The sequence below is a fragment of the Podarcis tiliguerta genome, assembly GCF_965153285.1.
Source record: "Podarcis tiliguerta genome assembly, chromosome: 3".
Classification (NCBI taxonomy): Eukaryota; Metazoa; Chordata; class Lepidosauria; order Squamata; family Lacertidae; genus Podarcis; species Podarcis tiliguerta.
This window is the reverse complement of record NC_139536.1, coordinates 20,391,473-20,463,109: the sequence shown is the minus strand read 5'-3', so window position 1 is coordinate 20,463,109 and position 71,637 is coordinate 20,391,473. Positions and strand designations below refer to the sequence as shown.

Below are 71,637 nucleotides of genomic sequence, written 5' to 3'. Positions count from 1 at the left end.
TTTCCCCACGGAAGAAGTGGGACGTGGGTGGCCCTGTGGGTTAAACCACAGAGCCTAGGACTTGCCAATCAGAAGGTCAGTGGTTCGAATCCCCACGAAGGGGTGAGCTCCCATCGCTCGGTCCCAGCTCCTGCCAACCTAGCAGTTCAAAAGCAAGTCAAAGTGCAAATAGATAAATAGGTACCACTCCGGAGGGAAGGTAAACGGCGTTTCCGTGCGCTGCTCTGGTTCGCCAGAAGTGGCTTAGTCATGTTGGCCACATGTCCCGGAAGCTGTACGCCGGCTCCCTCGGCCAATAAAGCGAGATAAGCGCCGCAACCCCAGAGTCGGTCACGACTGGACCTAATGGTCAGGGGTCCCTTTACCTTTACCTTACCACAGAAGAAAATGAAAGCCATCCTTCTGGGAAAGAATGAAAACTTCGACAGGTTTGGAATTGCCCAAGAAAGATGTTAAATTATTTTTGTATGCCACGACCGCAGCTAGAATTTTGTTAGCGGAGAACTGGAAAACACAAGAAGTACCAACAGTGGAAGATTGGCAGATGAAGATGATGGACTTTTCGGAGCTGGCCAACCTGACTGGAAGAGTCCGTGACCAGAAGGAGGAGGACTACCAGAAGAATGGATGAAATTTAAAGACTATTTAGCTAAATATGTCAAAATAATTTAATTAGAAAAGCTTTCAAATGCTAGATAGTCTTAGGATTTATGTAAGGATAAAATTTAAGATGTTTAAAGACAAATTTGAAAGAATGAAAGATGTTAAGTGACTAAGTTAACTTTCTGATAAAATTGAGTTTGGAAAACTGTTAAAATGATATATAATGAAATGCAACCAATTTGAGGAAGTCACTAAATAATGTTACCAAAATTTTAATAGGATGTATGTTTGTGTGTGTGTGTGTGTGTGTGTGTGTGTTTGTTTGTGTTTAAATTTTTTTTTGGAAAATTAATTTTTAAAATTGGAAAAAAAGAAAGAATGAAAACTTCTGAAGAAAAGGGGTGAAAATGTTCAATCCCTGCCAATGTCATCTCCAAGGCAGGAAGAGCTAATAGTTCCCCCAGACCTTCTGTCATAGAGGCTTTAGCTGAGATAGTGAGATTCCTTCATCGCAAGGGGTTGGGCTAGATGACCCCTGGCTCCCTACGAGCTCCACAATTCTGAGATTTTATGATTCTGTAAAAAAGTGCACCCATTGTGCTGGCATTTTCCTTCCCTCCTGGGACCCACATGCTCATGGTGGGTGGGTGGGGGGCAGAGGCTCAAGTAGGCAGAGCAACAAATGTGAATTTTACCTTTGTTCTGTAGGGTAGTATATGTGTGTTCTCACAGATAGGCCCAGACGGAGCGGAGGGGCATATGGGCCACTTGGCCTGGGCCTCCGATTCCAAAGGGGGCCTCGGTCAGCATATTTACCTATATTTTCCCTTTTGTCTTTATATGCAGATACGGTTCAAGCCTTGAGATAAAATTATTTGTCAGCATAACTTCTGTGAAAATTATTTATATAGCGTGTATTTTTTGCTCTATAAGACTCACTTTTTCCCTCCTAAAAAGTAAGGGGAAATGTGTGTGCGTCTTATGGAGCAAATGCAGGCTGCAGAGCTATCCCAGAAGCCAGAACAGCAAGAGAGATTGCAACTTTCACTGCACAGCGATCCCTCTTGCTATTCTGGCTTCTGAGATTCAGAATATGTTTTTTCTTGTTTTCCTCCTCCAAAAACTAGGAGCGTCTTGTGGTCTGGTGCGTCTTATAGAGCGAAAAATACAGTACTTACTTATTTATAAGACTGTCCGCTGTTTCTTTAATGCTTAAAAAGCTGCGTCAGCATGAGTCATGCAGCCTTTCACTGGGTTGTACTTGTATATATAGAGTGAGAAATGTTAGTTTTGTTTTGTTTTGGGTTGGTTGGTTAGTGAAAGCTGGTAGAGTTGATATGTGTACAGTTGGTCAGTCGCTTTTGCAGAAAGACTTTTAAGAATAAAAGCAGAAAGTACTCTGCAAGGAAAGGGTGGCGCTATGGGTCAAACCACAGAGCCTAGGACTTGCCGATCAGAAGGTCGCGCTTTGAATCCCTGCAATGGGGTGAGCTCCTGTTGCTCGGTCCCTGCTCCTGCCAACCTAGCAGATCGAAAGCACGTCAAAGTGTAAGTAGATAAATAGGTACCACTCCGGAGGGAAGATAAACGGCGTTTCAGTGTGCTGCTCTTGTTCGCCAGAAGCGGCTTAGTCATGCTGGCCACATGACCCGGAAGCTGTACGCTGGCTTCCTCAGCCAGCACTTTGACGTACTTTCGAACTGCTAGGTTGGCAGGAGCAGGGACCGAGCAACGGGAGCTCACCCCGTCGTGGGGATTCGAACCGCCAACCTTCTGATCGGCAAGTCCTAGGCTCTGTGGTTTAACCCACAGCACCACCCGCGTCCCTTAGAATAAAGTACATAATAAATAAATAAATAAATAAATAAAAACACAATAACTTTTTTTTTTGCTTTATATACTGCTTAGTCTCAAAATAGGCTTTTAAGTGGTTTACAAGTATAAAAACCAATTGCACTAATAACAATACAGACCCATAGCCAGGACTTTTTTTCAGCCGGAAGTCAGTTCTGGCACCTCTCAGATGGGCACCACTACCAATATAATAGAACAAGCGAGGTGTTCATGGTGAGTTCTGGCACCTCTTTTTCTAGAAAAATAGCACTGCCCATAGTCAAGAGTTTGGCCAGTCTGTTCAAATCCATTTATGATACCCATGACTCACTTGACTCCATGGTTGCCATTCACACGGCTTCTTGGCCCATCCCCTTCCTGCTGGAGCAAAGAGAGTTTCCTATCACTAGACCCTGTGCACAGTTTCTTCCTTAGTACAATCAAATTTTTGCTGTCATGATACCAGTTCAATATTAGGGCTGAGGATTAATTTTCTTTAGCTGCCACTATGTGCCCTTAACAGTTTGTGACAAAGGTCTGGGCGCATGCACTGAGTCACTCAGGAGGATGGAGGTCACATGATGCCCTGAATCCTGTAAGCCAGGATTTGTCCTATTGGAGCTCAAAAAGTAGATCTATGTTAATGATTGTGTTCCTTCTTTGTGCATAATGGTGTATAAAGTCATGTTGTTGTTGTTCTTGTTTTGTCGTTTAATCATGTCCGACTCTTTGTGACCCCATGGACCAGAGGATGCCAGGCACTCCTGTCTTCCACTGCCTCCCGCAGTTTGGTCAAACTCATGTTAGTAGCTTCAAGAACACTGTCCAACCATCTTACCCTCTGTCGTCCCCTTCTCCTTGCACCCTCAATCTTTCCCAACATCAGGGTCTTTTCCTGGGAGTCTTCTCTTCTCATGAGGTGGCCAAAGTATTGGAGCCTCAGCTTCAGGATCTGTCCTTCCAGTGAGCACTCAGGGCTGATTTCCTTCAGAATGGATAGGTTTGATCTTCTTGCAGTCCATGGGACTCTCAAGAGTCTCCTTCAGCCCCATACTTCAAAAGCATCAATTCTTCGGCGATCAGCCTTCTTTATGGTCCAGCTCTCACTTCATTGAGCTCTCACTGTGTCTACTCAGAAGTATGTCCTGTTGGATTCAATGGGGCTTACTCCCAGGTAAGTGAGTCTAGAACGGCAGCCTAAGCAATTCACATGAGTTGTTTAAAATCCACATATCTGGTTGAAAAGTAACAAGAGTTTCCTTTCCTTTTTTTTTGCAGCAAGAATGTTTGTGAATATTCCGTGGTATGTTGGCAGTTCAGTCAACGGCTTGAAGCAAAGAGGAGCATCCAGGCTGAAAGTGATAAACAGGAAGATTTTTAGCCTGTTAAATGGTATGTTCTGGATCACCGCAGCAACCATACCTTTAAATAAGTTTACATGAAAATGGATCTCTGTGTCAGTACCTGCAGAAGAAAAGAGCAGTGTTTTCTGCGTAGTCTTGAGTGTATGTGTTTGGTGTGGCTTTTTTTTAATCTGCTGGTGCATCTCTAAGCTAATATATTTACTGATATAATCCTCCCATGCAAGCCTTGGTTAGGCCACCAGCTTGTTCAGTGTGTGCCTGGTATTTCTCAATGAGCCAAACCTGGCACTGTTTGCCATGCTGTGCATTAGCTGTATCGGGTAACAGAAATGGTGCCATGTAATGTCCTGTAATAGGAGAGGTGCTTATAAACACTGGATTTAAAGGCTATGCTTGTGACCTTCCAGCAGATGGAGGCAAAATTAATTAATGAATTGCTAGATCTTAGCCGTGCACTTTCTTTAATCAAATGCTAAATGAGTGCAGGAGGCGGAGGAAGGTAAGCAGGGAGAAATCAAGCAAATCCACACAGCTAAAATAACTAGAGTGACACCAGGGATTTGACGGACCCTGTAAATATTATGAAAAGGGGAATCTTTAAAAACTCATCTTAGAGACCTCATGTCTGACCAGTCAGGGGTACCTCGGGTTAAGTACTTAATTCGTTCCGGAGGTCTGTTCTTAACCGGAAACTGTTCTTAACCTGAAGCACCACTTTAGCTAATGGGGCCTCCCGCTGCCACCGCACCGCCAGAGCATGATTTCTGTTCTCATCTTGAAGCAAAGTTCTTAACCCAAGGTACTATTTCTGGGTGAGCGGAGTCTGTAACCTGAAGCGTATGTAACCTGAGGTACCACTGTACAGACATTCGAAGGAAGAATAACAAAGAATCTTGTAGCCCCTTAAAGGCTGCAAATATATTAAAGCATAAGCCTTCAGGTACCATAGCCCACTTCATCAGGTACATCAAGTTTAACCCTAAATAATCAGGCTTATTATACATTGGTCATTTGTTTTTATTTAAAGCAGGAATTGCTAACCCATGAGCCGTATCTACCCCGCCTAAATATGTTTTGTCACCCCCAAACCTATCCTCCCAAATTTGTCTGTCTTGCCGGAGAGGTGCACTACTGCAACGCGCTCTACGTGGGGCTACTTTTGAAGGTGACCCGGAGCCTGCCATTAATCCAGAATGCGGCAGCTAGACTGGTGACTGAGAGTGGCCGCCGGGACCACATAACACCGGTTCTGAGAGATCTGCATTGGCTCCCAGTACGTTTCCAAGAACAATTCAAAGTGTTGGTGCTGACTTTTAAATCCCTAAAAGGCCTCGGCCCAGGATACCTGAAGGAGCATCTCCACCCCATCATCCAGCCCAGACACTGAGGTCCAGCGCCAAGGGCCTTCTGGCAGTTCCCTCACTGCGAGAAGCCAAGTCACAGGGAACCAGGCAGAGGGCCTTTTTGGTGGTGGCGCTGTGGAATGTCCTCCCATCAGATGTCTAGGAATAAAGAACTATCTGACTTTTAGAAGACATCTGAAGGCAGCCCTGTTTAGGAAGTTTTTAATGTTCAATGTTTTATTCTGTTTAATATTCTGTTGGGAGCCACCCAGAGTGGCTGGGGAAACCCAGCCAGATGGGCAGGTTATAAATAATAAGCTATTCTTATTCTTATTCTTATTGTCATTATTTAAATATATAAAATTGACAGCCCCCACAGGAAACCTGTGATGCCATGATGCCAAAAATTATTTATTACCTCTCAATTTTTCCCCATTCTATTTATTAAATGGCTTCTCCCATAGCCCGCCCCTTCTCATTGTCATGCTGTCATTTCAAAATATTTTTGTCAGTCTCCAAAGTTTCACCCTAGAATCATAGAGTTAGAAGGGACTCCAAGGGTCATCTAGTCCAACCCCCTACAATGCAGGAATCTTAGCTAAAGCATCCATGACAGATGGCCATCCAAGCTCTGCTTCAAAACCTCCAATAAAAGAGAGTCCACATCCTCTCTTTTTGCTCTGCTCCCGAACTCCTGAAACATGATTCCTGAGTGCTGTGTCTGCTGCTCAGTCTGCACCATTACTTGTCTACATAAAGAACTCCATCTTACTTACATGTAAGAGTATCTGTCTGTGTGTTTGGGGCAGAAGCTAGGACATGGGTAGGCAAACTAAGGCCTGGGGGCCAGATCCAGGCCAATCACCTTCTAAATCCGGCCCATGGACGGTCCGGGAATCAGCGTGTTTTTACATGAGTAGAATGTGTGCTTTTATTTTTAAAAATGCATCTTAAATGGCTCAGAACCCCAATACTTCAAGGAAGGGCCTCCTCTTTGTACAGTGGTGCCCCGCAAGACGAATGCCTCGCAAGACGGAAAACCCGCAAGACGAAAGGGTTTTCCGTTTGCAGAGGCGCTTCGCAAGACGAATTTCCCTATGGGCTTGCTTCGCAAGACGAAAATTGGCGAAAATTTTCGGGGGGGTTTTTCGCTCCAAAACCCCTTTTTCTGAATCGCTAAGCTGCTAAAAGCATTTTAGCAGCAAAACCGCTAATCCCCCAAGCCTTAAAAAGCCGTTTTTAGCCCTTAAAATGTCAATAGCGCTAATAGCGCTACTCCGTCAATGGGCTTGCTTCGCAAGACGAAAAAACCGCAAGACGAAAAGACCCGCAGAACGGATTCTTTTCGTCTTGCGAGGCACCACTGTATATTAACCTACCCAGACCCTGCAATCATCATGTGAGGTTCTTCTTTGTATTTTGTTTTACAGAGATATATCAAACACAAATCATAAAAACAAGATTCCAAGGAATCTCCTGGACTTCCATCCTCCCCTTTGTAGGTCCTGTTATTAAACCTTTCCTCCCACATTTTTTATGATAATCCAAATCTTTTACATCTCCATTTTATCCAAAATTCAACCTTAAACTACAAGTATCATTCCAGTCCTACTAGCAATTTTAACTGTTTACAATGGCCTTTAAGATAAGTTATAAATTTTTCCCATTTCTTATTAAAATTTTGGTCTTCCTGGTTTCTAACACTTCCAGTCATTTTAGCCATTTCACCATAGTCCATTAACTTCATCTGCCATTCTTCTCTGGCAGGAATTTTATCTTCTTTCCATCTCTGGGCCAGTAATATCTGTGCAGCTGTCATTGCGTACATAAATAGTATTTTCTGCTTCTTTGGGATTTCAACACATTGAATTCCTAAAAGGAAGGCTTCAGGCTTTTTAACAAGGGTTATTTTAAACATTTTTTTCAACTCATTATATATCATTTCCCAAAATCCCTTTACTACTTTGCAATGCCACCACATATGATAAAAGGTGCCTTTCCCGCCCTTACATTTCCAGCATACATTTGAGCATGTGTTATACATTTTTGCTAATTTCCTAGGAGTTAAATACCATCGGTACATCAGTTTCATATAGTTTTCATTCAGCATATAATATCTTGGTTTTTTATACTGTGAACCACCCTGAGATCTTTGGATGACGAGTGGTTAATAATAATAATAATAATAATAATAATAATAATAATAAATGATCCAGTAAATGACACCCCCCCCAGTAGTGGCCAGTTACCTCTTTAAATCTTCTAAGCAGGAACATAAAGACCACAGCCCGCCCCTTCTGTATGTCCTCATCATGTAGAATTCAGAGCTACGGCAACTCTGAATCTGGAAGTTCCATTTTGCTGTGGTGGCAGATAGCTACTGATATACAGTGATTGACCACAGCTCAGTTGTAATTAAGCTATGGGAATTTTATTGGGGGTACAGCTCCACAGCAGAGGAAGAGCAGCAAAGTCAATACAACAGATGCCCATACATAATCTTATTTCAATGCGCACCACAATGTGCCTGGAAATCTATTATTTTATTATCAGTGTAATGGGATGAAATCAAGGCACGCTCACAGCAGCGTATCCTCATATAAAACATCTATAAAATTCCATATTGTACAATAATGAGAGGGAAGTATAAGCAACCGCTTTTCAGCCCCTATCCCTGGCTTCTGAGACTGGCCACACCCTTTGCAATCAAAAGGACTGTTGTTGTTGTTTAGTCGTGTCCGCTTCTTCGTGACCCCCTGGACCAGAGCACGCCAGGCACTTCTGTCTTCCACTGCCTCCCGCAGTTTGGTCAAACTCATGCTGGTAGCTTCGAGAACACTGTCCAACCATCTCGTCCTCTGTCGTCCCCTTCTCCTTGTGCCCTCCATCTTTCCCAACATCAGGGTCTTTTCCAGGGAGTCTTCTCTTCTCATGAGGTGGCCAAAGTATTGGAGCCTCAGCTTCACGATCTGTCCTTCCAGTGAACACTCAGGGCTCATTTCCTTAAGGGGTTTGATCTTCTTGCAGTCCATAAGACTCTCAAGAATCTCCTCCAGCACCATAATTCAAAAGCATCAGTTCTTCGGCGATCAGCCTTCTTTATGGTCCAGCTCTCACTTCCATGCATCGCTACTGGGAAAATCATAGCTTTAACTATACAGACCTTTGTTGGCAAGGTGATGTCTCTGCTTTTTAAGATGCTGTCTAGGTTTGTCATTGCTTTTCTCCCAAGAAGCAGGCGTCTTTTAATTTCATGATTTTTGACTTGTAGTTAAAAGGACTAGAAACTTGTAAACTTAGGATGTTCCACAGCAGTGGAAATGGTCCATTAGGCCCACTAACCTCAATCTGCCCTCAGCGAACTCCTACCTGTCTGCCTTCTTGCTTACAACCAGTCTTGGGGATGGCACAGGCTGCCATACCCTTCCTCCTTATCCATAGCATTGTCCTTGTAGAACTCAGCACAGAGGATGAGGGGAAACTATTTTTCTTTAATAACTTTTTATTCAAAATTAAAACAAAACGTACTATCTAAAAATATATCATCCTTATTCCCCCCCATTTTTCCTCCCTCCCCCTCCCCCCACAGAACACCCCCACCCACCCCGACTTTCCTCAGTTCCAGTCATTATTTTTTTCTCTAAAAATGCTGTTTTCTGCATGTTACACAGTTGTAACATACGTAGCTGATTATTATCAATAAAAAGTTTGTGAATGTTTATTCAAAGCCAGCCAAGGAGTCCAGTTCGCTTTGTTGCGTCTTCAAATACTTTGTAAAGGGTTCCCATTCATCTTTAAAATCACAGTTATCCTTGTCCCGTAGCTTGTATGTCAGTTTACCAGTTCTGCATAGTCCATCAATTTTTCTTGCCATGATTCTTTAGTTGGGGTTTCTTCAGTCTTCCATCCTTGTGCTATTAAAACTCTTGCGGCCGTTGTCGCATACATGAAGATGTTTTTCAGCTTTTTTGGCAGATCTTTCCCTACAATCCCTAATAAAAATGCTTCAGGTTTTTTAACAAATGTTAAATGGAACATTTTCTTCAATTCGTTGTATATCATTTCCCAATTTTTTTAAATTACCTTACAATCTCAGCACATATGATAAAATGTCCCCTCCTTTTCCTTACACTTCCAACATATATTTGAACTAGTTTTGTACATTTTCCCTAACTGCACTGGTGTTGTGTACCATCTGTACATCATCTTCATGTAATTCTCCTTCAATAGGGATGAAGGAATGAGGGAAAACTAGAATTTGTCAGCTCTGCCTTCCTATTCATTGGCTCTGGCTCTACCTACTGTTAGACTCCCTGCCTTCTGCCCTACCAGTTCGAATAAGCACCAGCCATCACTGATCCCTAGTTTAATCTGACTGGCAGCATTTCTCCAGGACCTCAAGGAAAGAATGGCTTTCCCCTCCTGACCCTCTTAAACTTGAGGTACCACGCAGTGAACCCGAAACTTTCTTCACACAAAGTACCGTATTTTTCGCTCTATAAGACGCACCAGACCACAAGACGCACCTAGTTTTTGGAGGAGGAAAACAAGGAAAAAATATTCTGAATCTCAGAAGCCAGAACAGCAAGAGGGATCACTGCGCAGTGAAAGCAGCAATCCCTCCTGCTGTTCTGGCTTCTGGGATAGCTGCGCAGCCTGCATTCGCTCCATAAGACGCACACACATTTCCCCTTACTTTTTAGGAGGGAAAAAGTGAGTCTTATAGAGCAAATAATACGGTATATGCCCTGCAACTGAGCTATGGTCCTTTTCCTGTACCACTCCCTTCCCTAGCCTGATGCCTTCCAGATCTTTGTAATTGTTTGTTTAATAATAATAATAATAATAATAATAATAATAATAATAGAAAAAGATATAAAAGGAGAATTCCTGGATGCCAAGATCCAAGCACCCTTTGGTGAGAGAACCCCGTCAGAGATTTAAAGACACAAAACATGCAGCAAAATAAAGTGCGGAATTATAGGCTGTTAGACCTTTAAAATACAGCCATACCTCGGGTTACAGATACTTCAGGTTGTGTTTTTTCAGGTTACAGACCGCCGAAACCCAGGAGTACTGAAACGGGTTACTTCCAGGTTTCAGCATAACCACTAATCGTGCTTTGTGCATGCACAGACGTGCCAAATCGCAACCCACGCATGCGCAGACACTCAGACGTGGGTTGCGAACGCTGCAGTTTGCGAATGTGCATCCCGCACGGATCACATTTGCAACCCGAGCGTCCCCTGTATGCCCTTTAAAGTGAGTTCCAAAGTTTCTCTCTTTCCCTAGAATAGACAAAGACTTTGGTAAGTTACCAATTGTTTACGTACAAACTCTCCAAAGGTCAGGTTCATGTGCTTTTTCCATACAGCCTTCAGAAAAATGTTGCACAGGCAGTTAAGCTTAGTTTAGTTCCATAGTGCTTTGATACTTTTTGTAGACACATCAGCAACAAACTAGAGAGCCAGTGTGGTGTAGTGGTTCAACTGTTGGACTAAGACTTAGAAGACTAGGGTTCGGATTCCCACTCAGCCATGAAGGTTTCACTGGCTGACTTTGTTTTGTTTTTGTTTATTCTTTTTCCTTTTTCATTCATTACATACATCTCATATTCATAACATTTACTATGCATTCCTCCCTCCCTCCCGCCCCTCCTGGGCTTCCCCCAACTTCCGCTTCTGATTTGTTTCTCCTTTCACCCTCTTTGCTACCTCCTAAAAGAAAAAACTACTAATAAGATATTTATACAATAACATCAAACCTACAAATATAAAAATAACAATGACTACACCATATTATTTCTTTATCTTCTACACATTTTCTAATACTAATAATGTGAATGTTTATTTAAATCCTGCCATCAAGTCTATAGACTTTCTTTGTTTCTGCAAGTATAATATACAGTGGTACTTCGGGTTACATACGCTTCAGGTTACATACGCTTCAGGTTACAGACTCCGCTAACCCAGAAATAGTGCTTCAGGTTAAGAACTTTGCTTCAGGATAAGAACAGAAATCGTGCTCTGGCAGCAGCAGCAGGAGGCCCCATTATCTAAAGTGGTGCTTCAGGTTAAGAACAGTTTCCGGTTAAGAACGGACCTCCGGAATGAATTAAGTACTTAACCCGAGGTACCACTGTAAATGGTTCCCATTCTTTTTCAAAGTCACTGTTGTCTTTTTCTCTTAGTCTGTCTGCCATCTTTGCCAGTTCTGCATAGTTCATCAGCTTCTCATGTCACTGGCTGACTTTGGGCCAGTCTCAGCCTCCAAGCAGAACCTACCTCACAGAGTTGTTGTGAGAATTAAACGAGGAGGACAGACCCATATACACCACCTTGAGCTCAATGGAGAAAAACGTGGTATATAATTGCAATGAATAAATGTAAATAATAATAATAAAATAATAATAATAATAATAATAATAATAATAATAATAATAATAATAATGTGAATGTTAAGGACTTGTATATCGATGCAAATTGGTTTTAGCATGTCATCCCCCCCGCCCTTGTCCCCGCACACCATGTCTCATTTCTGACAGCCCCTTCTGTGCTCTGGGATTGAGTTACACAAGGCTGTGTGTGTAACAGATATCGGCCACAAGCTCCTTGCAGCCGTGAAAGCTCTCCCACCATACCCGGTCATACCTGTTTTCTTCTGAATAGAAACCAATGATAGTTGTGCTTTGCTTTCCTTTTCCTTCTCCTGTTTTCGTTAAGTGCAGAACGGAGCCCCTTTGTTCTCCCTTAAGTCCCGGTTACAGGAGAAGGTTGGCTGTTTCACCCAAGCGTGACTCAAAGGTGACCTGATCTTTCTGGGAAAGAACGGCCCCAGACTCACCAGCCCAGCCCAGCCCAGCCAGGTCCAATCAAGCACATGTCTGTGGCAAACAGCAGCAAGAGCCAATGTTGACACGGGGGCTTAAACTCCCATGCAATCAAAGAGTAAGTCTGAGTGGCACAGGGGGAATCGGCCTGATTCATGGGTCCCATTGGGGCTTGGGTGGGTTCTGGTTGACGCAACTCTAGTTCTCTTCTTGTATGTTGTAAAGTTCTGGTGTAGGTCCATGTCCTAGAGCAGCCTATTGTCCTGCAGCGGCTAGGATGGCATATCTGGAGCAGCGATGTAAGGATTCAAAACCCCAATGTGCCACAAAACTTACTTGCTGATCTTGGGCCAAACTCACTCTCTCCCTTTCCCCCCACCCGCCTCTCTCTGCCTGATCAACTTTAACAGGATTGTTGTGAGGATCAAAGGGGTGGGTAAATTGTGTATGCTGCCTTGAGCTTCTTTGAGGAAATGTGGTATAAAATAGTAACAAGGGAGCTGCCTTAAATGTATTCAGGCCACTTGCTCATCCAAGCCAGTACTATTTACTCCAGTGGTGTAGCGTGGGTTGTCAGCACCCAGGGCAAGGCAAGTAATTTGTGCCCCCTAACCCGTGGATTTGCGCCCCCTAACCCTAACCCCCAGATGTTGCGCCCGGTGCGGCCGGCCCCCCCTGCACCCCCCACGCTACGCCACTGATTTACTCTGACCAGCAACAGTCTCAGGGTCTCAGGCCAAAGACTTTATTGAACCAGGATGTAATACAGGGACATATGCATGATGTTCACACAGAACATGAGCGTTCTTTGTACTTCTCTTTATTAATAATAGTAGTAGTAGTAATAATAGCAATAACAACATTCATTTATTTATGTACACTTATTCCTGCCAACCTAGCAGTTCGAAAGCATGTCAAAGCGCAAGTAGATAAATAGGTACCGCTCCGGCGGGAAGGTAAATGGTGTTTCCGTGTGCTGCTCTGGTTCGCCAGAAGCGGCTTAGTCATGCTGGCCACATGACTCAGAAGCTGTATGCCGGCTCCCTCGGCCAATAAAGCGAGATGAGCGCCGCAACCCCAGAGTCATCTGCGACTGGATCTAATGGTCAGCGGTCCCTTTACCTTTACCTTTACACACACACACTGCCCATCCGGCTGGATTGCCCCAACCACTCTGGGTGACTTCCAACACATATAAAAACCCAAAGCAGTTTTTTGTTGAAGTCAGTGGAAGCAGGCTGTGCATATAGGGGCCCCAAGCAGAGCTTTGGAGCAAGGGCTCCTGATTAAAAAAGAAAAACCCACTTTCTCCTACATGATCCTCCTGCCCATACATTTAGATAATCTTCAGAGGCTCCGTTTCCTTTCTGACCAGATGTCAGGGACTGGGGAGAGGAGGAATGGTGGAGACTGCCTCCCCAGCCTGACCCCTCCAGAGAAGAAGGAGACAGTTCAGATTTACAACAGGGGTTTGAGGGAGATCACAGCTCAGAGGAAGATGAGGGGAGAAGTTGGGAAATAATGGGAGAGGAGGTAGAACTGGAGTAGGTGGCTGACACTTTATCACTAGAGAGCATTCCAGACCTTCCATCTCCCAGAACCTGGCAAGCCTTAAAAGTAGGAGAGCAAAGGGCTCAGAAGCAAAGGGCCCTCAGTGCCACCTGTAGAAGGGATGACGATTGAAGAAGTGGGAGATGGGGGAGGGGAGATTTACTTGGAGCAATGCCATTAATCCAAGAAGCTGCATTTCTAAGCCTCTCTCGGGGAATATCGAATAAAATGCTGTTGATAAGAACTTTCCCTGGTCTTGTCCATTCCTGGCAACCTGCCATGGGTTCTCTGCTACCTGACACCACCACTGGATCTGCACTTAATAATAATAATAATCGCCGAAGAATTGATGCTTTTGAATTATGGTGCTGGAGGAGACTCTTGAGAGTCCCATGGACTGCAAGAAGATCAAACCTATCCATTCTGAAGGAAATCATCCCTGAGTGCTCCCTGGAAGGACAGATCCTGAAGCTGAGACTCCAATATTTTGGCCACCTCATGAGAAGAGAAGACTCCCTGGAAAAGACCCTAATGTTGGGAAAGATTGAGCGCACAAGGAGAAGGGGATGACAGAGGACGAGATGGTTGGACAGTGTTCTCGAAGCTACAAACATGAGTTTGACCAAACTGCGGGAGGCAGTGGAAGACAGGAGTGCCTAGCGTGCTCTAGTCCATGGGGTCACGAAGAGTCGGACACAACTAAACGACTAAACAACAACAACATAATAATAATTTTTTAATAAACTTTTATTTATACCCCATCCTCCCTGGCCAGAGCCAGGCTCAGGGCGGCTAACACCAGTAAAATTACAATAAAAACATAATAGGAAAAAATGGGGGGGGGGGCAATTTAAAATACGGGTTAAAATACAATTTAAAATGCAGCCTCATTTTAATAGTAGCCCGTAGATCAAAACCATAAGGGGAGGAAAACGTAAGGGTCAGACTGAGTGGGCATGCAGGACATGTCCTGCTCATCTGCAGCTCCCAGACTTTGGAAATCCTTGCCACTCTTCAGCAAGCTCTTAATTTTTATTTTTATTTAAATCTTCACCATGCTTATGGGTTTAAATAATGCCTTGGCTACCTAAATCCTTGCTGCTATCTCAATTTTGTTAATTTGTAATTGTGTTGCTTTGTTTTATCCATGATTTCCTTAATTGATTTTAAGTTTGATTGTTCGATAGCCCAAAGTAGAGCAAAGCAAAGTGCACAGAGCTGTAATAACAATTATATTTGTTTTATCCTTATATCTGCTCTTCCATTAGATTGCAGAGGTACATAGGAAGCTGTCTTATACTGAGTCAGTCCCTTGGTCCATCTAGGTTAGTATTGTCTACACTGGCTGGCAGCACTGTGGCAGGTTTTAATTTTATTAATTTTATTTACTAGATTTCTCTCCACTTTTCAACTGAGCCCTCAATATATGGATAGTGGTGTACTTCCAAAAAAATAATGTTATTCCAGGACATGGACTGCTTCACACTAAAAGGAAGAAAGACAAATTGTTCTGTTCAGTGCCTTTTGTTTGTTTGTTTTTAATTTAGTGAATTATAATTTTTGTTAAGGTTCAAACAAACATTTTCAGTTTTGAAACAGAGAGTAATCACACACAGTGTTCTGATGAGAATGCATGTCTCTGGAATTCCTAATAAGGCAACATATTCCTGAGTAACCATAGAAGTGTAGAGTTGGAAGGGACCACGAGGGTCATCTAATCCAACCCTCTGCAACAGGAAGCTTTCAGACCCACAACCCTGGGATTTGGGGTCTCATGATCTACAGACTGACCCATTTGCTCTAATGCTACTGAACAGCCTAGAACTTAGTTTTAAACCACTTACATGACACAGAAGCCATAGCCAGTTCACCAGGGCAGCTGAGAGTTTTTCCAGAGCCAGTGTGGTGTAGTGGTTAAGAGCAGTGGACTCGTAATCTGGTGAACCAGGTTCGATTCCCCACTCCTCCACATGCAGCTGCTGGGTGACCTTGGGCTAGTCATTCTGAAGTCTCTCAGCCCCACTCACCTCACAGAGTGTTTGTTGTGGGGGAGGAAGAGAAAGGAGATTGTTAGCCGCTTTGAGACTCCTTAGGGCAGTGATAAAGGGGGATATCAAATCCAAACTCTTCTTCTTCTCCAAAGGATTATTTGCTTGTGAGACTGGGATCATCCCACTTTGTATTTGCAGGCGTGGTTTGCATATCACCGATGCCAACTCAATAAAGACAATTTGCAGATTCATTTGACAGACATCAAGTGTCAAGTTAACAATCAATCAGGTAAGGTAAAGGACCCCTGGATGGTTAACTCCAGTCAAATTTAACTATGGAGTGAGGTACTCATCTCCGCTATCAGGCTGAGGGAGCCGGCATTTGTCAGCAGACAGCTTTTCTGAGTCATGTGGCCAGCATGACTAAACTGCTTTAGGTGCAATGGGACACTGTGATGAGTGCCAGAGCTCATGGAAATGCTGTTTACCTTCCCGCAACAGTGGTACCTATTTATCTACTTGCACTGGTATGCTTTCGAACTGCAATCAAGCTGTGTTCATCCACATGTGAATCAGAGGTACTTACTCTTTCATACAAATTAATTTTAGGGAAATGTATAAAAATTGAATATATATATATTCCATTTTAATACATTTTTGATCCATAGAAATATTGGAAGTTACTTTATACTGAGGAAGACCACTGGTCCATCTAGCTCAATATTATTCACAATGACTGGCCGCAGCTCTCCAGGGTCTCCAACATGGGGCCATTCCCAAAACATTGGAAACTCTAAAACACATTCAGATTTTAAAAAGGCAGGATTAGAGCATCCCACCTATTAAAACAGGCCACAGATAAGTAAAAGCCAAAGGCCTGGCAGAACAGAAATGTTTTTGACTGGTGTCTAAACTCTTGTAATGATGACACCAGGTGAGCCTCCTCTCGGAGAGCATTCCAGAAGTGCGGGGCCACCACTGAGAAGGCCTGTTCTTGTGTTGCCACCCTCCAGACCTCCTGTAGAGGTTACCCATAAAGAAGGGTGCCAGATGATTTGTTGTAGGGTTGAACCTGTGACCTTTTGTTGTAGGATTGAACCTGTGACCTTTTTCATGTAAGACATATCCTCTGCCAGCGAGTGCTTCCCAGCTCATCTTGCATGGAGCTCTGCTCTGAATTATTATTTTAATTTCTTCCCATCTTATTCCCACAGCAATCCTGTGACAAAGTGGAGAGGTGTGTTGGAGGCTTGACCATAATAAAAATAAGAATAAGAATAAAAAATTATTTATACCCCGCCCTTCCCGGTTCAGAAACTGGACTCAGGATGGCTAACAAAAATTAAAAACACTTTAAAACACTTAATTATAAAAGCAGTATAAAATACAGTATAAAAACATGAATAACAATAAAAATCAAAAATCAATTAGATAATCCCCAGGGCTAGCTGGCTGAATTGGTCCAACTTGGGCCAGCGAGGAGGTCAGGGGAGAATTAGCTGTGGGGTCTCATAGCGGGTGATCTTCATAAAAGGGGAGGGGGAGGGAAGAAAGGGGAACTAAAAGATCAGGCTGAATTCAAATTAAAGGCCAGGCGGAATAGCTCTGTCTTACAGGCCCGACGGAAGGAGGTTAAATCCTGAAGGGCCCTAGTCTCATGGGACAGAGCATTCCACCAGGTCGGAGCCATCACTAAAAAGGCCCTGGCCCTGGTGGAGGATAGTCTGACTTCCTTAGGGCCTGGGACCTCTAAACTATGGTTGTTCATGGACCTTAAGGTCCTCTGCGGGGCATACCAGGAGAGGCGGTCCCATAGATACGAGGGCCCTAAGCCACAAAGGGCTTTAAAGGTCAAGACCAGCACCTTGAACCTGACCCTATACTCCACCGGGAGCCAGTGCAACTGGTAAAGCACTGGGTGAATATGCTCCCATAAGATCATAAGAAGAACCTGCTAGATCCAGCCAGTGGTCCATCTAATCTAGCTTCTTATGCTCACAGTGGCCAACCAGATGCCCAGAAGCAATCCCCCCTCCCTTCCCTTCCAGCAGCTGGTATTCAGAAGCATTACTGCCTCTGACACTTGAGACAGAGCAAAGCCACTTTGGCTAGCAGTCTTTTACAGCCTTATCTTCCATTAATTATTGTAATCCATCCAAGTTGATGGTCCTCATTGCCTCCAGTGGGAGCAAGTTCCATAGTTTAAATATGTGCTGTGTGGTAAATATTTATCTCCTGTTTGTCCATCCAGGAGCTCAGCCTTTGTGTACAAAATTTCATTGGCATTATCTGGTTTGGTTGCACTTCTTAGCATACTTTCCCAGGAGTCAACCCCATAGAACTCAGTGGGTCTAGTTAGCAGTCAAGAAGTATAGACTCAAATGGGTTACATCATGAATGGGGAATCTGTAAGCCAAGGAAGGAGAACCTGTGGTCCTCTTGAGATTGTGGGACTCCAGTTCCCACCATCCCCAGCTAGCATGGCCAATGGTCAGGGATGATGGGAACTGTAGTCTAACAGTATCTGGAGGCAGGGCCACAGTTTCCCTAGTCTTGCTTGAGTTGAAATTGTGACTTATCCCCTAGAGCAGTGTTGTCCAAACTTAGCTCTCCATCTGTTTTTGGACTACAATTCCCATCATCCCTCACTGCTGGTCTTGCTAGCTAGGCATGATGGGAGCTGTTCAAAATTAAATGGTGACCCAAGTTTGGGATACCCTGCCCTAGAGTACTGGTCTTCACCAAGTATGGGGGCCCTGTGGGTCACGACCTGACCCAAGAAGGGTCACAACAGGAGCCATGCAAATACCTGCCCTAGAGGGCTATTTCACATTAATTGACAGAGATCAGAAACGTGCGGCCTGTGTATACCTGATGCAGATTCTATTTTCCGCTGCCTCGGGGAAGAATTTGTGGGAGACCAAAATGCCTTTTCTTTCAGACATCTTCTTGACTGGTTTGTCTCTTGCGAGGAGGGATTTCTTAAGTTGGAACTTTAAGGATTTAATTATTAAAGCCAATACTACTACGAGCAAACCTTCCCAAGATCGGATTTTACGCCCCTCCCCTGCCACAGAATTCACTGCTGATGAATCAGATCTTAATCCTTAATCCTTTGCCAAGACAATCTAAATTTTCTCTTACGAAACGCAGCGGCGTTTAGAGCGGATCAAGCGCTTGTTTGTTTGCGGGGTTGCGGGTGCGGCTGAACTGGTTGTTTAAAAACATAATTGCCAAGACGAGCGCGAGGTTGTCCTAAGTGAGTCGAAACATGTAGGGATTTATGGCTTTTGCAACACAAAGGTGAAGGAGAAGCGGGAGGAGGATGGAGAGAATTACGCGAAAAATTTGCATAACAAATTCTGCTATCCACCCTCACGTTTGCCTTCTTACATTGCGAAACCTGCCAACCTCGCTCTCTGGGTCGCAAAAACAACTCTTCCTGGATCGAGTCCATTGTCGGATGAGCCTTTCTAATATGGACATCGCCCCTAGACATTCAACTAAAGCTATAAAATGCTTGCTTGCAGGTTTTCTTGGGGTTTTTTTAGTGCTGTTGTGATTATTGTGAGCCACTTTGAACTCAACATTTGTTGCTGGAAAAGCGGGATACAAATATTGAATCCAATATAAGTTGTCATTATTATGATTATTGAGCGACGTAGCCTTCTCTGTGCCAGACCAAATCGCATCTTCGGCTGTTCATCCGACTATTCAAGCAGCCTCCATATTATTGAGGAGAAAGTTGAAAAATGTCTTGCTAGATCTCATTGAAGGTCTACATCTCCTCCAACCTCCAGTTTTCAGGAGATGGTACCTTCAGGAAACACTCGCTTGCCAGGGGTGTCAACTTGAATAAAATAAGGGGGGCTGCCCCGCCCCTCATAATCAATCACATGACACGGTCACGCACACCACACTATTTGAATGGCAATGCCCATCAACTGGGAGGGAATAGGGACTCTTTGTAAAACTGCCAAATATGCTAAAAAAACAGAGGTCTCTATGACATATGGGGCGAAGAAAACCGGGGAGATACCAGCCACACATTCCAGTCCCGGCACCACGGCACAGTGTCCAGAGTAGATTGCATTCTGTTCACACAAGCCCTGATCCCCTTGGCTGAATCAATACAGTAACATTAAATCAATACAGTAACATTAAATTCACAGACCACGCTCCAGTAGACGCTACCCTTAACATAGGAGAAGAAACACGAACCACCCCATCACGGCCCTTCAGCATCATCCTAACTTGGGGGGGGGGGTCCGGCCCCCCTCCAATATTTTATTGAGGGGGGCGGAGACCCGTCTGCCCCTAGGAGTTGGCTCCTATGTCGCTTGCCCTTTGTCTCCAGCCCGTCCTATTTACAGGTGTATTGCCTATCGATAGGGAGGCTCCATTCATGAATCCCTTTCACGAATGAATGGCAGTGGCTAATAGCTGTTGACAGATCTCTGTCTTGCTCTGAGCGCGCGTGTGTGGTCTCTTCCATCTTCATGGCATCTTAAGCCTGTATCCCTCTGGGTTCCAGTTCCTCCTTGGACTCCCTCGCAACGCATGTATGTATTGTTGTTTGCCGCCCTGGGCTCCTTTGAGAGGGAAGGCGGCCCCAGGCGGGGTATAAAAGTAGTAACAAATAAAATGGGGAAAGCGCGCATCCAAAAATCAAGGGGAAACTGCGCGGTGGAGTTTGGACGATGTTCGATGGGGGCTCAAAGAAGTGGACGAAATATTTAAATAAGTAAATCTCGCGATCCTATTAAATCAGCCCATCTACCTAGGACATTTATGAAAGCCACCCCTCTTCTCAACCTTCTCACGAAATGAACGGGCGACATTTTCTCCCTTCTTCCACTCCACCACCGCATTGGTTGCAAGGGCGATTGCGCCTTGAGATTCTGTACCCGCCCACACCGCGATGCTCACATTCAACCCTTTGAAAGTTAAGGACCATTATATAATCAAGGGAACTTTTCCGGAAAGGTATTGAGGAGGAATTCCATGAAGCAATCCAGATTTTCAGCGTCGAATGTTCGGTGGAAATGAAGGAGCAAGTTAGCAACAAATTATATTGATATCAATGGCGGGGCCCGAGTGGCTTTCCACCGTATAGAGGAAAAATCTATTTGGGAACGCCTGGAAATATCACTGCAGTTCTAGTTACCTGCAAGGAACCATAGGATCCTGCTGTTGAGGTCTTTGTTGTTTCGGGTTTCAGCTGTTTAATTCAGGCATCCCCAAACTCGGCCCTCCAGATGTTTTGGGACTACAACTCCCATCATCCCTAGCTAACAGGACCTGTGGTCAGGGATGATGGGAATTGCAGTCTCAAAACATCTGGAGGGCCGAGTGTGCATATTCCTAGTTTAATTCATTCGAGTCAACGCTGCATCGCGCATAGCCTCGTTATAACTGCATTCCCTTTTATTGTGAATTATCGCCTCCTTTCACTCTACTTTTCTACAACATACAGGCCAGCGTCTGGAACCTTTAAAAAAACCCAAAACCTTTAGAAACATTTTTTTCAATGCTTTTAAGTAGCACTTTTGCTGGAGGGAGAATCGGCTGGAAAGATAGCACGTCCAGACAGATAACTTGCCTGAGCTTTCTTTTTGTATATAAATTAATAATAATCATTTTAAAATATCCTACCCAATGATTTAGTTCATGAACTGATTTGTTTATTATTATTATTTTTAAAAAGCAACCACCAAGAATCCACTGAAGAACACTGCGAAGCAATTCTTCAGGATCCAATCTGACATATCTCTGTGAACCTTTCGATGGGGTAATTGCAAGAGGCAGCGAGAGCCGCTTCTAGCGCAGATCGCTTTCGCCGAAACGGTTCTTTCTCTTTAATTATAAAAGGGTTCAACTTCACGTCGGACACGAGCAGCCAGCCAGCCAAACCGACAATCAAGCACCCAAACGAGGCATTTCGGCCAGGACACACTGATTACAGAATCCCGAATCTGAATTTTAAACTCGCTTGAGCTCTCTTGCGGATAGACCAGTTGGCACAGTAACAGCTGAGAAATACACATATTAAATTAAACCGCCCTCTGGAATCGTGGGGCCGCGATCTTTGGAGCTGACACGCCACCAAATATTGTTTTGAAATGCTGAAGCGTTTTGAATGGCAAATTCCTGGGGGTGAGGGTGCGTAAAAGATCTCCATTAAGCACCGCGAGAAGCTAATAAGCTAATCTTATGCATGTTTACTCGGAAGTAAATCCGATCATTGAGGCTTAGCACGCAAACCTATGCACACACCCGGGAACAAGTCCAATTGAATTCAGTGGGGGGTTACTTCTGAGTAGGTATGTGTAGGAGTGCATCCTTACTCTCAGGTAAATGAGCACAGGGTTGCAGGAAGGAGGAATTGCCGTCTCAAGGTCTCCGCAGGGCAATTGAGAGGGATCGGGAACCTGTGGCTCACCAGCTGTTAAGACTCCAACACCCATCATCCGTGGCCACTGGCCTTGCTGACTGGGACTGATAGGAACGGGAGGCCAACCACTTTTGCAAAGCTACGGACTCCCCATCCTTGTAATATTATCCTCTAACCGGCAGTGAGAGATTTTACTTTCTTGGGCTCCATGATCACTCTAGATGGTGACAGCAGTCACGGAATTAAAAGACGCCTGCTTCTTGGGAGAAAAGCAATGGCAAACCTAGACAGCATCTTAAAAAGCAGAGACATCACCTTGCCAGCAAAGGTCCGTATAGTTAAAGCCATGGTGTTCCCAGTAGTGATGTATGGAAGTGAGAGCAGGACCATAAAGAAGGCTGATCGCCGAAGAATTGATGCTTTTGAACTATGGTGCTGGAGGAGACTCTTGAGAGTCCCACGGACTGCAAGAAGAGCAAACCTATCCATTCTGAAGGAAATCAGCTCTGAGTGCTCACTGGAAGGACAGATCGTGAAGCTGAGGCTCCAATACTTTGGCCACCTCATGAGAAGAGAAGACTCCCTATAAAAGACCCTAATGTTGGGAAAGATGGAGGGCACAAGGAGAAGGGGACGACAGAGGACGAGATGGTTGGACAGTGTTCTCGAAGCTACCAGCATGAGTTTGACCAAACTGCGGGAGGCAGTGGAAGACAGGAGTGCCTGGCGTGCTCTGGTCCATGGGGTCACGAAGAGTCGGACACGACTAAACGACTAAACAACAACCGTCAAGTGTCCTCATTTGGGTGGCAAAACCGAATATGCCCTTTTCATTCGTGCCAGCTGACAGGGGTGCCAACTTGTATAAAATGGGGGGGGGGGGGAATGTAAGCCCTGTCCTGCATGATCGATCACAAGGCGTGGCGCAGGTACACCATTTCAATGGCAATGCCCATCACCTTTGGGGGTCCCGGGCCCCTCACATATTTTATTGGGTGGGGGCCGAAGGGACCTCAGCCCCTAGGAGTGGGCTCCTACGCCAGCTGCAGTTGGACTACAACTCCCATCATCCTTGACCACTGGTCCTGTTAGCAAGGGATGATGGGAGTTGTATTCCAACTGGAGACACACGTTTGAGAAACACTGGATGGAGGACTCCTAATCATAGCTGTTAACGTTTCCCTTTTTTAAAGGGAAATTCCCTTATTCCGAATAGGATTCCTCGCAAGAAAAGGGAAAAGATGACAGCTATGCTCTTAATCCGCATTAGGGTTTGGAAATATAGAAATGGAGTGGCAGTAGTAGTCACTATCCCGATTTAATGAATCCCGAGGAGAAGTAAACCTAACATTTTAACCTGTTGGGTAGCATGAGCTAGACTGGATGACCTCTGGATACTCTGACCTGCAAGCGAGATGCTGGTGTTTTGTCGCGTTTTGGCCCTGCGTGATCTCTCCACCGCCAAATGCGTCCGAATTCCACCTTGTCCTCAAAGGCACCGAGCACGACACCGGCATCGATTTCTTCTGCAATCCACCCAAAGGAACACGGAGATCCTCTGCAAAGCCGGAATGCCCTTCCCTGTCCCGTATATAAAACGATTCTGCTCTCGACACCCATGAAAGGAAAGGAAGCGGAGCAGAGTCCCTGTTGAAGGAGGGGCGATCGCCTCCAAACATCGCCGCTTCACATCTTTAGCCAGGTCTCCTAGGTGACGCCTGCGCCGCTTTGGTGAGCTCGGATGCGGAGCTTGTGATTAATATCTGATTACAGTATGTGCATTATTACGCGCTCCTCTCTCAAAACCACCGGTACTGCTGGTTGTACACGCGGATCGGGTACAAGAATGGTCTACTTACAAGCCGTTTACTTTATGAGGAATTTACGGAAGGACTGAGCCTTCATCATCAGCTTTAGTGAATGGAAAAAATACGATTCATTCAGGGGTGCCCCTTGAATAAAATATTGGAGAGGGGGGCAGGAACGCCCCGCCCCGCATAACCGATCACATGACGCGGAGCACAACCATTTGAATGGCAATGTCTATGGCGGGGGCTGGCCCCCTCAAATATTCCTCCTATGGCCCCTATGGATCTATTAAATAGACTGGCGTCAAAGGCAACAAACCCCTTTGCATTATTTTTTAAAACCAGAAAGCTGACTTCTGCTTGGAAGGATGCTATTAAAGGATATTGACTTATTTAAAAACAAGTGCTTTGCAGTTTGTGTCTTGTTTGTTTTTTTGTCTGTTCTGTTGTTTGCTATTTAATCTCGAGTAAATCCAAAGGCTGGATTGCAGCCTTAGAGGCTCAGCCTGCACTATACATTTAAAGCAGCATCGCCCCCACTTTAAGCAATCATGGCTTCCCCCAAGAAGAAGAAGAGTTTGGATTTGATATCCCGCTTTATCACTACCCAAAGGAGTCTCAAAGTAGCCAACAATCTCCTTTCCCTTCCTCCCCCACAACAAACACTCTGTGAGGTGAGTGGGGTTGAGAGACTTCAGAGAAGTGTGACTGGCCCAAGGTCACCCAGCAGCTGCACGTGGAGGAGCGGAGACCCGAACCCGGATCCCCAGATTTGGAGTCTACCGCTCTTAACCACTACACCACACTGGCTCTCTGTGTTAACTACCCAGAGTTCTTAGGACAGCCCCTCGTCTTCAATTCTCAGAGTGGTTTAAGAGTCAATTCCTCATCCCAGGGCCCTCTGAAAACTAGCTGTGGGGTGGGAATAGGGGGTGTTCCTAAGAACTCTCAGCTTCCTTAACAAACTACAACTCCCAGGATTCTTTGAGGGATGTCATGGCTGTTTAAAGTCACATGACACTGCTTTAAATGTATTGTACATATGAGGTCTCGACTACTTTTAACGGGGAATCTAAACCACTTTCCCCTACTGAAATGACCTCCCTGTCGGACAGGCAACCTCAGTTCCCATTACTGCATTGGCTCTCAGCTAACCTTCGCTTCTTTCCCTGTCCTATCCTTACCTTGTACTTGTTAGGTTGAGAAGCAGACACTTCCTTCATTATTCCCTCTACTCCTGATGGTCAGGCTGTGAGTGCCGTTCATTATGTAGTAAAAATAAATAAATGCATTACCCACGCGCAGGTGGGACTCCTCGTCTGGCTTGAGCGTGTGGGGGGATGCACAGGTTTGCAGAAGGGCAAGAAGAATGAGCATTATGGAGGGGAAACAGAGGGTGTCCGCTCGAAAACACCTGGACGAGGGCTCAGCATGTTCAGGGGCCACGAAAAGCTGGCGAGGGGCCGCAGAAAACGGGAGGGGGGGAGCGGCAGTGGAGTCAGCTGGCTCGAAACCTGAGCAAGGATCACTCCGCTGTATAAAGTTTGGTTACAAGTCCAGCTACTCTCAAGCAATAACAGAATTTACGGTGGCCAATAAACAGATATTCCAAAAGAGATTCTAACTTTTCTTAAAAAAATAATAATCAAGCTTGATTATGAGCGGAAAGATAATCCCAGTATGATTAGCACGCCTCCATAATGAAATAAGCAGAAAGGGTTCTCGTTCACACGTGCATCTTTTATCAGTAAAAACAAATCCCTGCTTGTGAGCAGAGACTGAGCTGCACAGAACCGAGTTCCCACGTTGCCCTGTATAACGTCCCAATAGGATGTTCAGCTGTGGATCATCTAATGGTTAATCACATGCGCGTGTGTAAAAGTTAACAAGAAGCCCATATACATTGTCAGTTGCCCTCGCATAATTCTTAGACTTTTTGCGTTTCTGACAGTACCTGTTGTTGTTGTTTAGTCGTTTGGTCGTGTCCGACTCTTCGTGACCCCATGGACCAGAGCACGCCAGGCACTTCTGTCTTCCACTGCCTCCCGCAGTTTGGTCAGACTCATGTTTGTAGCTTCGAGAATACTGTCCAACCATCTCGTCCTCTGTCGTCCCCTTCTCCTTGTGCCCTCCATCTTTCCCAGCATCAGGGTCTGACAGTACCTAACGGACCCTAAATTGATGTGACGTTGTAGGCGCTTAAAGGGCACGTCTAGTTACAAGCTTGAAACAGTTGGACAGTCTTCTCAGGGCATCCTGGGTGAGGAGGGGGACCCCTGTGTCCTCCCAGATGGTGTTGAACTACAGCTGCCATAGTGCCTGACCATTAGTCATGCTGTTGAGGCATGATGGGAATTGGAGTCCAACAACTTCTGGAGGCCACAAATGTCTCCCCCTGCCCCTCTCCCCACAGATGAAGAGAAACCCCACTGCAAGGCTTCCTCAGGCTCCTTTCCTCTCAAAATCCTGTCCAGCTACTGACATGACTGCACCGTGAAGTTCAGTAGGCACTGAAGAAACCTGATACAATGTCACAACATAGCCATCACTTCTACTCATGGGATCAAGGGTGTTGGGATCATGGATGTAGTATTTCTGCATCACCATCTACCAAGGTGACGGTGGTGGAAGGAGGGATACTTACACTTCAGCTCACCTGTTCCCTTCTCGCATCTTTGCGCTTGAGGTATGGAACCTGATGTGAATTATTGTGCTTCAAGAGTTGGAGAACAAGAAACAAAGTTCATGAGATGATATTCCCTCCCTTCAGAAGTTAAGGAGATACAGAACTACACAACCTTTAGAAGACATTTGAAGGCATCTTTTAATGCTGGGTGTTTGATTGTTTTTTTATATATGCTGTAAGCCACCCAGAGTGGCAGAAGAAACCCAGCCAGATGGGCGGGGTATAAATATGATGATGATGGTGATGGTGATGATGTAATGGAGCAGGGACAACCGCCCCCGCTCATTTCACAGCAGGGGGGAACCCCAGCCAGATGGGCGGGGTATAAAGAACAAATTATTATTATTTCTTGGGGGCGATTTGCCAATACATTGCATGCCAAACAAGCTAGGCAAATAAGCTAAGCAGAGAGGCTGCATTATTAGCAGAGAGGCTAAGTCTTAAAACTGTCTCTCTTACTTTGACAAATTCCAGGCTCTCTAGACTACGACCAAGCTAATGTTCAACAGGTAGTGCGCAAGCTTCAGAGACCACCAGAGATCTTCCTTAGGCTGGATGTTACGGAAAGTGAGAGCGGGAAGTGACTATCCCCAAAAGCCGGTGTTGAAACCATAATTCTGTATTACTAAAAGAACAACAACAACTTTAAAAAACGATGTTGCTGCATCGTCTCAGAAGGGGCGTGGCTAAAGGAGCTGTCACAAAGAGCTCCCCTACTTCAGAATTTAGCCCTAGACCTAAGAGAGGATTCCCTGCTCCCCCCAGGCTGCATCTCCCAGGATTCCTTGCGGGGGCAGAGCAAGTCTGTTAGGGCCAGAAACAGGAAATAACAGAGCTAGAATTGACTAGCAACCGGCAGAAGCAGTGAAACGTACAAAGAACTCATTCTCTCAGGGACATTACTTGGAGGAGGGGGGAGAATCCAATCCTCTGCCTCTCCCCACCCTTTGCAAATGAAAATCAGGCGCAGTGTGATCAACCGATGTGATGGTCTTTAACCTTTGGGTGGATGTGTACCAAACAATATACCCCCTCCTCCCCGCTGCCTCTCAATCCTGCGCTAGGAGAGATCCCTTTTAAAACACACAAACACACACACCATTTTTCTTCCCTCAGCCGCGCTTCACTTTCTGCTGCACTGCCATCGCTTCCCTGCAACTCAAATCCCTCCCGTCCAACTATCTTCCTGCGTGTCCTTTCCCCTCTCTCCATCACTGCTGATTGTGCAAAGTGTACAAAGAACCCCCTCCCCTCCACCCCCCCCCCAAAACAACGGCCCTCAAAACACCGCAACCGCAGAGATGCAGCTAAACAGATTACCAAGAGTCAAATCCAGGAAAATGTTTTTTGCAAGAGGTGGTTGGGTAGGTTGGGGGTGATGTTGTAAAATCGTATGTTTACAACAGTAGACGCAACAAAATGGATTTAACGTGCCACGCACGTCTGTGGTCTGCAGCCCGCCTATCAGATCCCTCAAAACCCTTCTTCCCCAAACTCTTCGCTTCTAAACTTTTGGATCCTCTGAAAGACTCTGCGGGACGCCACCTTTCCTGGGTTCCATCCGTATCTTCTGTGCATCTCTCACACATTTCTTCTTCTTTGCTAAACAGGTACATGTCTCTTCCCCTCTCCCGCTCCAGTCCACCCCTATTTTCCCAAATCTCCTGGCCCAACATAGGAAGCTGCCTTATACCGAGTTGGACAACTGGTCCATCTAGCCCACTATTGCCTACACTGACTGCCAGCAGCTCTCCAGGGTTTCCGACGGAGACTTTCCTTGTCCTACTCAGAGATGCAGATATTGAACTTGGGTCCTTCTGCATGCATGACATATACTCTACCACTGAACAAGGGCCCTTCTCTCCAACCACATTGGCTGCTGCCTGTATCCAACTGCATCTTTCTAAATCAACTCAGTCATGTCCCTAACACAACCGGTACTTTCTTCGTTTTATCGAACCCCACACCGCAACAGTTTCTGAGTTCTTCGGGAGCTTCACACCACGCCACAATAAGCGATAGAGTCTCTTCTTTTCAAAGTGGGGGGGGGGGACTTTCGCCTCCTCCGCTCTCTCTCCCTCTTCTCAAGGAGGACTAGGAACTTGACGAGCGAAAGTGAGATATGGGAAAACGCGCTGGTAAACAGATAGGAGAGGGAAATGATAGCTGTCAGCTTAATACTCCAACCTTCAATTTTTAAGGCTAGTTCAGGTGATTGGTTTTTCTTTTTGTTTGTTTCACGAGTTTCGTTCAAGGATTGGTTAGGCAATAAATGAAGGAAACGGCCAGGGCCCGCTTAATTATTATTCCTGAACATGGGGTCGGAGAGGAGAGCTCTCCAGGAAAGCTTCAGTTTCTTACTTGTACTAAACCACAAGCGTCCACTTACACTGCCTAAACTGTCAAGACTCCCTTGAAGATTTAGGGAAATGTATTTTTCGATTGTGGCACAATTGTCTGCTTGGATACCTTCGCCGCCTTTTGGAATTCTCATTCCCAACAGAAGCTCCTTGAGAAAAGGAGTGCGTGTGTGTGTGTGTGTATGTGTTAATCCGTGACAGTGAAACCGGTTCCTGTTCATAGTGCAGACACGTATGCAATTATAACCAAAAGGGGGAAATGCGCCGGTTAAAAAGAAACCCAGGATCCCTTTGCACAGTAGGCTGGATTTCTCGATTTTATTATAAAATAGAAGCAGAAATATTATTATTTTTTCCAAATACCGTATTCACATAATATAAACAATACAGAGAAGTTGAGGGGGCCTCGCTGGCGCGTGATAACTTTCCTTGGGTTTCGATGAGCAGCAATGGCTTATTATAATATACACATATAGATAGGTAGAGATAGAGATATAACGCCTGCTCTTGGCCCTGTTATGATTTGAAATGGGTGCCGTGGGCTCCAAGCGGGTCAGAGTCCGGGCCTGGCGCACAAGCCCGGACAACTCCGCACATTATCCTGGGTGGCCCCGCAGACTCCGAAGGGGAAGGAATAGAGGGGAATATTATTATTATTATGAATAAAAATATTATTAATAATAAGGGTGATATAGGCTATCTCAATGTTAAATGTGCAAAACGCTGTACAGTCTTTATCCTCACAAACAGCCCTGCGAGGTAGTTCGCCTTTGTTCCCATTTTACAGATGAGGGAACTGAAGCTGAAGAGCGCCCACTGAGTCGAGGAGCTCAGCCCAGATCTCCCGGCTTCCAAGTCCAACTCTGGAGCCACTGGATCGGCTTGAAGGCAAGTTCTGTGGCTTAAGCGATTTGTGGATCGCACCTTGCTTGTCCTTCACACCTAAAGAATGGCTTAAGGGAGGGGGGACCACACGAAGAAGACGAAATAAGTCCCTCCCCCTTCCCCACTTTCTTTGCCTAGCATCAGCTACAAAGGAGAAGAATAAGGGCTGGGATTCATAGCTGTCAACTTTTCTTGCGAGGAATCCTATTCGGAATAAGGGAATTTCCCTTAAAAACCGGGAAAAGTTGACAGCTATGCTGGGGTTGCCTTTACATCAGCTGGCAGCTACTACAGCGCTGGAATTTCAGCTGCTACTCTCCTCACCAGCCTTCGGATCCAGCCCCACGATGCAACGTGCATTCTGCTATTCTCAAGCTATAGTAGCCCCTTTACAATTAGCAGAGTTGCTAGGCTGGAGTCCGATCCAAAAATCTGGGGCGGGGTGGGGGTTGAGGGGAGAAGCCTCCCGTTTGGAAAGAACCTCCCCCCCCCCCTGGTTTGAGCCAGACATTATTCCCAAGCACGTTATTTCCCATGATTCAGAAGCAGAACAAACCGGACGGGATGGAGTTGCCAACTTCGCAAGCAGCATCTGCGCTCGATTAATAGGCCTTCCCTCCACCCTCAGCGGCTTCAGATGCGGAAACGAGGGGGGCCAATGGCTTTAGAGATGGTTTCGAAAGGGGATTAGAACTAACTGGATGGACAATAGATGTACCAAGCTAGAGGTCGCCAGCCGTGATCGCAATGGAAGCTTCTGGTCAGAGGCAGCAGACGCCTCTCTGAAGACCTTGTTGCCGGATGCAATCGACATTCAGAATGGGGTTAAGAACTGGGGAGTGGGGCAACTCTCTGCTTCCCAGAGGCCTCTGGTTGGCCATGGAGGAGAAGACGGTGCTGCTGGTGCCTGGTGGACCTTTTGGTCTCTTCAAGGCCTACAAAGCTTCACTTGTTGCTGATCAGGGTTCTAGTGCAGCTCCAGAGCCCGGCTGAGACGTTGGCAACCCCCAAACTGGACCTGATAAACTCCCATAAAGAGTGTGAAGGCTGAAGCTGCCAGCCACGTCCCTTCCTCTCCCAACTGAGGGGCTGCCCTGACCTCCTTTGCTCCCCCTTCCACCATCCCCACCCCTGCAAAACCACACACACAAGTACAACTCCTAAGGAAGAGTCCACCAGCTTCGCCAAACCCTCTTAAGACTTGCCAGGGTCTTGAGGTTACAGTACCTTCCTCAAAAGTCATTAGTTAGCCGACCAAGCATTGATCCAAAGCCAGACAACGGATCCGTGTGAAGGAGCTTGCTATCCCTTTCAATGTTTCAGGTAATAGGTATGAGTGTTCTGTTTCTTTAAAAAAAGAAATAATAATAAAAAGCCGAGTGGGAAGCATGGATTCAAGGGACATCATGGGTGCCACGAACGTCTTAAGAGCCCAGGTCGACCAGGTTGGAGGACATGGAGTTGAGGATGGAGTCTTGCAAACTGTGGTGGTGCAGAGGGTCCGCGCTGGGTACAGGAATGGCACTAGGACCCTGGGGGTGGCCCAAGCTGTGGAGCGGCTGCAAGCCTGGGTTCGAATTAAGCAGTAAAGCCGGGCTGGACGAAGAGTGATCCGGTGTCCCCGAGGGCGTTTTCTCGTCTTCGGAGCTGCCCAAAACCGCCTTGTTGCCGTTCAGGGAGGAGGAAAGCGGGTTGTGGCCGTTGGAACTGGAATTCTCGTTGTTTTCCCTAGAAGGGAGAAATGGAAAAAAGAGAGAAAATTAGACTGTAAAAGGGGACCAGTCCCTTCCCTTCCCTTCCCGCCCCCCTTCATGCAGATGGTATCGACCGGATTGAATGCATGGCTCCCTGAAGCAAGTCCGTGACCCAAGCACAGAGTCCAACCACAGGCATATATTTTCTCAGAAGTTAGTTCTGTTGCAATAAAGGGGACTTGCAGGGCAGTCCACGGCAGGACCCGCCCATCCATGGTGAGGCAATCGCTTCGGGCAGCAGGATCCACAGGGGCAGTAGATCCCAATGTAGATCTTTATTCCCTCCTTGCTCCTGATATATTCACTCATTCTTTCTTCCCCGGCAGGACGAGGGGGCACTATTTTGTGGTTCACCTCAGGTGCCAAAAGGTCCTGGGCCGGCACTAATCCATGGCCCATGTATTGTTTTTAATATTCAGTTGGAAGCCACCCAGAGTGGCTGGGGAAACCCAGCCAGATGGGCGGGGTATAAATAATAGATGATGATGGTGATGATGATGATGATGATGATGATATAAAGCACATGCCCTCCAAAGAACTGTAGCTTACCCTTCACAGAGTTATGGTTGTTTGTAAGGTAAAAGGTAAAGCACTCCTGGACGGTTACGTCCAGTCAAAGACGACTATGGGGTGCAGTGCTAATCTCGCTTTCAGGCCGAGGGAGTCGGTGTTTGTCCCCAGACAGCTTTCCGGGTCATGTGGCCAGCATGACTAAACCACTTCTTGCAAAACGGGACACCATGACGGAAGCCAGAGTGCACAGAAACGCCGTTTACCTTCCCGCCACAGCAGTACCTATTTATCTACTTGCACTGGCGCGCTTTCGAACTGCTAGGTTGGCAGAAGGTGGGACAGAGCAACAGGAGCTCATCCCTATGGCGCAGATTTGAACTGCTGAGCTTCTGATCAGCAAGCCCAAGTGGCTCAGTGGTTTAGACCACAGCACCACCCACGTCTCTACAGTTGTTGGGGCCCTTAAGAAACTACAGTTCCCAGGATTCTTTGGGTGGGTGATTTAAATGTGTGGTGTGTACACAGCTGGAAGTCCTATTAAATTCAATGGGTCTTACTCCGAGGTAAGGGGTTACAATTGCAGCCCTACTCCCTAGGGAGGTTTAGAGAGCTCTAATGCATTTCAGACTTCAACCATTCTAGATAAGCTTCTGGGGAAGGAAGTCCCCTTGAAATCACTGGAGAGTGAATGAACGTGGAAAGAGTTGGGTTGCATGCCTGTCACTGATGCAGATGCTGATTCCATTTCTCCCTTTGGATCCTGAAACCTGACATCGTTGAGAGAAAGGGCCAAACCTCTGTGGTAGGGCATGAATGCACTTACCTGGACTCAACCACACACCTAGGGTTATTGTGAGAATAACATGGGAAAGGGGAAGAATCATAATCTATGCAACTCCATGCAACCCAGTCAGATAGGCGGGGTATAAATAATAAAATTGTTGTTGCTGTTGTTCACTATGACCTACTGAAGGGCTCAGTAGTAGAGCATACAGGTAGGTAAAAAAAAGGTAAAGGACCCCAGATGGTTAAGTCCAGACAAAGGTGACTATGGAGCTGCAGTGCTCATCTCACTTTGTCTTGCATTTGTCCACAAACAGCTTTCCGGGTCATGTGGCCAGTATGACTAAACTACTTCTGGTGCAACAGAACACCATGACAGAAACAGAAATGCTGTTTACCTTCCCGCCGTAGCGGTACCTATTTATCTGCTTGCACTGGTTTGCTTTTGAACTGCTAGGTTGGCAGAGGTTGGGACAGAACAACGGGAGCTCACCCCGTCACACAGATTTGAACCACCGACCTTCCGATCAGCAAGCCCAGGAGGCTCAGTGGTTTAGACCACAGTGGCACCCAGTCCCAGGTTCATCCTCAGACACATCCAGATCGGTTTGGCAAAGTCTTCTGCCTGAAAACTCTAGATAGTTGCTGCTAGTCAGTATTTAAACTTTAGATTCACATGGTACAATTTCCCACAATCTGCAACCCATTGAGACGTATTTAAGTGTGTTTCATCCCATTGAATGCTCATTGGAATGCTCATTCCAAAGACACAGTCTTTGGAACCAAGGTTAAAATCCCCATTGACCCAGGTCTTCAGAAAAGGCACCTCTTATAATTATAGTACTATATCAGGAACCAAGGTATGAGACCCTGCAGGCATGTCCAAAGTCCGTTTCAGGGGCCTAATCCGGCCCGCCGGTCGATTTAATCTGTGGCAGTATATGTCCTGGGGCAAAATCCAAAAAAAAGCTCAGTGGCGCTGTGGGTTAAACCACAGAGCCTAGGACTTGCCGATCAGAAGGTCGGCGGTTTGAATCCCCATGACGGGGTGAGCTCCCGTTGCTCAGTCCCAGCTCCTGCCAACCTAGCAGTTTGAAAGCATGTCAAAGTGCAAGTAGATAAATAGGTACCGCTGTGGCGGGAAGGTAAATGGCATTTCCATGCGCTGCTCTGGTTCGCCAGAAGCGGCTTAGTCATGCTGGCCACATGACCCGGAAGCTGTACACCGGCTCCGTCGGCCAATAAAGCGAGATGAGCATCGCAACCCCAGAGTCAGTCACGACTGGACCTAATGGTCAGGGGTCCCTTTACCTTTAACTTCAATCCTAAAAGAAGCTCAACAACTTCAATTCTAAGAAAGCTCAACAACTTTGGTCGGCCCTCACGCATGTTCACTTCATCAAATCTGGCCCTCTTTGGAAAAGGTTTGGGCATCCCTGTGGAACTCTTAATCTCTCATGGGCAGCCTTCAGTTAGCCACTGTCTCTCAGACCCCACCTACCTACCAGGATTGTTGTGAGGATAACAAACGGATCCGATGCATTTTAATCTTTACTCAAAAGTCAGCTCTCAGGGTATTGTCCTTATTTCAGTCGACTGACTTCCTGGTAGCTGCACACTTACTGGAAAAAACGTTTCGTGGAGCTGAGCTGCACAACTGCTATCCTAAGGGCAGTTATACCTGGAAGTGCACAGTCAATTCAGAGCACCCATGCTTGAGATGTGGGTGTGAAATCACCGCTCTGATCTCCTTTGAGAGTATGAAAAGGTGTGATACACATCTCCAGTTTAGAGGAGAAGATGGGATTGCAGCAATTTTAAGGGCATTCTGGTGAGAAACAAACCCCCCAAAGTAGGGCTTCCAGGAAACCCCTTCCCCAGCCAGTGGTGTTGTGGGGGGGGGCATGGTCACAGGCACAAAATTCTAAGGGGGCACAACCAGGCACCCCATGTAGGCATCGGCTTCCACAGGGACCCACACCTCACCCTGGCAAAGGTGGCAGCTCAGGTCCACTTTGCAACCAACAACAAGTTCTAGGTAACAACTCTTTTCTTCTTTGATGGGGCTGTTCCACCTTCACAACATCTGTGCTGCTGACTCTCGAACTTTTGTTGAAAAACATACAACAAAAAATTAATCAGTTTGAGTCATGCAACTCAAATTGGATCTACTAGGCCCAATATTTTTAAGCAACATGCACAAAAGTCACTTCTGGGGGTTAGGTGCCTTGAAGCTTTATTAGTTTCATAGCATAGTATATCCACCCCTGAACGTAATACCTCAAGGATCGGCTCTCCCCATATGGACCGATCTGGACCCTGTGATATCATCCGAGGCCCTCCCTTTTGTGCCTCCTCCACAAGAGATCTGTAGGGTGGCCACACGAGAATAGGCCTTTTCTATGGTGGAATGCTCTCCTAGCATCTTGGTTACATATCTTTAGGCACCAGGCAAAAACATTCCTCTAATCCCAGGCCTTTGGCTAATTGAACAAGTGATGGCCTGTTTGTGGGGGGTATTGATTTTGCATGTTACTATGATATGCATTTTTGTGTATTTATATTGTAAACTGCCATGTAATCCTTGAGAGGTATAGAAATTTAATTACCATCAACAACAACATCTTCATATTTGCAGGTATAGTTACGCTGATTTGCTTTTTTCTCTTTTTCTCTAGTTCTATAGGGTATTTTAAATCGCTACATTCTTTGTGTATGTTAATATTCTATGTGTGTTTCTAAAACAGACCGCTGAAGAACGCAGAATTGTTTAGTTATGTTAAGGTTGATTTGATTAAAGAATAGTAAACTGTAGTGACTATGTCTCCAGATTTTTTCATTTGCTTGTTATAAAGTTTTTTTCATATAACTGATTCATACTTTTCTGTTTTATGGTATTTTTTTATCATTGGATCCCAATTTGTTTTTGTTTTTTATTTAAAACACACACACACACGTATATATAAAAACATAGAGTAAAGGGGTCTCTGATTGGTAGTGAGCAATTTGTATGACTCCAAGACCACCACTCCTATTCCAGCTACCTCCTGCTAGAAACACTCAGGTTCTTTCCATCTCCACTGTGGTGCCCTCAGAGCAGAACTGTGGGGGCCAAAGTCCAGGTAATTATCATATAAAGAGAGCCACACCCTCAATAGTCAGAGCTTTGGCCCTCTAGATGCTGCTGACCTCCAACTCCCATCAGCCAGCAGGGCACCTGGACAAGGATGAAGGGAGTTGCAGTCTAACCTCCCCGGAATTGCAACACAAACATTTCTTTTCTTTTCTCAACGCACTGGAGCCTCTGGGATCTCGGCCTACGCCCTATTCCCTAGGCAGGAAATCTTGGGTGCAGCCATCTTCACAAGACCGCTCATTGCGCGCAATGCTTTGCGCATACTAACTTCCCATCCAAGGTGTCACATCCTGAAGCAGTCGCGTAAAGGCTCGGAAAGAGAGAGCTTGGCGGATGGCAGGTTTGGAAAGAATGTCCCACTGATTTAGAATCGAGATGCCAATTATCTGACTTCTGCTTTAACCAGCTGTGGATGGGGAGGAGGAAAATAAAATTCGGGCTTCCACAGCCTCTGCCTGCCTTGCAACCCCCCAGGGCCTCGTTGAGTCGATCTCGGGTCTTGTAAACAGTTTGCGGCCGGCTCAGTAAAAAAGTGTGGTCTGATAAAAACGTTCCTCTCCTCCCTCTCTCTCCTGCAGAGATTAGGAAGCCTTTGGAGGGTGGGAGAAGCGGACGCGTTAGCAGTCCTCGGCCCAGAAAGGAAAAGCAGCGCATTCTGGCCGCCGTTTGCTCCGGCTAAATCTAACATCGCAAAGATGGGAATGGAAAAAAATATATCCGCATTGGGGTCCCTTCCTCAGATCTCGGGCTGGGGCTATGCTACCTTTCCCTCCCCGTCCATTCTGAAGCTCGAATGTGTGTGTCTACATATATACTGAAATACATTCCAACCTACAGTAGCAAACGAGAGGCATTTTCTTTTCTTGAATCAGGAGCGGAAATGCCCTCCGTGGCTCGTGGCACGCAAATATTTCCTTCATCCGGCAACACCTCGGTGGCTACACACACTACTGGGGCCGGAGGAGGGGAGCGGAATTGGCTTCAGTTGCCCTGGCTTCCCAACAAATAAGACCACGATCCTAAACCCGCTTATTTGAGCTCCATCGGAAGCGGGAAGGAAGCGAGGAGAAAATATCTACCTCTAAATAAGTATGCTGGCGTCATTTCGATGGAATCCGACTGCCAGGTAAACACGTTTAGGTTTGCAGCCTAACACTTCGATGCTAAATTGCGCGATCCTAAACCCGTTGACTCAGAAGTAAACCCCACCGCATTTCAAGAGAACTTTTTTAGTAAGGGAGTTTAGGGTAGCAGCCGTAGTTTCTGAGAGGCTGGATTAAGTGCGAAAGCCACCGAGTTCCGACAAAGTTTGTTTAACAGAAGGAGATCGCTGTAAGGGAGTTTATTTGAAATAAATCAACAACCAGCCCCGATGATCGGCATGCGCGTTTGCTCAGAAGACGCTCCTGCGGAATTCACTGAGACTAAGCGTGCGCAAGACCGCCGCCGAAGAGTCTTGCGGCAACTGGAAGACTCGCAGTTCGCTTTTTCTGCAGCGTGGATAGGAGAGACCCTGTTTCCTTGGATGCAGGAAGCGGACGAATCGTCTTTACGCTGGACACTCCACGCCATCTAAGAAGCAGCTTCTCCGCGGCCGAAAATTAAGCCACCATAAAATGGTTAGGCTCCCAGGTGCCACAAGTCTCGGAAAGAAGCGGAGGAGGGTCGTCTTCTAGAATTGAGAACCACAAGCGGCTTCCTTATTAGGGCAGAAAAGCGCCCCATCGAGGCTCTGCTAATACTTTATCTGAAAGCCTGCACTGTGCTGTAGTTTTATCTGGTAGATTCTTAGCCCTAACAATTCAGTGGTATCACTACATCGTTAGGCTATTAGTCCAACTCTAACCACCCTGAACGCTTCCAATTCCTGGAGAATATACTTTCCCCTCCGTTTTCTACCGCAAGCCATTTTGCGGAAACCATCCCATTTTCACGAAGCGATGCAGTTTGGAGGGTTCTTGGGTCTCTCCCACCCCCGCACGGCTTCCTTTGCAACAAAATGCATTTTAACCCCTTTCTTCAGTATTGCTGCGTCCTTGCTCGGACTGCCCCTTGGAAAACGACCGAGCCCCACAAGCACCCACCCCATTGAAGTCAACGGGGCTGCTAGGTTATGTGGATAGGTTGTGGGCTGCGTGTAAATATGTAACATGCTGACCTTCTCATTGGCAACATATTACCTTTAAATTGGGTTTTCCCGTCGCGATTCAGATCTTTTCACGTGCATTAGATCGCTAATCCTGTAAGGCAGGTTTTACAGATTTGGGGCTATGGATGGGTGAGGACTGAGATATATTGGTTTGCCTAAGACCAGCCAAATCCTACCGGGAAAATTCCAGGAATAGGCTCAAACCCACCGCTGTTAGGCTACAATCTATGCCCATTTACCTTGGAGCAAGCCACATTGCACCCGATGGCGTTTACTTCGGAGGAGACATGAGTAGAAACCTGCTGTTAAGCACTATGGTGCGCCGGCCTTTCTTCACTTAAATGCAGATAAAGGATTAAACAATCCACCTCGACGCATTTTGTATTGTACCTGGATATTTCAGAATACATAGGGCATCCACGTTGTATTACACGCCTCTTGAAACATTATTTAATAAAGTTACGCGTTTATATAAATGTAACCCTTTAAAAGCTCGATTTAAAACTCAAGATACATCCAGGCATTTAAGCAGACCTGTTTCCACTGAAGTCAATGAGGAGACTTTGACTCAAATCCAAGCGCGCTCGGGCTGCAATCCTGTTCACACTCGCGTGGGGAGACAGTTCCCACTGAATTCAATAGCTCTTACCACTGAGCAGACACAAACAGGACGGCGCTGTTCATGAAGCTGAGGACATGCGGGTGATTCAGTTTGGATGCACAGCCTAATTATTTAAGAAAGCGGCACACCACTCCTAAGCAAAGTTTCGCAACAATCAGCAGTAATTGCTAATTGACAATAATTGCTGCCAACCTTAACTACCTTTATTTGCAAGCAAGACCTACTGTTCACCACATAAGAACACAAGACGAGCCTGCAGGATCAGGCCAAAGGCCCATGTAATCCAGTATCGGGTTCTCACAGTGGCCAACCAGATACCTATGGGAAACTAGGGAGCACAACATGAGCACAAGAGTAAGTCTCTCCTTTCCAGCAACGGGTATTTGCAAGCACTGCTGCCAAGAACTGTGGAGGTAGAGCATAACCATTGTGGCTAGTAGCCCTCTCCACCAAATCTCCTTTTAAAGCCATCCAAGTTGGTAGTTAATCTCTGCCCCCTGGGGAAGTGAATCCCATGGGATTGTCTGTGCGCTGCGTGAAGATGTACTTTCCTTGATCTGTCCCAAATCTCCCAAAATTCAGCTTCATTGGATGTCAACCAGTTGCAGTATTATGAGAGAGAGATTACTATTATTATTACTGGTCTATCCGCTTTCTTCATGCCATATGTAATTTTTTAAAAAACACGGACTCTGATCTCATGGCATGATTTTGGTATTTTAATGCCTACTTTGATAGTAGATTTCATAAAATCATAGAAGGGGTCCCGAGGCTCATCAAGTCTAACCCCCTGCAATGCAGGAATAGGCAGCTGTCCCGTACTGGGATCGAACCAGCAACCTTTGCATTGTGAGCACCATGCTCTAACCAACTGAGCTATCCAGGTATGATGCTTTCTGGTTGCATGCTGTGAACACAGATGGTTCGGAATAAAAGTACAACTAGCCAATAAATAAAATGTGTACTCGGAGGTAAGTCCCGTCCAGGTCAGGACAGGTAACTCCCCGGGTAAGTGCCCAAAAGAAGGCTGCCTTACTTTACTCCCAAGTAAGCCTTCACTCTTAAACACCTTCCCTAGAGAGTTAATCTCACTGAACCCAGTGGGACTGAGTTTAAGAAGGCTGGTTTAAAACCGGGCTGTAAAATCATATTATCCCCACTGGCTGCAGCGGAAATAACTCTAGGACTGTTATCCTAAGCGTCACTTGTAATGATGGGAACGTTCTCTTCCAGGTAAAGGAAAATACGTTGATGCCTGACATCAGCCTTCGCCAGTCCGGTGCCTTCCAGATGTTGTTGGATTATAACTCTCAGCCAGGACTGCGCAAGCATTGCATCTAGTGGGCACCAGGTTGAGGAAGGTTGTTAGCAGTCTCCATAGTGGCGTAGGGCTTAATGCCCTGTGATCACACCTATAAGCGCGCCGCGTTACTCAGCTGGGAATCAAACTGCAGACGTCCAGGCGAAGCTAAAGCTATAGCTATGGGCACGGTAGGGTGATATTGGGGAAAGGGGACATTTGTCCCATTTTCATCTGGAGAAACGGAGATCGCTCGGTAAGGGGGACCACCCTGCTTGCGGGACGCTGCCGTCTGTTAAAGAGGATTCAGTATCCTGTTCAAGATGCTAATTCTCTTCCATCTCAGCGAGAGAGAGCGCCTATGATGTGTTCCTCCGATTAGCAGTAAATGGGCATCTTTCATCTCACTAACCCTAGACTGGCCAGGCGATTCTCTCCGCTTTCCACCCGCGGGAGAAAATAAGCTTATGCCAACTAAGCGAAATGGATGGAGGCCTCGAACCGAGTCGAGTCAAACCGCCTGCCTTGAACTCCGCTCGGCTACTTTACCTGAGCCATTAACAGTTTCAAAATGTGTGTGTTTTCCACTGGGGCAGCAGCGCTATGACAGTTAAGTCGCAAGGACTTAGAACTCAGAGGGACTTATTTTCGACAGGGGGCAACGGATCTAGGATCGGGTTAAACGTTCTGCGCAGAACGTCTAGTCCGATCCTAGACCTATTGACCCCCATCGAAAATAAGCGCACACGCACTAGTCTTGTCCCGGACGTAAATTCCTCCCGGACCTCTAGATTGAACAGCTGCCAGTTACTCATATAAACATAATATTTGAGGGCTGGGGAAAACTGCCTTCAATGACACTGGCGTGCACGCGTTGCAGCGACCAGAAGCGCATTTTCTGGAGAAGGCGACCCTGAATTGTGTCATGGGAAAGAGACGTCACCTTTAGCAGGTTCTAGTAAAATCAACCTCCTGGTTAGACGCTTTGGGAGATGGTTGCGCAGCGGCGGTGCTTTGGGGTGAGAATAAACTGCATTTTAATTCACAGAGGTTTACTAACAGATGTCATATTTGCAACCTGTCTCTCAAACAAGTGCCCAACGCCCCCAAAGGCCGCTTATTCATTAGAAAGGGCAGAGCCCCCTGTCCCTAGATACCCGCACAAAATGGCGATCCTCTTCCCAGTCAAGACCAGCAAAGGTAGATATTCTCAGAATTTGGACCCACGCAGTGACAAACGCGCGCTGCAGGAAGCTCCTTTTAACTCCGCGGGGCGGAAAGGAATGTCCCGCAGCTCGGAGCCCCGCCTGCAACCCAGGCAGAATTTGCTCAAGAGAAACTAGCGACTTTTTTTTTTTTTTTTGCAACAGGTCGGTGCATAAATGATAAAAACAGACGACTTGGATTCAAAGCGATTTTCAGCCCTGTTAAAGACAGCAGGGATTGAAATCACCTTGGCCCTTGGGTTTCAAGTACGCAGGAATTTGGATTTAAACCTTACGCCACCCCCGCTTCCCAAATGTTCGGGATGGTGGTGCTAATTTCGAATAAAAGCTGCGATCCCATCAATGCACGCACTTATTGGGGAGTAAGCCCTGTGATGGGGTGCCTCCCGGTGAAGGCACGCAAGGGCTCCGGCTGCCTTTGGGGTTGTGGGTGGCCCTTATTGGACCTCCAGCCGAAGTTCACTTTTGCATGCAAAATCCAGCCGGCCACCTCTAAAGTGGAACCCAGATTCTCCGGCGAGTTTTCCAAGAGAGTGGTTTCTGGATGGCCGCCTCAGAGTACAGTAGAAAGGAGAGAGAGCGCCGGTCCAACCAGATGATATCTGCTTTATTAGGCCCACATGTGGGTGGAAGCAGAGGGAGCCGCGACTATGTTTTGGATTTTCTACCAACTCTAGCTCACCAGAAAATACCTTTGAACTCACTTATGGCGCAGGAGGGTGCCAAAAGTGAATTCAGCCGGCCCGCAGAAGGCTCGCACATCAAAAGTGCGCGTCCGGGTCCTCCCGGTATTCGGCTGCTTGGCTCTTTCACACGTGTTAATTGTACAAGGGCTGACACTTGCCCTCTCTGGCTGTGTGAGTGGGTTTCGAAATTGCTGCGAGCTTTCTCTTGCGAGGAATTAGATGGGGCTTTTTCGGCTCACCGTCCTCCTAGATCCGCTAACTGGCCTCCGTATTTGTTTTTAAAGCCATATTATATTCCCCATTTCAGGCCGGTTTAACAAGGTTCTGGAGTTATTTTCCGTCGGCTCCCCTAACCCAGTTTCTAAATATGTTTTTTTTTTGGGGGGGGGGACCCTCTCAAGCTAGTTAGTTACACAATGGGAGATTAGAGAAAGTGCCCCTCAGCAAAACAAAAGACTCCCTCGAAATCAGAGGGGACGACTGCTCGGCCAAAGAGTTTAGGGTCGCGGTGCGCGGCTGCAACGTACAAGCGCCCGCTCGGGAGCACTGACAGCCCCGCGGCTTCACACAGAGAATTTACTGAGAAATCCCTCCTGTTCGATGGGACCCATGTCCCGGTACGAACTACAAGGGAGGGATGAGAAGACGCTAGTAGCGGTGGGTGGCCTTCCGAAACTCCAAACAACCACCCACTTACTCCAGAGTAGTACTATCTGAGTTGCTAGGCTATCACCACAACGTGGGCTTCCTTAATCCGCCAACAGAGATAACAATACCGTGGCGGCTCGGATGCTGCTGGCAATTCCACGCTAAACAGGCTTCCTATAATGCGTTTAAGGCCTAAGCTAGCAGTGCCCAACTTTTCGGCTCTTCTTTCTGGCGTCGAGATTCTATTCGATTCTGTCTCAATGTGGTTCAGTGCCTGCAGCCTTCAGAATCCCTTTGGAGCCAGTTCGGTTCGTTTTCCACCACTAATTTCATATCCCCTTGAAACAGGATGGGTAAACCTTTACGGGTTTGTATACGAGGCTGATTTACTCAGGGAGAGAATCCATGTTTTTAGGAGCAGCGCAACTGCGTGTGTATTTATTTACTCAGAGTTAAGGCCCCCAGGTCGGACTGATCCGATTCAGCCGACATAGGGCCGCAGTTTCGGACCTGTGCTACGATCGAAAAGCTGCCCATTTATTCTAGGATAGCCGCCTCTTAACGCCAATTCGTTGCTCCTTAAGAGTCAGCTACTGAACAACTATTTCCATCTCGGAAGGTAGTTTCATAAGAGGAATTAAAACATAATGCAACATCCGCGGATTTTTCTTCTAGATATTAGTGTTCTGACTTACACGAACACTCCTGTGTTCACAGCTTATTAGTAATTGATGGGACGCGTTTGCATTGATTAATATGAAATTATTATAGCATATTTCTGCCCCACAGTTCATTATTATCCTTCCATCTACTATCTGGAATCTGTCCCATCTCTCTTACTGAAGCAATGGAATGAAAGGGAACTTGTATCCGGATAGATAAGCAGCCACTTTAACGTGAACGGAAACTCCTGAGATTTATTTCCCTTGAAAATGTGCAGTTTCTGAACAATGTGGGGTACGTCTGTGTGCTCCTGGTCCAACGCATTTTGAAAACCCTGGCTTTCTCTTCAGCTGGTATCCTCAGTGAATTCAAGGGCTTGTCAAAGTGAGAAAGAGATTTACGGCTGGCCGCAGGAAACGTGTTAATTGTGATCATCACCAAGGGTTAAAATCATTGATGATCGTGGCTTTAGCCACACACTCACCGGCCCCAGGGGCAAAGAAGTTCGCTTTTATAGAGTTGGGGGCCTACTGGGACCATTCTACAAGCAAGCAGCTTTTTCCAACAGTGCTGCGCGAAGTTACTTACTACCTTTCCTCCACTTTAAACTACTACACTGGTGTGGAGTCCCATTGTAAAGAGTAGAATTGCCGGCAACAGCGCAGAAACTCGGGCTGGGTAGGAAGAATTTAACTCATGCAGCTCAATCCCACGCGCTGGAAGTTGAGGAGCACCGACTCGAATGCGACTTACACCCAGGTAAGTGAATTTAGGATTGCAGCTTTTAATTTTGATTCCCACCAGGAGTTCGCGTGGGTTATTAAACGTGGTTATTTTTGCTGGCGAGGAAGGACCTGATGGTCTTGTAAAGTGTTCAGGTGTATTTGTTCAATATGCATTAGAGATATTTACTAGCAGAATTAATATCTCCCCCTTTTTTAGTATTGTTTGAGTGCTTTCTTCCTGCACGGAGAAACGGCTCACTCAACACGTTTCTGTTACATAAATATGTAGCCAAGATTGCAGTCCAACACTGATTCATTAAAGTATTCCCTATTGAATGCAATGGCACTTGCTTCCAAGTAATAGGGCCGCGAAGTAAATTAAAGTTGAGAAAACTACATATATTTTCCCGGGAACCGGAAAAGAGTCAGTCAGAATAGGAAGCTGGCCTGATTGGGAAAAGGAACGAAGGAAGATCCAGCTTTCTCCTGCTCCATTTACTTTAAAACTCTGCTCCATTTCTTCCAAATCAAGTTTTCCGAGGAAGTTGCCTGGAGAAGCCGAAGCAAAGCGATTTAGCTTTGGCGGGGCAACCCAGTGTTGCTCTCGAGTAAAACTAGTTCCTGGGGGGGGGGGGGGGCGGAGAGTCAACTGGTTGGGACCTGTGTGTTCCTGCTTTTCCGATAGCATTATATGAACGAAACGGCGAAAAGTTAAGATTGCTGTTTTACAAAGATAATAAAGCGCCACGTTCTCGTTTCATGGCCCTTCGCCTTAGGTGAACCTCAAGGCCGGTGGCGCTTTCCCCCGCGGCCTGATGCTCTGCGCATTTACTCGGGAGCAAGTGCTCGCTAAGTTCAAGGCTGCTTAGGCGACAAAAGCGCCTTTGTGCGCGTCTCAGCGCCGCGCAGTTTGGCCTGGGATGGTTAAGCAAATTTAGGAAGAGTCCGGCACCCCACCGCCCCTCCCCTGGTCCCCAAATCAGAAATCTTTTCCAGCAGGGGATGGGGGTCGAAAGATGGAGCCAGGAGGAAGTACTTACTCGTACCTTTCTTTGGCCTCGGCCGCCCGGTCCCTCTGCCTCCGGTTCTTGAACCAGTTGCTGACTTGGGTGGTGGTCAGCCCGGTGGCTTCGGCCAGCTCCCTCTTCTCCCGAGGGGACGGGTAAGGGTTGTGCGCGTACCATTCCCGCAGCACGCTGCGGCTCTTCTCCTTGAAGCAGTAGCTGGTCTCCTCGCCGTCCCAGATGGAGCGGGGCAAGGGGAACTTGCGGCGGACCCGGTACTTGCCGACCGCCCCTAGGGGTCGCCCCCGCAGCTTCTCGGCCTCGATGTAGTGCGCCTTGAGCCACAGTTGCTGCAGCTTGGGGTGGTTGTGCGCCGAGAACTGGTGGCTCTCCAGGATCTTGTAGAGCTCGCGGAAGTTGCCCCGGTGGAAAGCCACCACGGCCTTGGCCTTCAGCACGCTCTCGTTCTTGTGCAGGTGCTCGCAAGCCGGCAGCGACCACAGGAAGCGGCCCAGCCTCTCGATGTTGCCACCTTGCTGGAGAACCTCGCAGACGCACGCCACTTGCTCCTGGGTGAAGCCAAACGTGGGCAGCATGGACATGGTGGCGGGCGCCCGGGAGAGGCCCTGCTCCTCCTGCCACCGCCGCCTCTTAGCGCATCTGCCCTGGCCGAAAGGGGGCAGCCACTCCGGGTGGGGTAGGGTGGGTGGGGGGCGACGCGGCCGAGCGCCCCGCAGGCACCGCCTGGGGGGCAGAACTGGCGGCGGCGGGCCGTGCGGGGAGGGGGGTGTCCGGGACGCGCGCGCGCGACAGCCGGCACCAATGGAGAGAGGGCTTCGCAAGGGGCCAGCCAACCACAGAGCGCCGGGGCTAATTTACTTACAAATGGAGCCCTCGGGCTTAGGTCAGCGCTGGCGGGGCCGCTGCGCCGGCGCCCCTGGAGCTTAGAGAATCTTCGCGCGCGGGGGAGGATCAAAGGCAGAGCGAGGCGAGCGCTCACTTTCACCTCTTCTCGCTTGCTCTCCTCCTGCCTCTTCGGCTTTTGACCGCCCGCTTGGTTTGTAAGTCCCGGAGTTCCGATCAGCAAACTTTGCGGCTCTATTGTGTGAGAGGCTGCGGCGCTCGCAACAGTGGAACTTTCGCTCTCCCCACCCCCTGGCCGGGCTTGCGAGTTCCACTCTCCTCTCTCCGCTCCTCTCTTCTCTCTCTCTTCCTCCCTCCCCCCTCCCCTCTTTCAGCGATAGGATCTCTTACATGTAATCCAGTACTTTAAAAAGTCCTGCTCCCCTTTTCCTCCTTCCTCCTCTTCTTCGTCTCCTCGCTCTCCTCCTCTTCTCTTCTTGCCGGGTCTTCTCTCTCCCTCTCTCTTTTTTTCTTTTCTTCCTCCTTCCCCTCCCCCTCTTCTTCCCCTCCCTCTCTCTTCGCCTCCCTCTCTCTCTCTTTCCTCCCCCCCATCCAAATAATATTATTCTAAACTGGCATGAAAAAGTGATTAGCCGCGCTGTGATTGGTCCAGTTATTTGACCCGGGGACTGCCAAGGAGAAGACAATTGTTTTAATCAAATTATTTGCCATGGTGACGCTGTCAATCAAAAGTAACCCGATCTGTTTTGAGGTGGCTCCCCGGCTCGGTTGACAGATTGCTTTGAGCCACTCGGAGGAGGGCTTTTTTAGAGTTGGGATATTACTAAGAAGTGGAAGATGCCTGGTGGGGGGGGGGAGCAGAGCGGGTGGGGAGAGAAATAAATGTCTGCTGTGATTGACGTTGCAAAACACGGAAAGAGGGGGGAGAGTCCCACCCAGGCCTGACCGCTGACTGACAGCGGGGGCGCTACAACACCGACAGGTCTCCCAATCCTACCGTTTCGACTTCTAGTTTGATGCTTTCCACTTCGAAACAATCTCAAATTTGGAGGAAAGGTGTGTGTGTGTGTGTGTGTGTGTGCATAGCCTCTTAAAATTTTGGAAAATCTTACTGGAAGCTTCCGTGTGGATGAAGACTTCCAAACTTTTGCAGCGGTCATCTTTCCTACGGTCCCTCCACCCTGTATGTAGTAAGTTATGAAAACGAAAGTACCAACAGTATTCAAAGCGTTTACACTGCCTCTTCCTTGATCCTAGAACATTCATTGGGAGAAATTGAACTGCATTTTAAAAAATCAAACGCCCAGGCTTATAACCCGTTCGCTTTTACCAATCATTGACTGTCCTGCCTTATTCTTCTTTCAAATTCAGTGTAAAAGACTAAATGCTCGGGTTTTAAGGAAAATTTAATTCGCTATCACTCCAACTGCAGCTTAACTGGAATGTTGATGCATCTGTAGCGGGGCGCATCCATTCTTAATGACGCACATTTCTTTTATTGAATGAAGGAGATTGACCCGATGACAAGCAGATTTAATTTCAGTGTAATTTTCTTCTTAGGAGGGGAGGTATGCAGCCTAACACAGAAACTCTAAAACCGATTTACGCTCTAGTCCTGTGTCCACTTAACTTGGCAAGTATTTAGTACAGCTCCCTGCCGGGGGCGGTGGAGGGGGAGCTTAGAGGGAGTGACTTGGTGAATAAGTTTAAACAGAAAACACACTTTATTGGGAAATAGCCTCCTGTGTTTAGAACCGGGATGCCTGTTATAGTTAGAAAAAGTATCTTTTGGTTATATCTTAATATTGCAGATTTGCCTCCCCCCCCTCCACCTCCCTATCTATCTGTCTACCCCATCGTAGATAGAAGAATCTCACCGAAGTCAAAACACCTAGTCTTCAGAATAGGCACACTTTGGACACTTTGCTTATAATCGGCGGGCCGCTTATTAAGATAGAGAGGTATGAGCATGTATTTCCTCTCCCTCTTTTATTCCTCGGCATCTGTTAATTTCACCTCTTCGCTGCAAATAGAAAATGTAGTGAAGGCGATAGAGAGAGGGAGATCAAGAGGAAAGGAGATCGGCAGCCGTGTTCGGCTTCACGTGCGCGCCAGAGGCAGTTTCAATGAACAAGAGGTGCCTGAGCTCAAAGTTCTGGGTGCCTTTCGGGGTCGCATTTTGCCCGAGATCTGCAGCTCGCATTAGTTCGTCCCATCTCAGCCAGGCCAGCCCTCAGCCCCGCAAACGCTCCGCAAATTATCTCGCTAGTCCCAATTTCCTCGGTCTCCTACAAGGAGGGTCAACTTTCCCTCATCCTGACTAGTGCAGACGGAGGCAGTTCCATAGTGCTCAGTCCTCAAAACCGTAGGCTCCTGTCTCGAAGCCGCATTCTCTGGAATGCCAAGGCCTTAGCCGCGCGCACAGTTGGTCACAATTACCGGTGGAAGGAAAAGTATTCTGCGTATGCTCCACGGAACTCTTGTCAAATAACTGTAGGATCGAAAGCAGGTGAAGACCGGCGAGCAGCTCTCGTACATTCACAGGATCACCAGTTCTGAAGCCATTGAGCTATTACCCCTTTATTTTTCCAGCCCGGACCGTGGGAAACCCAACGACCCCTCTCAGAAGCGCCGGGGCATCCCCTGTGCCATGATCCTACACAGCACGAGCGGCAACTCAGCAAGTTCCACCCTGCGGGTCTCTCTGAAGCGCTTTCTCGGCGAGACAACAGCGTGAGGCCTCCGGCGCGCACACGCCTCCAGAACTCTGGGTCAAGTTGGGAGGAGGAGAGATCAGCTCGGAGCTGGTGCCTCGCGGGAAAGTGGCCACTTGGGAACTCCGGAGTTCTGCTGGAAGTGGAACTGAGAGGAATCATCAGGATCCGCGGCTGGGAAGCCCGGGCTTCGCGCGGAGAAGCTTGAATGGGGCGTGGATGGAACGTTGCTCAGAAGAGGGAAAGAAGTGGAACCTTCGTTCATTCATTCATTGACTGATTTCACCAACAGCTTGAGATTTTCTTTCCCGCGGTTCTTCTCATCTTCTTTCTTCTTTCTCGGGGCATAAACTCCGCTAGACCTGTGAAAGAGTTTTAGATCTTGCTGGGAAAACTCAACTTCTTTTTAAAGAGCTCAGTAACCCCGGAAGGCTACAATAAAAACAAAAACAGGGGAGGGTTTTCCCCCCTCTTGACTGCAGCTGAAACAGAGGACTAAATCGGTGGCTCGCTCGGTTTAAAACCTACTGTTTGTTGTTCTCTGCAGTCCTTAGAGCCAGACCAACTTCAGGCTGGTAATTATCTCGCTGACTTAACGGGATTTCTTCCGGCATGACTGCTGCCTGCGCCTCCAACGGTGTGCGGTCAGTACCTTGACCTTGAACGCAAATTCCCTCAAAAGGTCATGTCGATTTCAGAGCGATATACCTTATCTAAATAATGGATTTCAGATCTGGGTGCAGGAAGTGCGCGCAGACGAAGCTGAAGTACGCAATCCGCTTCCCGTTGATCCGTGGGGCGGGTGGGGGAATTTTCAAAACAAAAACATCTCGCTGTGTCTCTAATAAATCTAGATTGCAAGCCTCATTGCAGCGCAAACACGGGATTGCGTGAGCTTTACTTCCAAGTAAGTGTTCTTAGGATAGCAGCCTAACAGTCCAGAACTATACAGTGTTACTCAGGTGTCAGGCCTCTGAAATTCCTCTGGGTTTGCCCTCGAGTAAATAGGTTTAGGACTGCAGCCGAAGGCTTTCACATTGTCCTGAGAGGACTTAGCAGCCAAATAAACATGCGTAAACTGGGCTGCAAGTGGAATTTGAATGTAGACCAAGTCAAAAAAAGAAAAGGGATTTTTTTAAAAAGAGAGAGAAAGAGAGAGGAAAAGATTGGACATTTATCCCAAATACGTTTCTATATGCGACGTTATAACAACTGGCTGGTTCCTATTCTGCAAAAGCAGTACCCGGTTCCACCATATATTATGACAGATGTTGCCTGACACAGCATTAATGGAAAGATGTGACCAAGGCACGTTTCCATGGGCACTTTTGAATAAAGATGTTTAAATGGGTCATGAGGCACGTCTCATGAAAATCCAGGAGACTATTCTTATTATTATTATTTGTGAAACATTTCTGTCTTGTCTTTCCCAAACTCGAGACGGCTTACCGAAAAAAACAGCCGGCCTCTGAAAATGAGTTTAAATACAATCAATAAATTCAAGAAGAGGAAACAAAGAGCCTTCGTGTTCTTCCGAGGGCACTTTGATTTTGAGTAAATCGGGCTGCTAAGCCAAAAATGAAGGGTGGGCCCTATATTACATTACATTAATGAGTTGAATGGGGCATGTGTTAATATACAGGACTTCAGCCTAAGCTAGGAATCAGGAAGTCCCCGGTTGCAATCTGGCCTCTGCGATGAATTTGCTACGAGGTGGCCTTAGTTAGGCCTGCCAAGCAACTCTGCTTTTAGCCCTAGCAGTCTATCTGCCGTCTGGGGATAATAACACCCACCTTGAAGGGTTGTTTGTAAGGATTTGGAAAATGGGAATGTGAGCGAATTGCTTTGAGCAGTTGAATCCATTATAGAAATGCTGTTATTGTTGCTTTTATTTATTCATTTGTTATTTTTTAAATAGCAGAGTTTCTAGTTGAAGCGGGATGCCCTCTGAGCGAAAGGACATGTCTTTTAGGAATTGTTGTTAAAACTGTGGTTAATGGTCCAGGAAGGAATGTCTCTGTCTGTCTGTCTGTCTGTCTGTCTGTCTCTGTGTCTCTCTCGCTCTCTCACACACCCCTTGTGGATTACTTGGATCAAGCCGAACCTTGTTCGAATCTGAAAACCTCAGCAGCTGGAAACGGGAACCCGAGTAGATCGGGTTGGGGGTTGGGTTGAAAACAGCAGCTGCTGGCCTCTGCCGGAAGGAGACGTCAGGACCTGTTCTGAGGACTGATCTAAGGATCTCTCTCCTCCAGCACTCTGGGAAAAACCTGAGTCCGCAAAACGAGGCCAAGGGAAGAAAAGTTTTGGACATATCTTTACACTTAAGCCTGACAGAGCTCCCCCCCGCCCCTTTGGTGAAATTCAGAACTTTGGTATAAGCCTAAGAGTCAATAAAGTCATCCTAGCATAGACTGGCTGGGAGCAGACTGGAGATGCACGCCGCTGGTTTTGGAGGGGCCTGCAGAAAATGTCCATAAGGGAGGAAATCTGCATGAATAGATGATGGAAAGATCGTTCATTAGGGGCTTTCTTCTGGTTCTGGGCTTTCAACAGAAGCAAGTCTAAAATGCTCATATTTCTGTTGCAACTGAAGTTGTTGACAGGGAGCTAGATCCCGGAGCAAGATTCTAGATGACTTAGGCTCCAAGTCGTAAGCTAGGGAGGGAGTGCATTGAACTCATTGGGCCTCATGTTACTTTTGAGTAAACACCCTTAGGACCATTCTGTTAAGCTGCAACCAAAGATCCATTAAGTTGGATCGAGAAGTGGAAAGGCCTCAATCCCCTCCAATCGCAGCTAGCAGTAGGTCTCCAGTGGTGTGCTTTTGAGGGTCGGCAGAGACACTTCCCAGTACCCCGAATGCAGCACAGCTATGTTTACTCGAGTTCACTGGACTTCCATTGGTACACTCGCCGTCCTCTGTCAGTCTGGGTTTTGCTTTGGAAACAGGGCTTCGATTTCCAGCTATCACTCTTACCGTGTGTGTTCTGGGGCAGATTCAGCGCTTCATTGCTTACACTAGCCAAGATGTGAACAGGGAGCCAATGAAGGGCAGCTTTCCCCTTATTAAGTCGTCTCGATAAGAAAAGTATGGTCTCGTGTGGAGCGGAAGTTGGTCCCAGAACTGCTCCGGTGAAAGACTTTCAGTGCAGGAAATACAGGAAAAGTTTGGCACGCCTTAAAAGCCCAATTGAAACGCGCTAGAGACCCTTTGAATCCAGTTGGATATAAGTGGCACGCAGCTTTCTCCTATGTCTACTTTAAGGTATGACCGTATCCGCCTTTCTGTCGCCCAGGCGGCCTACATTAAGTATCCAAGCTGTGTTCCATATCCAGAACTTAGACCAGCTGCTCCGCTTCCATCAGGTACCTTCCGACCACGCCCAGCAGTCCTTCCTCCGACATCATAGAAGCGAAGAGTTGGGAAGGGACCCCAAGAGTCATCTAGTCCAACCCCCTGCAACTCAGGGATCTCAACTAAAGCATCCATGACAGATGGCCTGCAGCCTTAACTGGAGACAAACCCTATTGACGTCAGTCAGCGTTACCTCCAAAGAAAAAGGCATAGGATCATGCCTGAATACGTCTGTGTATTTGTTGGCAGAACTGATGTTGTTATGAACAATGGGGACATAAGGACCTGCCTTATACAGAGTCAGGCTGCTGGTCCATCTAGCTCAGTGTTGTCTTCACGGACTGGCAGAGGCTGCCCAGGGTTCCAGACAGGGTAACTCTCTCAGCCCTACCTAGAGACGCCAGAGACTGAAGCTGAGCCCTTCTGTATGCAGAGCAAACGCTCTGCCAGTGACCTACGATCCTTCCTGGTTGGGATTCTAGGTTGCATTTAAACATCCCTTGCAAACTTTATGCGGTTGTTTTAGAAAAGGGAAATTAAGATTTTTGCACGTCCCCCCACCTCCGGTCGCCTCCCAAAAAAAGGGGGAAATCATGTATCGCAGAAGCTAGAACCATCAAATCCTTTGAGTCGTTCCATCGATCTGCTTACCTCTTTAACAAAATATATTATTCACAACTCTGAAACGCGCTTTGAAGTTCTTGTGCATCCGCTACCTGCTTGGAGATGGATATACAATTACATTCTTGTATCTCCTACCTTTTGTGCTGATTGCTCAAGAGCCGGTCCGGGAGTCAGGCCGGAACCTGGATTCTAATCCTTGCTGAATTACGACCAGCGCTGGAGGTCCTTGGAACGATTATGATCTGTGAGCCTAGCCTACCTCACGGGGTTGTTGTGTGAGGATAAGCCAAAGGGAGGACAAGTATGCAAATATTGATCTTGGTCCTCGGTGGAAAGACGGGACAGGAATATGAGAGGCAAGACTGTAGAGGCTGTAAGAAAACCTATATAATTCATTAGAATGCAGAGTCCTTGTAGCTCTTAAGAGGTACAAAAAAGGAGCGATTCTACTAAATACCAACGGGGGGAAAAGAGGCAGCTATAACTTAACAGCCCAGACACAATATTACTTAGTCAAGAGTAATGGTGCTTGTTGCTAATGGTGAGACTGCAAGCACCACAAACAGTGTCTTTGCCACTCACCGTAGTTGCACGATTTTTAATTACGGTCAGTCAACAAGCGCTGTTGTTGAACTAATACCGCCGGCGCAGCTTACTGTCCGCAGTGCAACTGGCACCTGTGATCAGCATCGCTCGACCCTAACTTAGCATGTTCGCTTGGAAAGAGGCTCCGTTGAGTTCAAGCGAGTCTACACGAGGCTAATGCTGGGGTCCTAGGCGCGCTTGAGAATGAATAGGGTTTTATCCTCAAGTGAAAAGAATGCAGTTTGGGGATATGAGAGGGACAATAACCAAGGCGAGTTCGTCGACTCCCCGCACCTTTTAAACAAATTAAGGACTGGGAAGTTTTAAAAACATTCCCCCTAAAGGGCACCGTGCACGCAGACAGGACCCCCCCCCCACACACACACTTCCATGGCATTTTAAAATGTAAAAAGTACGATCCCATTTTTCAAAAGCTGTTTGGAAAGGTATTGTGTAGGAGGAGCGCTGGAAACGGATGCTCCAGGTGATAAAGAATCGGCTGTAGCTCACCCCCACCCCCACCTCCTCACAGGAAGAGGACAGCCTCTGGGGGCTGATCCCAGAGCCATCCTTTAACCTCCCCCGCCATTCTTGTCGTGCCACTCCAGCGATGGATCGCCCCGATGCGGGGCGACCAAGCCGCTTGCACCAGGAAGAGCACTAGCGCCAGTCTCTATGAAAGCCAATGGGATTGTTCCCGAGAAGGCGGCCAGCTGGGGAATGTGGTTGATCATCTCCCCATGTATCTCCAGCACTTGGGTGGGCAAGTCTTGCCAGTGTGATTTCCCCACCCCCACCCCCCTGCCGGATCTGCCCCTCCCTCAAACGCAAAGCCTTGGATCAGTGTTTGGGTCCTGAGTTCAAGTGAGGAGTCAGACGCTGTGTGTGTGTGTGTGTGTGTGTGGTTGAGGACCAGCGACTTGGTGCCTCATTCTGTGGGCCTTTGTATTTTAATTTAGGAGAATTTCAAAGCCTCCTTTGCCTCGCGGTGGGCCCTGTTTCTCCAGGGAGGGATGCTGCGAGGGCGGGGCTGGAGATGAGGTGGGGGGGAGAGAGATTTCAGATAATGTAGCGGCTAACTCGATTATGCTAACAAACTTGGCTTGAAAGCAAATACTGTGCTAGGCAGGGATGCTATGGAGGTTGGGGGGGGGGGCGGGCTGCAAGTGTAATCAGATTCTTCAGGCAAGGAGGGCTGCAATCTGTGGCAGGATGAGACGAGTCCCTCCAGCCTTCGGAGTGCATTTATTCAGATGTTGTGTTTTTTGCTTTTGTTTTTTAAAAACGCTTTCTCCTTCTACCTTTCCCGGTCCTCCTTGGACCCCTCTGGCGCGTCACCGACGTGTTTAGGGACCCGATCTCGATTCTGGGAGTTGTAGGTCCCCATTGCAACTTCTGCATCCAGCTAGGCATATGGAGTGGGATTGTGCTCTTACGCATGCTTGAGCATGCTCCCCAAGCGCCGTAACGCGGGAATAAAGCCTCGCTGGGCTCAGGAGGGTTTACTTCCGAGTAAACCTGCGTGCACTTTTGCTGCAGAAAATCCCAGAGATGTCAAGGGTGTCAGTGTTGTCTGGCTCCTCAACACATGGAGTCTCAGGTGGGCTTTTTGGGATTGCAGACCGAGGGACGGTGACTATATGGTATGATAGGCGTGCACGTAAGTTGAAAGAAAGGCTAAGATCCTGTTCTTTTCCAGCAAGCGCTAAGCAACTCAATAGAACTTCCTTCCGAGTTTTTTTCTTAATGGCTAGAATCAGGTCCTTCACTTGTAAGGTTTCATTGTCTCCTTCCGAAAACGAGTATCCACGTGCGAGATTTCGAACGGCCTGATCCACACGATCCAGTTAAACAGAAGCGCTTCGACTCCTTTCATTTATGTATCTCAAGCCTAAATAGTTTTTCTCTGCTCGCCACACGATTTTAGGGGCGCAATCCAATAGCGAAGTCACTCCCGAAGGGGCATGAGAAGTAGTCTGTCCGTTAGTTTCTAGAGAACCACCAGCACAGACCATCAGATTTAGGGCTGCGATCCTACACGAATCGCCTTTGGGTGCAATCCTATACAAGCATTCCTGGGAACGAGCCTCGCTGAGCGCAAAGGGAGCTTACGTCCGAGTAAACATTCATGGGGTTATGGTGTTTTACTTGGCGATCACTTTGCAACGAAATCCGAGAAACGCCCTACAGAACAGAGGATAAATGCCGGATAAATTCGGGCACATTTCACCTCCGTGGGTTTTAGTGGGAAAACTGAGCAGGCGCTTAAAAGTGACTTTCTTTGCAGAGGTGCTGGAACGACTTCAGTAACAGTAGAAACTCTCATGTAGTAGATACAACCACGAGTGATCGTTAGAAGTGCAAACTTAACCCCACTTAGGACTTACTTTTGAGTAGACATAGTTAGGCTGTTAGAACCTTTCTGTTTGTGTTTTGCGACTGTATATTTATTAATTTTATAAGGCTATCCGTCATTTGATTGGTGGTGCTGTCCCATTCGGTCAAGAACTTTGGTCAAATCCAGCTTCTTATTTGATTTGATGCTTCAAGGCTTCTAGGCACAATACATCTGAGAGCGAGCTCTAATTATTAGTTCATTATTATTCATGGGCGTAGCTAAGGGGGGCAGGGAGGGGCAGCTGCTCCCAATCAATAAAGATCAATAAAAATACATAACTGAGGTTCTGCCCCCCCTAACAAAAGGCCTGTCCCCCCAGCAAAAATCCTGGCTACGCCCATGTGATTATTTATTAAAATTGTATACCGCCCTACACCCGCAGGTCTGAGGGAGGTTCACAGTGGGGCTAACTTCCGAGTAAACGTGTTTGGGGGAGAGGAAGATCTTTAAATAATAAAAAAATCAGTGGGGGCAAAGACGTCTGTCCCCACCAAAGTTGATGGTTGACAGACTTTAACCCTAACTTGAGTTCATCAGGATCAATAGCGCAATCCTCACGTTTACTCAGAAGTCAGCCCCACCGTGTTCACTTACAGGTAAGCCCGCTTAGAGCTGCAGCCACCCACCCGGGATACGCGCAAGTACATCTGCTTGGCTGTAAATTAAATCCGGGCGGAGGTTCTTAAGCACTCAGTGGAACGCGTGGGATCCCGACTGTTTAGGATTCGCGCGTAGTTTGGTCTCCAAGCGTTCCCGTCTGAAATGGATTGGCGATAGGGCTATAGTTTTTAGGGTGAAGTGGGTGAGGGGATCGGGATCTCCAGCAGAGGGTCCTTCAGCGGGAGACAGGCGGCTGGCGGGGGGAGCACACCAGGGAAGGGATTGCGCGAGGAGAAAGCGCCGCTCCCTCTCCTGAAACTAGACTCCCGTGCGTCGGGCGCTGTGGGTCCTCTATTATTTGCCGAGGCAGAGTCAACCTCCCCTGCCTCCCGCTCTCCCTCCCTTTCTCCGCCAGCAACCCGATAGCCTCCAGGTTAATGGGGCCACCCTTGATTGCCTTTGTAGTGTCCCCTTGAAAACCTAGATGGAAACATGGGAGCGCCAGGGGGGTCCTGGTTATATTAGAGGAGTTTTCTTCCAGGAGAGGTGCAGCGCAGCCAGTTAATTGGGAAAGAAACGGGGGGGGGGGAGACCCAGAAAGCGGCGGCGCGGGGGGGGGGGGGAGGGATGAGCAGCAATATCCGTCTGATTTCATTGATCCTGCCTTATTTGTGCGTGGAGAAATAACGCTTCCATGAGACGAGGCACTTGACAAGTTATATAACCTAAAAGCAGACAAAATAATTTGTCTCTGATGTGGGCAGCAGAATAGGGTTTTGGGGGGCGTTATATCCTATTTTTGTCAATAGCTTTCTAATATATAATTTTAACGCTGCCCTGACCCTTCCCAGTGAGCGTCAGTAGTGTATATACACACAAATACTGGTTTACTTTCCATACTAGGCATTGGGTTGCAATTTAATAATCCGCTCCTAGCTTAAATTAAGCACAATTTGTCCTATTCATTTCAAATTAGCATGCTTTTCGCTACTTACTTGGGAGTAAGCCTAGTCCCATGGTACTCCATGGGGTTTGCTCCCGAGTGTACGTGGAGAGGTTTCGCAGCCAGCTGCAAATCTCACTGAAATACTCTGAGTTTTAAAGTGTGCTTAACTTTGGATGGATCGTGTCTTATCTGTGTGTATTAGTATGTGCATATATTTTTTTAGCTTGAATAAAGTGTGTGTGTGGGGGGGAGATCCTCTTAATATTCCTGTCTTCATTAAGGTGATAGTTCTTTTTTAAAGTCAGGAAAACAGTCACAGAATTGTAGGGCTGAAAAGGACCCCCCCGGGGGTGGGGTCACCTAGTCCAGTTAAACCGAATTAATTGTCTCAAGCGATTCTTCCCATTTCGTAGGGAAATGTTGGGCTTTGCATTAAATAGTCGCTGACATTCCTGCTTTGGGGTGTGTGTATTGGAATCCGGATCATTTCGATGTAATTAGCGCTACAGTTCTACACACCCTTTGCTTGGTGACTATGAATGAATTTGAGTAAAGGGGGCAGGATGAGGTCGCGCACGCCACAGGATGCGAGGCATCTTCACCTTTGCCTACCTGATGCAGAATCGACCAGGTAGCACAAACCATTTGAACTGGAAGAGATTGAAGGGAGAGTAATAGAGAGCCGCGGGACTGCAGGTCTCTAAAGCTGGGTATCTTCGGTTTTAAATACCTAATTAAACTGGCGCCTCGGCAGAATTAAAGAATACGTTCGGAATAAATGAACGCGGGCCTTGACCGAGGTGGTCTCGGCAGAAGAATCCCTTTCCCCCCACCACTAGGGCTACTTCGGAGGAAGCAGGAGGAGACTCATAGCCAAAAGAGGAGCCTGATAAAATTCTGCCTCTCTCAGACTGATTCACTACCCAGCGATGTAAGCGTTTTAAACCGGTTTTCTCCTCCCCCTCCCCTGCCATACTGCATTTAGAAAGCGGTGAATCATCGCCGGCAGAAACGTGTTCGGAATCCGATCCTATGCATATCCGAACCTGATGATCCTTATGTTGGCGTTTGGAGTTAAAGCACAACAGTAGAAGTTGAATTTAATGCTGAATGCCTGTTGGAGCAGCGTACTTGACCCTGAATATAATGACGCAGAGACTCTGGATTTAGGCAAATAAGAAAGCTACGTTTATTACAGGAAATACAATTGGATAGGGAAGATCTTAGTTAAATAGAACTGAGACTTGCTTGCTTCTGCATCTCAGCATGTATCCTCTCACGAGTTGAGGACGAAGAAGAAAGAAGCAGGAAATGAGGTCAGCGACCCTAAGAGTATCATTCTAGCACCTGAGGGAAGGCCAATACAGGTTAGGTTAAAAAAGGGACAGTCTAGGAAACTTGGAGGTTCCTCTCTCTATCTACTCTTCCCATGAAGGCTCATCTCCTCCTAATGAAAGCTGAGTTTCATCTCAACACTTACAACACTTTACTCCCAAATCAGTGACATAAGGAGTTCAGATTAGGGTTGCAATCCGGTTGAATTAAAATAAATGGGAGTTAATCTTGGAGCAGGATTGCATCTATATTTGGAAGGAAGTCGGTCCACTGACACCCATGGTATATGCAATAAAAGTTTTTTGTTTGTTTAAGGATAGAGGCTCTGGTCCATTATAAACTGAAAGAAACAAGTTTACTCTGAAAGGGGCATTTTTGTTGGGACACATTTGTAGTTTAAAGAGCAACCCTCTATTCATTTACTCTCCTTGATTTGAATGCTATTTACTTCTGAGCAAGGAGGGAGGCGCTGGAAGGGTGCTTAGGGATCCAGCCTATGAAACTATCCTAAAATCTAAGCTACAGTACTATCTTTTAACCAGCTCGCTCTCGCTCTCACGCACATTCCTACCTGAAACACTAAGCCTGGAATTCTATACACACTTACATACGGGAGTAAAGGATCCCATTGAAACTAGCAAACGTGGATAGGATCCCAAGCAGCCACGGTACTGGTCTGATTACTGATCTCGATCAGCCACAGCAAAAGCAGCCCTCACACCCGCGCGCCTCCAGACATACCCACAAATTACTTTGCTCCAGCTTAAACTCTTAAGAAACAGTTTGCAAGTTCGGAGCTTGAACATTTCCCCCTTCCAGAAAGTTTCTCTCTGTGTCCAGCCCACCCTCCCAAACACTCCGGTTCTCTGCATTCTCAAAACCCTAGACAAGACAACAAGTACAAACAACAACAAGGGAGTAAAGAGAAACAGATGGTTGGAATAAGGAGCGAGAGCCGTTTGCCTTGGGGGATTGGCAGTAACCAACCGAGCTCAGGCAGGGCACGAAATCCTAAATTGAGCGGGTGGGGTGGGGGAAGAGAGAGAGATGGGGTGGGCTTTTTGTGGGGGGACGGACTGGGCTAAGTTTCCCCCTCCAGGCTTGATCGCCGCCGCCGCGATCAATTTGAAAATACTTGTGACCGTCGCCTTTTTCCTGGAGTAGAGATGCAGGCCAAGCCGGTGGCAGCCAGAGCGCAGAGCGCAGAGCGGAGGGTCCCATTCCATCCTCCGCGTCCTCATCTTCTTCTTCCTCCTCGTCTTGATGAATAGCGATCAGGTTTCCCCGAATGGCTGCCCGCTATTTTCACAGCCTCCCACCACCACTAACCCGAGAGCCTGTTCCCCCGACCTCAGTTAATGCCACTGATTATTCCAAGATGGCGAGGGAGGCAGGAGGCGCGCTGGCTGGGCCCGCTGATTCAGAGCAGTTGCCTTATTACCAGCGACATCCTCCCCGGCTCAGGCAGGCGAACCCGGGCGGGCGCGCGGGGGGAGGAAGAGGATAATCTTACAGCAGCACGACCCGGAGAAGGGGCAGCTTGAGTGACAGCTGGGAAAAGGCCATCTTGCCGGGAGCTCCCCAACCCAGATCGACGGCTTGAGGGACTGCGAGCCACGCTTACTTGGGAGTAAGGCCCATGTCAAACGAGTTCAGAGGAGATGTGCATAAATCTCTGGATTGCAATGGGAAACAGGCGCATGTGCTCCGTGGCGATTGATAATCTTGTGTTTAATGAGTTGTAGCAGTAAGCAACCCTGTTGTTGTTGTTGTTGTTGTTGTTGTTGTTGTTGTTTTGTACCCCGCCCATCTGACTGGGTTGCCTCAGCCACTCTGGGCTGTTCACAGCATATATAAAAACATAGTAAAGCATTAAACCTTAAAAAGCTTCCCTTTACAAGGTTGCCTTCAGATGTTTCCTAAATGTTATATAATTACTCCTCTTCTTAACATCTGATGGGAGGGCATTCCACAGGGTGGGCACGAGGAGACCCTCTGCCTGGTTATTAATTATTATTATTTTTTACCAGCTCCTCACTGTAAGCTCCCATAACAAGTTACACACACACACACACACACAGAGAGAGAGAGAGAGAGAGAGAGAGAGAGAAGCAGAATATAAATACAAGTAAATACAATTAAAGGGGTGTAACTGGAGTGTTCTTCATCAGGAATGGCATTCTTCAGGAGCTATCCTGGAAAACAACAACTCCTCTGTCTGTCTATTGAGATTCCAGAGGCAGCTTGCATAAAGTACAGTGGTACCTCAGGTTAAGTACTTAATTCGTTCCGGAGGTCCGTTCTTAACCTGAAACTGTTCTCAACCTGAAGACCACTTTAGCTAATGGGGCCTCCTGCTGCTGTTGTGCCGCCAGAGCACAATTTCTGTTCTCATCCTGAAGCAAAGTTTTTAACCGGAGGCAATATTTCTGGGTTAGTAGAGTCTGTAACCTGAAGCGTATGTAACCCGAGGTACCACTGTATAGCATTAGGGTTGCTTTTACCTCCTCCTCAGGGGATGCAGATTTGTATTCCCAAAACCTAGTTCCCATGAGGCCATCAGGACTGTTTCCATCACTTGACATATTTTCTTGTACTCCTCACTCCTGGCAGATAGGTGGTCTCTTATGGAGTTCATTCTCTTTCCTCCAGAACTGTAGGTTTTTTCATTGCCCAAGGGCAGAGAGACAGGAGCTAACTGAAGTAGTAACTATGTTTCAGTGGATGTTCCCTTGCTGGGTTGTGAGTTCCTCTTTAATGACTTTGGACCTGCTCTTACAGGAAGAGGGCAATTCTATTCAAGGTTGTTGTCGTTGCCATTAACAACTGTCAGAGCTGGCTCCGGGTCCCAGCTCACCAAGGACCAACGCTAGCCGGTAGTACAGTATCAAAGTCTTTATTGAAGAATAGTCTCCATTTACAAGTCTCAGCGTCCCAGCTCTACGTCTGAGCTTTAGACCGGCGAAGCTCTATCTGGATCTCCGCCCCCTGTGCACCAGCTTAAAACTCTAATCTTACTCCACCTCCTCCTTCTCTCTCTCTTCCTCTGGGTCTTACTACCCCCCGGGGTCTCTTCCCTCCTGGACTCTTCTGACGCAGAGCTGGACCCCTCTGACTCCTCCCCCTCTCTTCGGCGTGCTTTAGGACCTGGCTCCCTACCCGGGCTGCCCACCTTGCCGCCCTCCTGCACATTTGAACTTGGCGCGCGCGCGCGTTTAACTTTCCTGATGACCGTTTCCTCGCTCCCTGACGAGGGTGTGGCCACTCCTGCCTCACGCTCTCCCTCTGCCTGCGCGCTCCCTGATCCCGATGCCTTGGACTCCTCCCCCCTACTGCACTCTGGGGGGGACGCTGGTCCGGATTTCCAGCTGCTACTCTCTGAGTCCCCTTCTTCCCGAGGTGTCCCCCTGGGCACTCCCCTTGCCCTGACCATGGGGGCCCCTTTCTGTGAATCCTCCGAGTCACTGGAGAGACTCAGAGATCTTGGACTACTGTCGCCGCTGACATTTCCTTCCGACTCCTCCCCCTCGCTCTCTGTTTCTTCCCTCTCCAGTGACTCTGCTCCTGAACCCCTGACATCCATCCCCCCCTCGAAGCCCCCCCTTCCCCCCTCCCCTTCCTCCGGCGGGGGTGCTGGGTGCTCCATCGTTGTGGGGGTGAATGGTGGATACAGTTCGTCCCCCGTGGCGTGCATCCAGTTAGAGAAATCCGGCTCGTCCTCCATGTCTTCGCCGACCTCGTTCTCCTCTGCTTCCATCTCCGTGCCGCCATGCTCGAACCCAACGTCCTCCCCCATCACGTCCATGTCCCTCTCACCCTCGTTCCCCTCTGGGTCCGTTGCCTGCCAAGGGCCCCTCAGCCACCTCTCCTCTCCTCGATTGTCCCACCAAAACGAGCGGTCTGAGGCAAACCCCGAGGGCGAGCCCTCCGGTGAACGTGTGTCTAATGGTGGTTCTTCGTCCGAGGTAAATCCCTGGAACGTGCTGGTAGAAAGCGTGGGTGTGAAAAGCCAGTCATCGAAATACTCGGCTGGCATGGGCCTGTGTGGGAACAAGGCATGAAACTCCTCTTTGAGGAGAGGCTCGTCCAGGGCATAGTCCGGCACCCAGCTGTTGGCGCTGGCCGGGGTACCTTCCCTTGCGAGAAAATATTCTACTCCCTCTTCCCCCCATCTCGAGTCCAAAATCTCTGTGACCTGGTTGATGGGTTCCCTTCTTGGCGACTCCCTCCTTGGGGGGATCTCCTCATACCGGTCTGGTGCCGTGCCCTGCGCCTGAAATCGGTGAGGTGCTTTGTAGGGCGTGAGCACCGACCTATGGAATACTGGGTGCATTCTGGATCCTTCCGGAAGTGTCAACCGGAAGGCCACCGGATTGATCTGTGCCTCAACTAGGTAAGGTCCTAGCTGCTTATGTCCGAGTTTCTTTTTTGCTAAGGATCTGGTCGGCACTGCGTGGGCCGCTAACCACACCCAGTCTCCCACCTGTATGTCTTCACCAACCCTCCTGTGCTTGTCAGCCTGCAGTTTGTATGCGTGCTTTGCCAGCTCTAACTGCCTCCTAAGCTGCTCGTGGACTTCCTGCAATTCCGCCGCCAAGACTTCCGCTGCCTGTGGCTCCCCCTCCCCCAGTCTCTCTAATCCCGGGAAGGTTCTGGGATGCCTCCCGTTGTTGGCGAAGAACGGCGTCACCCCTGTGGACACGTGCTTCGTGTTGTTGTAAGCGAACTCAGCGAGCGGCAGGTAGTCCACCCATGTCGTCGGCTGTTGATTTGCGTAGCATCTCAGGTACTGCTGCATGATGGCGTTGACGCGTTCCGCTTGTCCATTGGTCTGCGGGTGTCTCGCCGACGCTAGGTTGATCTTGACGTTCAGGAAACCCATCAGCTTCTGCCAGAAGCTCGAAATGAACTGGCGCCCCCTGTCGGACAAGATAGACCGTGGCAGTCCATGCACTCTGAAGACGTGGTCTATGAACAGTTTGGCGGTCTGTTCTGCCGTGGCGACCTTCGCGCACGGAATGAAGTGGGCCATTTTAGTGAACATGTCCACCACCACTAGCACTGCCGTTTTACCCCTTGAGCTGGGTAAATCCGTGACAAAGTCCAGGGCCACCCTCTCCCACGGTCCGCTCGGAGTCTGCAGCGGTTCGAGCAGTCCCGCCGGAGGTTTGTGGACGGACTTGGCCCTTTGGCAGGTGTCGCACCTCGAGACGTACTCCGCGACTTCCCCCCGCATCTTGGGCCACCAAAAATCTCTGGCAACGAGTTCTGCCGTCTTCTCCTTGCCAAAGTGCCCGGCGGTGGGTGCGTCGTGTAACTGCTGCAGTACTTTCGCCCGGAGGTCGTCTCCCGGTACGTAGAGGGCCCCTCTGCGGATGAGCAATCCGTCTCGTACTTGGAACTCGTCGTCCTTCACCGTGCCCTTGTGCACCTCCTCCATCTTGGCTTGTGCAAAGGGGTCCCTCTGCAGTGCTCGACGGACCGCCTCCAAGTCCACGGTTGCTGCAGCGCACGCCCACGCTTTCGGAGCGAAAATGTGCTTGGCCGCTGCTGGTGCCGCCTCTTCGAGGTATTGCGGCTTCCTGGACAGTGCATCCGCCATGATGTTGTTGTCGCCTGGGATGTATTCTATCCTGAAGTCGAAATCCGCGAAAAATTCCGCCCATCTGATGTGCCGCTGGTTTAGGAATCTTGCCGTGCGCCAGTACTCCAGGTTCTTATGATCCGTGCGGACCTGCACGGTGTGCTTGGCCCCGACGAGGAAGTGCCGCCACGCCTTGAATGCTGCATGAATGGCCAGCAACTCCCTGTCCCAGATGGTGTAGTTTTGCTCCGACTTGCTGAGCTTCCTAGAGTAGAAGGCACACGGTCTCCAGTCCCCATGCGGGTCCTCCTGCAACAGTACGGCGCCCACGGCTCTGTCTGAGGCGTCTGTTTCAACCCTCATCGGTTTGCTGGGATTCACATGCAGTAGCTGCCCTTCGGACGAGAAGAGACGCTTAAGGTTCTGAAAGGACTGCTCCGCTTGCTCCGTCCAGATGAACTTCTTCTTCTTAGAGCTGAGCGTGTCAGTAATGGCCGCCGTCTGCATCGCGAACCCCTTGATGAACTTGCGGTAAAAGTTGGCGAACCCCACAAACCGCTGGACCTCCTTCCGATTGCGCGGGCTCTTCCAGTCCAACACTGCGCGAACCTTGGCGCTGTCCATGGCAAGCCCCTTGTCCGACAGCTTGTAGCCTAGGAAATCCACCTCCGTCCTGTCGAACTGGCACTTCTCCAGCTTGGCATACAGCCGATGCTCCTGCAGTCTCTGCAGAACTGCCTTGACGTCACCTTCGTGGGCCTCCTCCGATTCTGAGAATATCAGGATGTCGTCCAAGAAGCAGACGCATGTCTTGTAGAGGAGACCCGCCAGGACGTGATGCATGAAAGCTTGAAAACAGTGGGCGCCATTTTGTAAACCGAAGGGCATAACTCTGTATTCATATGTGCCCAGGGGCGTGAACATGGCAGTCTTCCACTCGTCTCCTTCCCGTATGCGAATCAGGTTGTACGCCCCTCGCAGATCCAACTTTGTAAAAACGCGTCCTTTCCTCGCCGTCGCCAGCAGGTCATCTATCTTGGGCATGGGAAAGGCCGCGGGCTTGGTTCTGGAATTTAAAATTCTGAAGTCCACTACAAGTCTTTTTTGGGGCGTGTCCCTCTTCTTCACAAAGAATACAGGACTGCCCCCCGCTGCCTTCGACTCCCGGATGAAACCGCGCTTCAAGTTGAGGTCTATGAACTCCTTGAGCTCCTGCAGCTCATCCTCAGACATGGAATACAGCTTCCCGGCTGGCAGCGTCGCTCCTGGCAGGAGGTCAATCTTGCAGTCATAGGGCCTGTGGGGGGGCAGCTTGTCCGCTTCCTTCTCGCAGAAAACCTCCAAAAACGCTGCGTACTTGCGTGGCACTGCTTGCAGCGTGCTCAATTGTAGCTGCGGGTCGTCCCCTCCGTCTTCCGGGCTAGGAAGGATGCAATGTTCCGCGCAATAGGAGGAGCCGAAGGTCAGTTGGCGTTGGTACCACGCCAATGCTGGGCTGTGCCTGTGCAGCCAACTCATGCCGAGGACTACCGGCGTGTCCGACAGGTGTGTGACATTAAAGCTGATGACTTCTCGGTGATTTCCAATCCGCATCACCATTGGTTGCGTTTGTTGCACCACCTGCCCCCCTAGCAAGTCCCTGCCATCCACTGTGACAACCTTCAGGGGCAGTGTGGCTGGCAGCAGTGGTATATTGTGCTGCTGAATAAAATCCAGTCCTATAAAGTCGGCGTTGCTGCCGGAGTCAATGGTGATCGGCACTTCCAGAGTGCTTCCGTTGGGCAGTTGGAGAGACGCTGTAAGCTGCACCACTGGTTTGGGTGGGAGGGGGTCTGTGGGCTGCAAAATCTCTGGGGATTGTTTCATTGATTTGTCTGGCTGGACCCCAGTACCTCTTCCTCCAGCCAGACTCTGTCGTTTCCCTGCTGCGTTGCTTCTGTCACTGTTGCCGATGCTGCAGTGTGCTTGTGGAGCCTCTGGGGACACTCTTTCGCCATGTGTTGAGCACTGTCGCAGATGTAGCACTTCCTGTTCCCTCTAGGAGGCTTCGTCTTGACTGCTCCCGGCGTCAGGGCTCTGGTAGCTGACTGAGCCCTGGCACCTCCGAGCTCCATCGGTTCCTCTCCCCCTCCCTGCGAGGGCGTGGACTGCGCACGCGCTGCTTCTTTGGGATAGAAGGGAGGTGCTCTGGCTGGTGCCCTTCCCCAACGTCCTTCTTCTCTGTTGCAAGGACGTTCCTCCAGATGCACCCCGATCTCCAGAGCCCTCTGGACCACTTCCTGGGTGCTCCTTGGCCTCTCCCCCCTTCCAATCTCGGCTTTTACTTCTGTATTCAAGCCCTCCCAAAAGAGATCTCTCACTGGCGCAGACGCTTTGTCCCATCCCAGTGCATGAACCAGTCCGAAGAAACGCGTATGGTACTGACGCACGCTGGCTTTGCCTTGCTTAAGTCCATGTATGTCTCTCCTGGCAATATCAACGTCTATCTTTGATAAAAAACACGAGTCCATAGCTTTAATGAAAGCCTTCGCGTCTTGGAGCGCCGGATCATTGTCCCTCCATAAATTTCTCAGCCACGTTTTGGCTTCACCATGCAAATGGGATAGGATAAACCCCACTTTCTCTCTTTCATCTCTAAAGTCTTTGTCAAGCAGATCCAGCGCAAACAACAGGTCTGCTCTAAAGTTGGGGTACTGCTGTAAACTCCCGTCAAAATGGGATACAAGGCTGCCTCCCCTCTTTCCCAATCCAATGCCCTCTGCTTTGGATCCAGGTGGCCCCTGTTTGGAAATCACGTCCAATCTTACTTGGAGATCCTGGTAGGCGCTACTCATTTCCTCCTCTCTTTTTCTGGATGCAATTACCTCCGTGCTGAGTCGTGTCACAGCTTCTTGCAGGGCTGATATCTGCTCTTCCGTCGTCATCTTGCCTGAGTTTTGTGAGCTCTGGGAGCACCCCTCCTCTGCCCTCGCTGCGTCAACTCACGTGGCGAGGTTCTTGGTGCCAAAACTTTAAAAATTGAGATAGAGCTTACTGTCAGAGCTGGCTCCGGGTCCCAGCTCACCAAGGACCAACGCTAGCCGGTAGTACAGTATCAAAGTCTTTATTGAAGAATAGTCTCCATTTACAAGTCTCAGCGTCCCAGCTCTACGTCTGAGCTTTAGACCGGCGAAGCTCTATCTGGATCTCCGCCCCCTGTGCACCAGCTTAAAACTCTAATCTTACTCCACCTCCTCCTTCTCTCTCTCTTCCTCTGGGTCTTACTACCCCCCGGGGTCTCTTCCCTCCTGGACTCTTCTGACGCAGAGCTGGACCCCTCTGACTCCTCCCCCTCTCTTCGGCGTGCTTTAGGACCTGGCTCCCTACCCGGGCTGCCCACCTTGCCGCCCTCCTGCACATTTGAACTTGGCGCGCGCGCGCGTTTAACTTTCCTGATGACCGTTTCCTCGCTCCCTGACGAGGGTGTGGCCACTCCTGCCTCACGCTCTCCCTCTGCCTGCGCGCTCCCTGATCCCGATGCCTTGGACTCCTCCCCCCTACTGCACTCTGGGGGGGACGCTGGTCCGGATTTCCAGCTGCTACTCTCTGAGTCCCCTTCTTCCCGAGGTGTCCCCCTGGGCACTCCCCTTGCCCTGACCATGGGGGCCCCTTTCTGTGAATCCTCCGAGTCACTGGAGAGACTCAGAGATCTTGGACTACTGTCGCCGCTGACATTTCCTTCCGACTCCTCCCCCTCGCTCTCTGTTTCTTCCCTCTCCAGTGACTCTGCTCCTGAACCCCTGACAACAACGCTTAGTATTTATAGTATTCAACACACATACACATTTTTACCCTGCCCATCCTCTCAAGGGAGTCCAGGGCAGCATTATCTTAACAATCCTCACAGGAACCCTGTAACATAGGACAGTATTATTATCCTCAAACTATGGGCTGGGCAACTGAGGCTCAAAGAGCAAGACTAGTCTAAGGCCACCTAAGTGAACAGTAGGTGACATTGGAATCGCAGATCTTGTAGACCATGGTTCATACTCTCAGCCACTACAGCTGTTCTTTTGCCATTAATCCCACATTAGCAAGATGGCATCACAGCACAAATGGCATGAGAAATGTTCAAGGCACACTTCTTTTTTTGCCACTTTCATGAAAACAGTCTCAGCTAAAATTTCAGGTGCTTAGATGCCTCCAACATCAAGATAGATCGCAGGCCCCATGGTGTAGGTCTGTCCCACAATTTAATGGAGTAACATAGTCCTAGAAGAAGCATTAAGTGATCCACATGAAGATTATTATGTGTGGGAATGTTAAGGAAGGTAGGAGAGGACACATTGCTTTGTTATTATCCCTCCTCACTTACGCTAGTGAGTAAACAGAAGAGCACATTCCCTTTGCAACTTACTGGAAGTTTGGCTTGTCCAGTCTGGATTGTTCCTGGTAAGTTTCCCCTTTATTTCCCTCTTAAAATAATAACAACACAACACAGTCTTCTTTAAGAGTAAGAATAAAGTTTTTCTCACATTCAGTTCACATCAGTAATCTGAAGGCAGGCTTTATTTTGTGGCTATAGTGAAAAGAAGTTTGAGCTACATCTCAGACTTTCTGCTTGTGGGCTCCATCATATGTGAAGGTTGAGCCATGCGCTGGCTAGGAGAGGAAGAGTCCAAGAGGAAGAGTCCAAGAGAGAGATGGTTGTGTGGCAAGCCCTTTTATCTGGACAGCTAGAGGTCACGCCCATCTACCTGGTCACACACAGCAGGAGGAAGCTCCAGAGCAGGTATGACAGGAAGTCCTCCCTGTCAGGAGCCACATTCCCCTGTATGTCCATTCTAGGCAACAGGAAAATGTTGTACTTGACTGCTCAAGTAATAATACATCCCACATTATGTTAGGAGGAAGAAAGTTTCCTTTCATTGTTTGGAGGCTGATGGTTTGTGCATTCTTCAACTCAGAAGCTCACAATTGCAATTTGACAGGACTGCACCAAATAGAAACATCATGTTCATACAAAAGGAATGTTCAGATGACAGAAAAGCCTTAGGACAGGGATAAATCAAAAGTGTGGCGTCTGAAACCAAAGTCATCATTCATATTCAAAGGTTATTTGTTATAGTCCTGTAGAATTGTAATGATTTCTAATAACAAGTTCTAATCACCTTATAATGATGAATCAAAATATATCCTGGATTCATTTTATTTTTCTTAAAGTATTGACACCAACTTTCTACTCAAAGATAATTGAAAGTCCAAATAGTGCCAGGAACTTTTGTACACAAATCTGTTTAATGCACTCAGTTTTGTTTTATGTTGTCATTCTCTTGCCAGCCTTTTAGGATGTACACAGTATAGAAAAGTTGGGCACAATCATGACATACTTATGAGGCCCATTGACTGCAGTGGGAGATTATTGACATGGGCTTAACTGTTGCATTCAACTCAGTGGGACTTTAAGATTTCATAACTTTGTCTAGATGGTGCCTATTGTTGACAAAAAATAAACAGCGGGCATTCCCCCCCAACAAATGTGATTGTCATGATTTGTGAACTGCCAGGTGATATATTTTTTCCTTGTGAATAGACAACATTTATTTCTTCAATGGGGCTTTTTAAAAGGTTGACCCTTGCTTCACTCCTCTCTGCTCCCTGTTAAATCTCCACACTTTCTCCATGTAACTGATATTCCTGAGTTGCAATGAGCTGCCTTGGAAAAATGTGGAATTTCCAAGCTGCAGATAAATAGTACTGCACTCATTCTGTGTAACAGTGGAGGTGTTTGAGGTGGGACGAGAGGAAAGGAGGTCATACTTGGTAATCTCCTTATAAATAGACTGTTTATCCCACGCTTGTTCCATTTACTTCAGAGTAGTCTTAAGGAAGGGACGCGGGTGGCGCTGTGGGTTAAAGCCTCAGTGCCTAGGGCTTGCCGATCGAAAGGTCGGTGGTTCGAATCCCCGCGGCGGGGTGCGCTCCCGCTGTTCGGTCCCAGCGCCTGCCAACCTAGCAGTTCGAAAGCACTCTCGGGTGCAAGTAGATAAGTAGGGACAGCATACTAGCGGGAAGGTAAACGGCGTTTCCGTGTGCGGCTCTGGCTCGCCAGAGCAGCGATGTCATGCTGGCCACGTGACCCGGAAGTGTCTCCGGACAGCGCTGGCCCTTGGCCTCTTTAAGTGAGATGGGCGCACAACCCTAGAGTCTGTCAAGACTGGCCCGTACGGGCAGGGGTACCTTTACCTTTACCTTTTTAGTCTTAAGGAAGTGAGGTTAAATGCCAAATAGACACATCCTGCCAAGAATATGCATTGTAATGGTTAAGAAAGCTACACAGTAGGGCAGTTGCTGTAGTGGCTGCTGCCCATTGGGACTGGTAGGGTGGAAGCCAGGGAATTCAACAGTAAGTGGCACATGGTGATATTGCATGGTGATAGAGAGCCAGTGTGGTGTAGTGGTTAAGAGCGATAGACTCGTAATCAGGGGAACCGGGTTCGCGTCTCCGCTCCTCCACCTGCAGCTGCTGGCTGACCTTGGGCCAGTCACACTTCTTTGAAGTCTCTCAGCCCCACTCACCTCACAGAGTGTTTGTTGTGGGGGAGGAAGGGAAAGGAGAATGTTAGCCGCTTTGAGACTCCCGAGGGTAGTGATAAAGCGGGATATCAAATCCAAACTCTTCTTCTGCTCCTGTTGTGACCCACTAACAGGGGGCCCCCATACCAGTTGAAGACCAGTGCCTAGGGCAGGGTTTCCCAGACTTGGGTCTCCAGCTCTTTTTGGATGACAACTTCCATCATCCCTAGCTGGCAGGACCAATGGTCATGGATAATGGGAGTTGTAGTCCAAAACCAGCTGGTGACCCAAATTTGGGAAACACTGGTCTAGGTCAAACCCAATGTGACATGGCTCAACCCCTCCAACAGCCCCTCTTTCCGCCTGTTGTTCCTTTTGATCCCTGACTTTATATCCACTGACATCCAAAGCTCCTTGCCCAGCTAACTTTCCCCCCCTTCAAACAGATTTTTCAAAATTAAAAATTTAAAGCAGCTTTAATTGCATTCAACTGCCCTTCAAGTATAGACAACTCCAGTTAATGCATGCATTAAAATAAAAAATAAAAATCCCTCAGAATTTCAAAAAAGATCAGCTTTAAAAAAAAAAAAGTTTTTTTAGTTTACAAAAATACGTGCGTTGTCTCTTTTTTCAAGTTGCATTTTCTACAGATCAGTTTCTTCAAACAGATTCTCTCTGCATTTTGTTTTTCAGCATTTCCCCCTTAGTTCCATACAGGGGAAGGGTGGTGGCATCAGTGATAGAGCATCTGCTTTGCATGCAGAAGGTTCCAGGTTCAATCTTCAGCATCTCCCGGTAAGACTGGGAATGTCCCCTGCCTGAAACTCTGGAGACCTATTGCCAGTCTCCTCTCGCTTCCGCTGTTGGCTCTTTTCTTCTTAGTACCAGAGACAGCCCAGGTATTTTGGCACAGAGGTAGAGAATTAAAATGCACAACAATGGCATGTACAAATGGAATGATTTCCAATTTGTTGCTTCTTAATAGTGTCCTCAGACCTGCTGCCATAGGCAAGCCACCTTGCTAATGTTGGCTGCCAGCAAGGCAGGTATTCTTAGTCTGGGAAAGGACAGGATGTGGAAATGGAGAGTTTTCTCATACCGCCGCTGAGCTTGCTACTTGCAAAGTAAAAATGGCATAGCTGTTCAGGCAAGTGGGTGAAATCTTGGAAACTCGGTGAAAAACCCGACACCACCACCCACTGCATGGTATTTACTACC

The 71,637-nt window shown here is 47.8% G+C and overlaps 1 protein-coding gene across 2 annotated transcripts; it reads right to left on the bottom strand.

The window, feature by feature from the left end:
- Positions 1–29,052: 29,052 nt before the first annotated feature.
- SIX2 (SIX homeobox 2) lies at positions 29,053–46,285 on the bottom strand. 2 transcript variants are annotated; one of them, XM_083433155.1, is made up of 2 exons: positions 44,893–46,285; positions 29,053–31,375 (listed from the first exon to the last, which is right to left on the bottom strand). In XM_083433155.1, the coding sequence occupies exons 1-2, from the start codon at positions 45,456–45,458 to the stop codon at positions 31,072–31,074; spliced, it is 870 nt and encodes a 289-aa protein (XP_083289281.1). In that variant the 5' UTR covers positions 45,459–46,285; the 3' UTR covers positions 29,053–31,071. The 2 variants fall into 2 exon arrangements, with proteins under 2 accessions (XP_083289281.1, XP_083289282.1); XM_083433156.1 differs by having other exon boundaries at positions 44,899–45,606.
- Between the last annotated feature and the right edge of the window lie 25,352 nt (positions 46,286–71,637).

Bases quoted from the DNA above. Each gene is read 5' to 3' on its own strand.
- SIX2 (XM_083433155.1), bottom strand. From the start codon at position 45,458: ATGTCCATGCTGCCCACGTTTGGCTTCACCCAGGAGCAAGTGGCGTGC. The intron at 31,376-44,892 runs GTAAGTACTTCC...TCTCCCTTCTAG, and splicing joins GAGGCCAAAGAAAGGTACGA to GGAAAACAACGAGAATTCCA.